The sequence below is a fragment of the Centrocercus urophasianus genome, unplaced genomic scaffold (genome assembly GCF_019232065.1).
Source record: "Centrocercus urophasianus isolate 14NV4802_14NV808 unplaced genomic scaffold, USGS_Curo_1.0 seq_11, whole genome shotgun sequence".
Taxonomy (NCBI): domain Eukaryota; kingdom Metazoa; phylum Chordata; class Aves; order Galliformes; family Phasianidae; genus Centrocercus; species Centrocercus urophasianus.
In genome coordinates this window covers 21733696-21805784 of record NW_024884253.1, presented here as the reverse complement: position 1 = coordinate 21805784, position 72089 = coordinate 21733696, and the positions used below count along the sequence as shown (strand labels likewise).

General features: G+C 42.7%; 1 protein-coding gene across 1 annotated transcript; it reads left to right on the top strand.

Moving 5' to 3' along the window:
• Window positions 1-43756: 43756 nt before the first annotated feature.
• Window positions 43757-71374, top strand: DPY19L4 (dpy-19 like 4). The gene is made up of 19 exons (XM_042840063.1): window positions 43757-43865; window positions 46384-46491; window positions 47426-47550; window positions 48183-48273; window positions 49949-50070; window positions 50944-51089; window positions 52990-53113; window positions 53653-53787; window positions 54431-54562; window positions 54654-54752; window positions 56037-56110; window positions 57884-58042; window positions 59729-59848; window positions 60942-61062; window positions 62488-62544; window positions 64030-64112; window positions 66147-66279; window positions 67192-67350; window positions 68075-71374. Exons 1-19 carry the CDS (start codon window positions 43757-43759, stop codon window positions 68237-68239), a joined length of 2262 nt encoding a protein of 753 aa, XP_042695997.1. The 3' UTR covers window positions 68240-71374.
• The last annotated feature ends 715 nt before the right edge of the window (window positions 71375-72089 follow it).

Here is a 72089-nt window from a genome sequence, read left to right as displayed (position 1 = left end):
AGCAAAATAAATTCTAACTCAGGTTAACTTTGCAGCGAAGTTAAGCCCAGAGAGCTTGTAAATAGAAAGCCTGATTGCAAAATTGATGTAAAACTATATAAAGTAGGTCTGCTAGCACAATTCTGTTTTAAAAATGAAGGCAGGACCCCAAAGGAACATTTCTAAGACAATTTGTCCAAGAAAGAAACATCCTTTTTCAGTTAATGAACCACTTTATAAAACACTTAGTATTATTTACTTTAATTATAGCTTTCTTTAGAAATACACAGTAGATCATCATCTTCAGTGAGGAAGACGTTACTCAAGCTATATATCTCTGGTGTTCAGAGCCCATGCATTTCAGAAGTTCCCCCTGTTGGGCTTTTAACACATTTATCTACATGATGATCCATTGTAAATGGTTCCTATTTTAAGTTTGTTTCTCTTTCTGAATGCCAAGCTTAAAGAGAAAACTCTCCACAGCATTTGCCAAAATTCATTGTTGCTACAACTTGGTGAGTTTTGCTACTTCCATTTAACACTGAGTTGACTAAGAGAGTAAGCTGGGCAAACCAGTGATAAAACCAGGATTTGCAGCATGGTTTGCAAGGACACATATATATAAATGAATTAGGTACAAGGGAGTCTAGGCATAATCAGTCTATGTCCTTGCAACTACATCCCTTGCACCTCAAAACCGTACCTGATCTGAAACTGCACAACACAGCAGAACAAAAATAATTTTAAAATATCAAAGGTCCCAATGCAGTTCCAGCTTTTGATGACTTTTTCATCACAGCTATCCTGCTCCTTCCATTTATGCAGATTCTTGCTGGCATCGGGCATTGCATAGCCTGGTACAGCAAATTGTGGTACATTGCAGCAGGGATGGCAGTGCAGAAAATAAAATGTTAATGATAATGATTAAGGTTTTCCTGGGATTCCCACTTGTGCTCTCATTATTACTGCTGCTGTAATTCAGCTGCTGAACTCTCCGTGCTGTGATTGTTGATGCCTCTGCTATCAAAGTAGGTAGAATATTAAACTGAGGACAGCTTTTCTTGGGTTGGGCAATGGACCACTGTATGTATCTTCTCACACAAAATAAAGTTGGTGAGCCATGGTGAGTAGCTGGAGACCAGAGGGCAGAACTTCTTCACCCACATGGCTGCCAAAGCCAGACCGTCATGAAGCACACTGGAGGCATCCCCATGGATCATGTTCCAGACCCCATCCACGCTGGAGTTACTCCGCACTTTTTGACTTCAAAAAATGCTCTGTATGGCATCTGCAATTGTAGGCTGAGTTTTCTTCACAGAAAATATTCTGCTGGGGAATGAAATTGTTATGCAGCTATCACAGCAAAGCCTTGTTACAGCTATTTGAGGCTTCTGTATGACACCATGGCTGTACATCTTTCAGTTCTGTAGCATAGGCAGGCAGTGCAGAGAGAACTCTAGTAGCGCCGTGAACAGTTATTGGGGCTTACTGTTGCCACAGATCTGCTTTCCAGCATTCAGCCATGAATCTACTCAATACAGACACATTAGTTCACATTACACCCTTTCAAAATACAGTGCTTTAAAGATGATTTACAATAAACAGAAATCCCATTTCTTGTTTACAACATTCTTGTTGACAATATACAGTGGTATAGGGTTATGCTGGGAAAGAAAGCCCCTAGAAGAGTGTATGTGTAGACTTGGAACAAAGTACCTGAAGGTGTGGTCTTCCCAGGCAATCTCAGTATTCCTCAGGGGGTTTGTGTGTAGACCAGGCTCTGAAAGCCACGAGTGTCTGATGCAACCATACAACTTACAGAACTGGTGTCTGAAACAAGGGCTAATCACCAAAAAGGTCTATCTCTGTTGAGGTTGGTGGGACTGAGCTTTTGAACCTCTCCAGATGAGGATATTTGTCAAACAGTGCAATAAACATAAAGCAATTTTTGTTTGGAGAATGTGGCAAAGTTTAAAGGACTTATTCACTATAATGAGTGAACTCCTTCTCTTAGATGTTTGGAATCACACAGCTCACAAGGAATGCCTTCTGTTGTTACAGCTCAGATAGAATGTGTAGCATATTATGGCGGATCTCCACCCTCCCTGGCCAATGTCTGAAGGAGACTAATGCTGCTGGTAAAAAAGCTATGAAGAACTTTGTGTAGTCTCTCTTTTTGATAATAAGGCTGAGTACGATGGAAAGCATCTTCTTTATGAAATGATTTGCAGTATATGCATTGATGTTTGGAGCAACAAAGAGGCTGTTGTAACACAAAAATGTCAGTCCTCTAGTAAAATTTGTAGTTGCAGTTACTTGATCACATAAAAGAAGATGCTGAGGAACTGTAAAAGTCTCAAATATTTATTCATCAAAATGGTTGAATCCCATGCACACTTCCCCAGCCATGCACATGTGCATGTTTCTTGTATGTCACTTAATATGTGCTGCATTTTATAGCAGGGTTTGAGTAATACGTCACTTTGATTTACTGTATGATTTCCTGACTATATAACAATCCAGAAATAAGTGCCTTTTTGTGGGTAGCAAAGATTTTGAGTGCAGCTCACCGCTCTACTACATCAGTTAGGTCTATTGTGCCAGTATTAATGGTGTTTTCAGAAGAACTAGTACTCCACTGTTGAAATTCTTTTAGTGCTGTATTTAGCTTTGGCAAATATTCCCCACGTGTCTTTGAGTGGCAGTCCATCTTTGGATGTTTATATTTGCCATCTGGAGACGTCAGCTTTGTTCTGCAGAACTATGAAATTGTGTAAGTAAATCTCAAGAGGTTGTAAAGGACATTTTTTAAAAGGTTTCCACACAAATATACACATAAATAGCATAGAAAAATGAAAGTTTTAGTCATGTGTAATGGTACGGACACGTATTTTTTTGTAAGTTTTTTTATTATCTGATTTTTTTTTTTATCTTATTGCTACAGATAGCCTTTAAAGAATTGCAGTTAATGTGCATCACTCAAGTTTCTAGCTTCTTAATTTTATGCATGTGATAGTATGTTCAGTCTGATTAGGTTCACAGTTCTTCCTGTGCTTCTATACTGAGGCAGATTTCATGGTTTGCATGGATTTTACACACAACAACTTTTGTGGAGAAGACTTGAATAAAGTGTGATCCATTCATAATATACAACAAATCCCGGGTTCCTTGGACAGGCGGTTGTGATAATTGTGCTTTATTCTTACTGCTGTTGCTCTTATTTTCATACTTTCAAAAATTTGAGTGTAGAATCTGTATTTCCTTGTACGTGGCTACAACTTAGATAGGCATCAGAAGTGATTAAATGTAACCATGTAGAGGATGTAACTTCCAGTTATGCTGCAGTAGGTTGGTTCTGCCACCAGCTACTGCCGGATAACCGCTAGTGTGAAGTTCAGGACTTGGCAGGTAAAACATTTCCAGCTGAACGTCATCATTTCCATAACGTGGAATATTTGGAACTATTGCCATGGTAAATAGAACGAGACGCAAGCGATGGTTACAAAACACAGAACAATTAAAACTCAGTCCCTAGAAATGTATTAATGTTCTTTCTGGTTATTTACACAATTGAGATGGGCAGGGATTTCTACAGTACTCAGAAACGATACGCACTCATCTCTGTTTATACCACTGGGAAAGGCTGTGCCATCTGCTTTGCTCCGTCTACTCTTTGCTCTTTGTAAGATGAGCTCAGCTCCAATGTCATATTAAGATTTATTGCTAGCGATCTGTTTCAAGTTGTTTTCTGGTCACCAACAGCTTGTTTGGAATCCCCTTTCTCTGCTGTTGGTTGGTGCCACTGTGGGACTCTGGTGTGTCAGAGTTATTTTATACATCATTAGCTCAGCAATGCAGGGGACGATTTCATTCCCATAGAAAAGCAATTCTTTCTTGGAAGACACATGTGAATCTTGGCTGTTGAGATGGTGGCTTTTGTAAATTTCCTTGAAAGCCGAATACTCAGGATTTTATTCTTCACCGCCTCGCACCCCGTGCCGTCATTTATAGCTCTGCCAAGTGCTTGTAGAACACTGCTGAACCAGGAGGACAAGTGGCAGCCCGTGCTGTGTGTGCTCGCTTTTAAGAGCTTTGCCATTTCAGTGCCTTCATACGTGAGTCTTGTTTACTTCTTCAGATGTGATTTCAGCTTCATTTCCTTTAATGATCAAAAGTGGGCGGCACGGTTTAGCCCTGAAAAGGAGAGATCCCACAGCCTGCCTGTAGTGGGAGAGGAACTAGGGCAGAGGCCAGCTGGGCAGCAGCCAGGGCTGCGGCTGCTTCCCGGGCCGGAGCGCTCCGAGGTGAAATACAATCGGCCACGCTGGAAAACTAGAGGCTGTAAATAGAATAAAACAAGTAAGTGCTTGAAAAAAAGAAGAAGAAGAAGAAGAAGGAAGAGAAAAGATTGCAAGATCTGGCCTCTTTCCAGACACTCTTCTCATTTTTTTTTTTTTTCACATTCTTACAGCAAAGCATGGTCCTGTTCTCAACACTGTCTTTTCCACAGGGTGACACAGGGGTAGGATTGACGTGGATACGACACAGATCCCAGACCAATACAAGCCAGACTTTCTATCATATTCCTACTTGTGATACAGTTTGCTGTAAGTCTCAGGTGTGATTCTTGCAGAGTACATGAGTTAAACCAGGTGGGATCAGGACAGAGATTCCCATTTCAGGTACTTCAGTGGCTAGCTGCTGACATTAACGTCTAAATTGACATTGACATTGGGTCTAAATCTTTGTGTGTAAGATCTTCCCTGTCCTTCAGATCCATGAGATCTCGGGAACCTCACCACTACCTCTATGTTTCTCCAAAGGTAGGGATTGTATCTTAGAATAACTTCTCCCAAGTCCTGTTTAGTTTTTGCTTTGCAAGTAGCCAAGAAACACAGCAGTGCACACTTAACAGGCAGCCTTGGCATGTAGGAAGCCAGTTCTGTTCTAATAGCAGCAGAGCTGTGAGCCTTCCCTCCACACTCCAATTACTTCAAAGCCTAGGTGGGCCCATGTACATGCCAGTACTCATTAGTACAGTGCTCTATTAACCAAGCTGTGAGCCTGACTGAAAGCATTTTCCATTCAATTTTTATCATCATGTCCCCATACACGCCCACTTTTAACTTTTCCCAGATGAGCCCTCTCCATCATTATCAAGAACAGCACTTTCTGGAGTAGATTAGAAGAACATCAGTGATTCCTTTGTCTTCCATTATTTCCATTTTATTTTGATTAAAATGTGATTTATTTCATTCTTTAAGCAGTGTAGCAATATCAATGAAACAATGTACGTCCCACCAGATAATGGAGAATGGGTCACCCTGTTATTAATCTGTGTTATTTGTTAAATTCCAATAATTTTTCTTTATTTAATGGCTGCACAAATTACCTCCCAGGGAAGGCTGCAGAGTTGTTAAACCTTATCTCTCTTGGGCCTAATTTTCTCTTGGTTTCTAGCTAGCCATTTATACTCATGCAAAATGTACATCAAATGCTAGGAGAAGTATAAATTTGAGATTTAGTAGTATTTACCTGCATCTGTGAAAGCCTACTGAGTCAAATGTTACACCAGCACCACAAAACTTCTGGCTGAAGATTTCTTGCTGTGTTCCCACACTTCCAGGTGGACACCAGACCACAGGTCCTTGTCAAGTTGCAGCAGAGACTCAAAATCCTGTCATAGAATCACAGAATCATAGAATCACCTACATTGAAAAAGACCTTCAAGATCATCAAGTCCAACCATCGACCTACAGAGTTCCATCACTAACCACATCTCTCAGTGCCACATCCACACATTTCTTAAATACTACAGGGATGGGGACTCCACCCCCTATCTCCCTAGGTAGCCTGTTCCAGTGCTTGACCATCTTCCTCACAAACTCTGCCTGATGCCTGACATAAACCTTCACTGGCACAACTGGACACCAAGCTGGTAAGACCTAGAGCAGCACTTCCAAAAGCACTTTAGCAACATTTACACGTCAGTGTAAAGGCTGAGATTTCTAAGGAGGCAGATAGTCACTTAGTGGCATTGTCCAGGGAGTCCACACTCCCCTCAACTAGTGAGTTCCTACATGGATCTTTTTGTGATACAGTCAGTTGTCATTTCAGAGCTCCACTGGGGTAAGCTCTCCAGGAGATGCTAATTACAGGTATGCCTTTCTTTGACACATATCTTCCCCTGCCAGTGCTGCTGCAGGCTGTCCCTTTGTTTTGTCCGCTTAAAAATGTAACCCAGAAAAAAAAAGGCAACAGTGCTGACTGCTCAGAGCTGGGCCAGTTTCTCAGTCACTCCCACAAAGAGCCCCTGACAAGGTGGTATATGAGAATTTGAGGAGTGAGGGCTTGTGGTGAGAGTGGATGGAGGAGGAGGGCAGGCAGCTCTGCAGCTTTGCTGCCCATTTCCTTAGTGGTTGTTACAGTGCAGATCTGGAAATATATTCCAGTTGGAGCAGATTTACTGGGGGACTCCTGAGAGAATGGCTGCTTTGCAGGCAGCATGTAAGGGTGAATTACCATATAAAAGGCATGGGAACTGTGGAATGAAATATCCAAATGTATGAGAGCCTCTGTTTATCCTTACAAGCACACTCTAGATTATTCCTTCATGAGAGGCTGCAAGAATGAGCCCAGAACAAAAGGAAAAAAAAAAGCCAGAGCAATTCATAATTCTTGTCAATTAGCCAGTGATGTAATATGTAAGAAAAAAATGAAGAGAATTTATGAAGGCTAGCAGCACATGGCAGTTATTTATGCTTAGCACTGGCCTGCACCTATTCCTATATGTAGAAGAATAGCAAATAATTAACATAGAACTGGTTAGTTATTACTTGGGCCTGGAGCCAAACCACATTATAGCTGGTTTACCGTAAGGGTTTATCTGCGCCAGCGCCGCTCTCCACCCGTGCTGGTGCCAGCTCCAGCTGCACCAACAACTGTGGAAGCTCCAGTGGACCTGGCACGGGCATTTTACTGCTGGGTGGCAGCGCTGTGCACGGATGAATGTTTTACAGCCTTTCCTTAGAAATGGCTTTAATATGCACACCAACAGTCAGCATGTAAAAATCATTTCCATCGAGTGATTTCGGTATATGGGGAAGACAGATTACAAGGCTTGTTATTATGCTACTGTGATGGGCTCTAAAAAGGAAACATTTTTCCTGGCATGTTGTAAATATCTCTCCGTGACATTGCAATCACAAGATGGGAAACCATTGCAGATACAACTGAGAAAGTCAACACTGCAGGTACAAAATCTCTCCTTCTCTTTGGTCTTCCTAATGATGAGCTGCAAAAAAAGGAAAAGCCATTTATGTCTAAATATTTTAGTTTATTTTAAAAAAAAAGTTTGTTGTTTACTGTAGAAATTCGTACTTTGTTTACAGTGTGTTCTGTGCTGTGAAGCGTATGAAAACAGAGCCATCCCCTGCCTGACAAGGCTGAGCTACTCCAGGGCTATGCTCTCAGAGGGACCCAAAATCAGGTTGGAGTGATTGAACACACGCCAGTGTCTCAGAGGACTCAGAGATAGAGACAACATTTGCGAGTGTAAACCTAAGTTTCTGGAAGTAAGCAAGGAGTTAAACAATAAGCCATATCAGGTAGCCTGTTTATTACCATATGGCTATTTCCACTCCTGTTCTCCATAAAGTTGTGCCAGCACTTTCATTTTAAACACTGTTTTTCATTAGTTTATATAACACAGCTGTAAATGTTGGTTTTTTTTTCAGGCTGAAACTTGGCATCTAAAATCACAAGGGAGAAACCAGGAAGAAAGAAACCACCCCTGGCTAAGCTGCTTCTGGATGATATGAAAGTGAAGTTGCTGGGAGCTTTGCAGGGAACGGGTATGTCCAACTCAATAAAAGCTTTGGATTAAGAAGTGAAGGAGATACAAAGCAGCCTCAGCAGAAACTCGCCACAAAGCAGTGATCCTGGGAGAAGCTGGCACACGTGTGCATCAAGTCTTGAGCTGGAATGGTACTGCTCCATAAACAAAATACCGATACAATGATGCTAAAGGAACATAATTAGACATTGTGTGCTGGACTTCTGCTCTCTGGTGTTTACATTGTAAATGCGGATTGCCTCTATCAAGCATGGATGTGAATGCATGCCCTTGTGTAAGTAACAGAGATTAAGGGCCCAGTCACCTAGGCTGGAGAGATACGGGGCAGCTGAGCAATCTCACAGCCTGCTGGAAAGCTTTCCTTCTTGTTTTTTGGCTAGCTTACTTTTTCTGCCAGATCAGTGAGCTCAAACACCTCAGCAAGGCATCCAACAGATATGAGAGCCATCACAAGCAGAATGGTCATTTCCCAACACAGGTATCACACAATTACACAAAGAGTTTGGCTGGTGCAGCTCAGGATGCTGCAGGTAGGCCTCAGTGACTGGCAGGTGGGAATGGAGGACAAAGAATCGTAGAATCACAGAATCACAGAATGGCTTGGGTTGGAAGGGACCTCCAGGATCATCAAATTCCAACACCCCTGCTGCAGGCAGGGTTGCCAACCACTAGATCAAGTACAAGATCAGATTGCTCATGGCCCCGTCCAACCTGGCCTTGAACATCTCTAGGAACGGAGCACCCACAACCTCTCTAGACAACCTGTGCCAGTACCTCACTGCACTCTCAGTAAAAAACTGCTCCGTGACATCTAATCTAAATCTTCCCTCCTTTAGTTTAAAACCATCCCCCCTTGTCCTATCATTATCTATCTGTGTATAACGATTTCCCTCGTATTTCTAAACTTTTTTTAAATACTGGAATGCCACAATGGCATTTCTCTGCAGCTTTATCTTTTCCAGGCTGAACAAGCCCAATTCCTTCAGCCTATTTCCACATGAGAGGTGCTCCAGCCCTTGGATCCTGTTTGTGGCTTCCCTCTGGACCCTCTCCAGAGTTTTACGCATTTCCTGCGTTGGGGGCACCAGACCTGGACACAGTACTCCAGCCAGGGTCCCACAAGGGGAGAGTAGAGAGGAACAATCTCCTCCCTGTCTCTGCTGGCCACCCCTCTTCTGATGCAGCCCAGGTTACCATTGGCCTTCCAGGCTGTGAGAGCACACTGCTGGCTCACGTTAAGTTTTTCATCTACCAAGACCCCTCTGTCCTTCTCAGCAGGGCTACTTTTAAGGAGTTTTTCTCCCAGTCTGTATACATATCTGGGATTGTTTTGACCCAAATGCAAAATGTTGCACTTTGCTTTGTTGAACCTCATTAGGTTCACATGGGCCCACCTTTTGAGTTTGTCAAGGTCCCCTGGATGGTATCTCATCTTTTTGCCATATCATCTGCACCATTCATCTTGGTATCATCTGTATACTTGCTGAGGATGCACTCAATCTCATCATCTATGTTGTTGATAAAGATGTTGAGGAGTATCAGTCCCAGGATGGACCCAAGAGGGACACCACTCGTCAACAGCCCCCACCTGGACATAGAACTGTTGATCACATAGGCTGTATAGCTGCTATGGAACCACTGGAATCAATGTGAGAGCATCTGTAGAAACAAGGGTGGCTTTACAGAAACAGCTTCATGCCAATTCCCCTAAAAGCCAAGCCAGATGGGTCAGGATATCCATTAAAAGCTCGCTCGCATTCATTCAACATGGAGAGCAGCTCCAAAAACCACTGAAGTTGCTCCAACACCTGGGAATTCACATAACAAGCCTTCAGGCATGTAGCTCCTGATTTTGGCATGATTATTAAGAACTCACTTATTTTTGGTTTGTTTTGGATCTAAGTGCCAAATATCCACTGTAAGTATCAAAGTTTTTCCCAGGAACTCCGTAAGTGTGGTGATACCAAATGATAATTCCCGCACTGAGGCTGTTTGGCTCTTTGAAAGGAGATCTCAGCACCCCTAGGAGAAATCAGAGGAGACAACTTGATGACACAGGGAGGAAGTTTCTCAGTTCTTACACCTAACCTCAGAGAAAAGCTGCAGTGTGTGTAGAACCCATCAGTGTGCATAGGTTAGCACCACTGCCTGGCAAGTGGCTGGAGTAGGTGGCCAATATTTCATCTATGAGTCAATGAAGTTACATAATTCAAAGAACAGCTGTGCTGTGAATGCTACCTGCTATAAACAAACTGCACTATCATGTATTTACTAGGGAGGGTAAACTGGCTCAGCTAAAATAAGAACAGGAAAAAACCTGTGTCCTGCAGCCTTACCCTGTGCAATCTCCAGCACAACCTGTCCTGGCTGAAAAGAATTAGCATTTTTTCTTGAAGTCTTAATTGCTTAATTGGAAATAAATAAATAAACAAACATCCTATGAGAGAAACAAGTCTTTATGCAGCATTTCAGCCAAACTTCCCAAGCTGAGCAGAGCAATAAATGTCAGGGACCAGCTGCTTCCTTTTGTACATAAGTCCATGCGGAGACTGTGTGATTCGCTACAGATCTCCTTTGGGGACTGCTGGCTGAGAGCATTATTTACAAAAGAAATAAAGGATGTTAACAAACAGAGGTGGGCTTTGTATTCCTTTCTCATTTTCCCCTTGCCAACCCACCTACTGCTCTGGTTGCCTTCAGGGGACTTACAAAAGCACTCATCCCATGGCCATTGGGTTCCACTGCTCTCTGGAATCATGTTCCACACCCCAGTGCTATTTGGGAAGAAGTAGGATCCCAGCATACACACTCAGCAGGCTCTGGTTGTCCCCTTACCCCATCTGCAGGGACACACCATGTGTCCTGTGGCACGTCACCATTCTTGCACGTGGTGTGAGGATACAAGGGCCTCATCCCCTCTGGAGAATTCTCCTGAGTTGCTCAGTGCTATGTAAGTGGGAGATTATTAGAGAAAATTGCTTACACAGTGCACAGCTTCAGACATCCTGAGATTACAGTGCTTTCTGTGTTATTTTGACAATTGTCTCGCATTTTTATTGCAGGAGCAATCAGATGTGCTGGAAATTTTACTTTCTGGTTGGGAAATACAGTCTCTGTCACTAGGGGACACTTTTAAAAGAGAAAGAAGGTGGAGGCTGGGGGAAAGGAAACCTCTGTCTGTCTCTTAGACATAGAGGGAGGGAATGACAGGAGCACTTGGAGCACACATAAAGAAATACGTGGGCAGGAGAACTGTTAATACCAACTTTCCTGCTTGTAGTGTTTTGGTTAGAAATCCAATTCTGGAATCAGGGAAGACTTGCTGGAGTAGAAGTGCTGGAGGGGAAGAGAGTTAATCGGGATAAGAAAGATAAGTTTGGTGGGAGAAAAAGAAAGAATGGAAAGAATGGAATGGAAAGGATATAGAATCATAGAATGTCTTGGGTTAGAAGGGATTTCAAAGATGATCCAGTTCCAAGCCCCAGCCATGGGCAGAATTGCCACCCACTAGATCAAGGCTGCCCAGGGTCCCATCCAACCTGGATTTGAACATCTCCAGGGATGGAGATATAGGAGAACAATGATGTGGGGAGATGACAAGGTGCAGAGTTAGGAGTAGAGGAGCACAAAGCAGCAACAGCAGTCTGGTAGTTTACGAAAAGAGTGAAAAATAGCCAAGGTTTTAAACCTGTATGCAGATTGGACTTAAGAGCTCTAGAGGTGTAAGAAGGAGCTGATGAGCACACAGCAAGGCACAGACTGGCCAGAGCGTGACAGGGTAGGATGTGGCCAACACCTCCCAAGCTGTGTCCCCATCAGTACCATTTCACTAGGGCTGTTTTTGAGTGATTGCTCATAGGGCTGTTTGTCTCGATCTGTCAGTCCTTCACTCTGCTGTTCAGAAACATGCAGAATATGGATTCAAATCCATTAGCAGTCATTCTTCATTTCAGTGAAGGAAAACCAAATACAGGGACGTGTTTGCGATTTAAGAGGAGCTGAAAGCCAGGGTGCGTATTTCTCAGATGTAATCTTCTTTACAAATGAGCCCTTCAGAGTCATGCCTCCCTGAATGCTGAAAAATCCACACCTGCTTTCCCCTAAAACACCATTCCTGACTTGTGGTTTCTTCCTTACTCGCATCAGAGAAGAGACTTCTTTGCTCTTTTTATTTTTTTTCCTGCTTTCTTTCTGTTTCACATGCACCTGTAGTCAGCTCCAGGAAGGCTTTGGGGTACCCTTATCAATGCCTCCTACACCCAACACCCTACAACCTCTCCACCACTCCTTCAGCTGTGTTACTGCTGCTGCTGTGGTGCCAGACGGTGAGCAGGATCAGTAAAACCGATGCAGGTTTGAGGTAATGCTGTAAAACTGGGAGGAGAAGAGAGGGAGAGGCAGGGTTATTTTTAACTTGGATCAATTCCCTCACCCGCTTCGTGCTGCAACCTTGCAGCCACTCGCATCTGCTCACAGAGCAGGCAGAGACAAGCCAGTGGCTTGGGAGCATGTGCTGCTGGACCATTTCTTGCCAGCACAACCAGTGTCCCATCCCGTGCTGTTCCCTGCTCTGCTCAGCCCTTGCTTTCTATTGCTGTCACCTCAAAAATGTGCACTTCATTGCTTCTTCCACAGAGCTGGACCCATTGCTCAGATGGGCCTTTACAAGGTCTTTACCCTGGGTTCTGTGATACTGGGAGGTTTTGGTAGAGACCAGCTGCTGGAATCACACCATCACATGTGAACACATTTTCTTTTTCCTTCCTTTCTATCTTGTGGCAGGAAAACAAGGGAAACCCGACAGCATGACACAAAGACTCAAGCTATTTGACAGGCCGTAAAAAAAAACACTTCCAAAATACACATTTTGTAAAATCTCATTATTTTCTGAGGGTTGATTCATGACGATTGAATCACCGGGACCGGCAATATTCGTATAATGCAGAAGAGCAATAATCATTACAGAAGTAAAAAAGCACAGCTCTTCTATCACTCGCCAGCTGCAGCGACACTGCGCCTCAGCTGGATTTATTGTGGCATCCTCAAGCAGAGCGAGTGGCGAAGTGCTGCCATTACTTCTGATTATGAACGGATCGGGTAAGAGCATCACGGCTATAAACACCCCATTACATCAGGGGTCACACAGTCCAACACCTATCACAGTAATAACATGCTTTTCTTCTGTTTTTAAAATAGAGCTCTCAGGAAGAAAAGAAATAGCATTCTGCTCTGACACCTGAGAGGAAATGGGGAAGGAAAAAACTGTAATTGGCACAGCTAATAGAGGGCTATGATGTTACGCTGCACTTCAGACCAGAATTAGACTGACATCTTAAACGTTAATCTGAGTTAATCCTTATAAAAGTTAAAACATAAAGGGAGCACCTGGTCCCCATCCTGCTAGAGGAGGGCCAGTGGGCTGCTGACCTGCTCCATCCCCAGCTGCCCTCAATCTCTGCTTAGGGTGGACAAGGATGAAGCAAGCTGCACTTTGGTACCTCTGCTAAATGTAATGGTGCCTGGAGGCCACAGCTCAGAGGGCTCGTCCCTACACAGCTGCTCCCACTGCCCTGGGATGCTCAGCTGCTCCTCCTGCACACCCCAGGAGAGAGTCCAAGTTCGATGGCTGGAGGAGAAAGGGTGCTTGGTGTCATATTGTGATTTATTTTCCTTCAATAGCAGAGGTCAAGATTCAGCCAGAAGGAGCACAGAGACCTTAGGTATTACTGATGGATCTCAAAGTGGTTTTGGAGGTAGACAGTTTTACACTCCATGCAGACACTATGGCGATAGCACTGAGTAGGTGACTGATTTCCTGAAAATCACTTAGCAAATGACAGATCTGGAAAAAATGTCAACTTCCAGTGATCCACTCACTTCATTACAGCACAGAGGTCCTCCTGAAGGAGAGCTGAAGGAGAAAGTGTCTGCAGAGGCTGACCTTAGCTCAACGCCTGCAACCGCGACCCTCTGACCAAGAGGCAGATTTGAGGTGAGCCTGTCTTGTTCCCCTTCCGCCACTCCAGTCCTGCAAAGGGGCTCAGCCTTTGCCCACCCACCCACCCACAGGAGTGTGATGGAACACACCCAAGCTATGAGGTACTCCAGTTTACCCATTCCAGGCTAATGCGGCAGCTTTGCTTAAGATATGCAGTGCTAAGTATGGGCTGCAGAGGAAGGCTGTTGAAACCTTTTCTCCTTTGCTTCTTTCAGACCAAGCAGGGTATTAGCACAGCTGAAGATACAAGCTATTTTGTAGCAAGTGTAGATCAAATGAATCTGTCTCAACCTCAGTTCTACAATGAGAGACTTCTTTAATGGCAGGAAGTTGGCTGTTCCCATATTCTTCACCCAGACAAAAGTTCTGGCCACTGCTAGATGAGAAAATAGCGACAGCGTTTTCTAAAGAGCCAGGGAAATAAAATCACAGAAGGAAGTGTTCTAAAGCCCTTCAATATAGCAAAGTGTGTCGACAAAGCAAAGATTACATCACCTCCAGAAACAAGGAAACAGCTCTGTGAAGGTAATTACAAAGTATGATGTAGACAGCTGGACAGGGGGATGTGTAAACACTGCAAAACCAGAATACTGAATGCATTATCCCAGAGAATCAAATGAGGGCATTTCAAGGCATTAATTCAAGGTGTTAATTCACCAGCTCTCACCATTATCCCTGAGCATGAGAAGCCGAGTTTCAGTGCTGTCCTGAGAAGCTGTGAACATCAGAGCACAGAGATGCACATGCACATCCAGGTCCACCAATTCTGCTGGGGAGGGGTGAATCTCCAGCAAGCAGATGACAACAGAGAGCAGGCAGGCCACGAAGCAGCATCTTGAGCCATTGTGGAAATTCTGGAAATGGTATTCAAAGCCACAATTTGACTTGCTTTGATTAAGCCCCTGTGAACAGACAGGAAGCTGAGAATCAAGTGAGGTTTGGTGCTTTTCTCAAGGAGGTAACTACAGACTATTTTCATTTAGGCTGTAGAGTTACCAGGTTCAAATTTCAGTCCTTTTCTCTTTTCAGATCTGACTACCTAAAGGAGTTTACTCTGTTTTGTGATGTTTCAATGCAATTACATCACAGATGCAGGTAGGAGCAATCTGCAAATGGACACACAGCTTTTACTTTATGAGTCATTATTTCCACTGGGGTGAAGGGAAGGAGGACGCATCAGCAGGAACAGATAATGCCATGAGCTGTGATCCCACATCACCATAGGGTGCTGCTGGTCTATGGGATCACTCCTGTGGAACATGGTGGAGCAGGCAAAAAAGCATAGCCAGAAGTCACTGGTTTCCATTTAGATGCTCACCCTATTAAATCCTTATGATTCACCTTTTGGGAGTAGCTAGTACCATTTTTTGAGTTCCGAAACAAATCACTGAGAACAAAGCAGCTCTCCTTGTGGTAGTTGGACTGGTCATGGTGCATATGTGGCAACCAGAGTGAGCGTATTTGGTACATTAGGGCCAGACGGCTGCGGAGGTGTGAGCCAGGCACAACACTCCCACACCATTTGGCTGCCAATTTTCTGGTTTCCTCTTTCTCACCTGCCACGATGCCAAAAGAATAAGGATGCAAATGAGAAGCAGAGGAGCTTAATATGGCTGAGCAAGGTGCTCTCCTGGAGGAACTGTCCAAGCATCTTCCCCCTGTCCATGTGCTTTCCACAGGAGCTGCTTGGAGGTAAGATAAGCGCTTTTCCACCAGTGGTTCACCTGAGAACCATCACGTCAGCCCACCCAGATGAGACAACCTGCTCCAGACAGTTATCACCATCAGAGCAAAATGTGAAAGTCCTCAGGTCTCAGTATTGTCAGTCTTTATATTCATTGGCTTTGCTGTCAGCACAACCCTGTTGTTATCCCTGAACCAAGGCTTGGGGTTGCTAAATACTCTTGGAGGCAACTCTAGCTTAGGTGGTGCAGTCTGCACAAGTGTGGGGTCAATCCTGCTCACTTGTGCCAGTCCCATCTCTAGCCACACCATTGGTGATGCCTCAAGACCTACAGCTTCCTAATAAAACTTCATCTAGGAGTTGTCTGATCTGCTTCAGGGCTTGTGAAGCTCACAAAATGTCAGAGCTCTTGGTCTTTACATTCTATACAATTCCCAACTTGCTGGCTGCCTTTAACATTGAATAAAAGGCAGACTGCAATCACACTGCCATTAGCAGTGCTGGGGTTTCTCCTTTTGTTTCTCCTGTCCACAGGACCCTTAGCAACCTCCCTTACAGCCCACATCACACATCCATCAGTGGCAATCTCCTGTGCATGCGTCAGACAGCCCTCCCACACCTGGACTGAGAGCAGCACCCCACATGGGCCTGACACAATGCCTGGGATGTGTGTCACGATTTGTGACACACAGCCTCACTGATGCAGTGCTGTGACCTGCTGAGCTGTGTGGGACATTTGCTCTGTGGTGAGGTGTGAGTTCTGTGTGCTCCGTAAACCTTTATTAATTTTAAACAGAACGGTTGGTGTCAGTTAACTGTGGGAGATCTGTCAGCGTTTGTTAACGCTCTCTGTATTCCTTTATTAATTTTTCATACAGTCATAGATGTGTGTCTGCTCAGGGGAAACATCAACAGCAGGACAGCACGTTTCCCCACAGGGCCCCATGTTGGGAGGCAGGGCTGGAGGAGAGGGGGAGGTTATCAGAGTGCCCGAGCACGCTCACGAAGGTATAAAATCATGGAACTTAAAATAAATGTCAGAAATTGTTTTCTGGGAAATACAGCGCTTTAATGCTGTGCAAACAGAGTAAAGGGGTTAAGTTAAAGGAGCTGGGAGTTCCTGGCACCTTGTAGAGAGTCTCCCAGCATGTGTGACCAGTTCTCCCTGTCTAGGAATCAGGGAAACTGGTGAGCACGGCTCTATAGTTTGTTGACAACACCAAGGGTGGCTCCACCTCCAACAAACATTTTTACACTAGTTCTTTTACCAGGAAGGGTTGTCTTTCATTCCTTGCACTTTGCTCCTCCCAGAGGATCATTTTCAATTCCTGCACATGTATGTGTTTCTCAGAGCTCAGATGATGTCCCCAAACATTTCTTTCTTTGATTTCTCCTGTTTCAATCTCCAGTCCTCCCAGTAAGCACAGATTTGGCAAAACTCGAGAAGTCACAGACAGCTGTGCAGACGTGACTCCTTCTCCATGGCAGTGGAGTTAAGGGGAGGATTCACTGCCCCATGTGGAGGTGCCACCCTCAGAGCCTTGCCCCACTTTGGGAGGCTCAGGAGCTTGGGAAAACACACTGAGACTCATATTGCTGTTAGGTGATGGTGGGAACTTGACTGATGCTCTACTTGGAGAGAAGGAGATAGCCATGGGTTTGGGATCCTGGGGAAGGCAGCCCAGAACTCCACACTTTGGACACCTACAATGTCACTCCTTGCAACCCTGCTCTGAGTTCATAGGGCTTTGCAATGAGTTTTAAGACACGGGGAATCAAACAGACCAAAGCCTTACAATTAGGACTCTGTGAGGCACAACCTACTCAGACTTCATATACTTACTTTGATGGAGAAATTTATGAACCGGAAATGCTCATCTGAGCTTTGTAGTCAGTTTTCTCATTAGAGAAGTCAGTTTGGATTATGCACCACTGCAAGTCAGTCCCTCCTCTACTCATCCAAAATTCAAAAGTGGCTTTTCCACTGCCTTGTTGGCTCTGCATGAGCTGTGGTGCCTGTGGCCCTACATTGTGCTGTAACAACCCCTGCCATGCAAGACATGCAAGAAAAGAAGGAGGATACAGCCCCACATAAACTCAAATTGAGGTCCAGCAGAGATGTGTCCCAGCTTGGAAGGCTCCTTGTAAGACATCTGGCTCTTGGCTGACTTCTCCCTTCCCTGTCCTGTTCTGTTCACTGTGCACTGTGGCTGTGGAAGGAGTGTTCTGTTCCCAAAGCTCACAGAAATATTCATAAATGAAATGGTGAGGGGCTGGGCTTTAAGGTGCCTAAATGCTCCTCATCTGTCCCACCTCTAGGGGAGTGGTCCCTGTATTGTTTCTATCTCCCTGAATGGGCTAGACTGTAGTCTGGGCAAAATCATGCCAGGAAGCCATTCAAAGAAACCAAAGAGATACAACACAGTCTGTTCCAGAAGGTCTTTGGGGTAAGTCTCCAAATGTCCGGGCTGCTCTGCACTGATATTTGAAGGTCAGTTGTTCTCCAGAAAGTGACATTGCCAGGCATTGTGGAAATCTTTCTAACCAATTCACAGATTCACCCAGCTGATAAGCAAAATGTTTACTTCCATATTTTCCAGGTCAGGGCATGCTCAGCTCCGGGAGCTGGAGAGGCTTCTCCTGGTTCTTCTACTTGCAGCACTGGGGGCTGCAGAGGTGGGACTCGCACATCTGCAATGAGCATGGACATGGAGTGGAAATGTGCAGTCATAAGTGAGGAAGTTCAGTAGTGCTAGCAGGCACAAAACGTAAAAAAAAATTGTTTTGTTGAGTGAATTCCCCAGAGGTGCCCAGGAAAACATCGATCAGCTACAAAAAATCCATTTACTCACAAACACTGTGTAGAGTAAAAGTCTGCTTTGAAGTTTCGAAGGCACTTTCGCAATGGAGGGGTTTGCCCTGGTGTCCTTGGCCAAAAATAGTCACTTCTCTTATTTTTGTCCTGCTAATGTACGCCAGCTGGCTGCCACCCTCCATTCCAGACACGGCTGCATTTCACTTCTGCTGTTTATGTAAAGTTTGTGCAGTGTGATTTAGGGTCCTTTGGGATGAAATGTACCATGTAAACATAAACTTTTGTTTCCAAAGCCTTTCTGTAGCCATTAAAGACCCAATTCATCCTTCCAAGCAGGGTTCATACCCAGCATGGGACAGACAGGCACAGCTCCCAGCATCATCTGGCACCCAGCAGGTTCACCTCTGGAACTTCCTCAAGCTCCTTCTGGAAGTAATACAGTGCTACTCAGTATCCCAGCACTCAGGTTCAGTTTGGACAAGGATTTTGGATGTCCACATAGAAGAGTTGTTTGATCACAGGGGTTTCGCTTGGTGTTTTAGACTAAATAAACTTTGCATTTACAAGCAGATCTGAATTTAGAGTTTTGCAGGTTCCTCCACACTGGACTGTATCACAGAATCACAGAATCACAGAATCACAGAATCACAAGGTTGGAAACGACCTGCAAGATCATCTAGTCCAACAACCTTCCCATTCCTATCGTGCCACAAGCACTAAACCATCTCTCGTAGCTCCTCGTCCAGGCGCCTCTTGAACACTGCCAGGGACGGCGACTCCACCACCTCCCTGGGCAGCCATTCCAGTGCCTGACCACCCTCTGAGAGAAAAAGTTTCTCCTAATATCCAACCTAAACCTCCTCTGGTACAACTTCTGGCCATTTCCTCGGGTCCTACTATTTGCCTGGGAGAAGAGGCCAGACCCTTTTGCACCACAACCTCCCTTCAGGAAGTTGTACAGTGCAATGAGGTCTGCCCTGAGCCTCCTCTTCTCCAGACTGAACAATCCCAGCTCCCTCAGCCGCTCCTCATAAGACTTGTAGGATAGTTTAGATCCAACTGGTTAACTTACAAATTACAGCCAAGGTGATGAGGAGAAGGTTTAGCTACAGCCACCTAAGTGCCTCACTTCCAACCTCTTTATAAACAGCGAGTTTGAATTTTAGCTATCTTCCTGACAACTTCCTCTTTTTTGGCGGTAGGTCAAATATCCTGAGAGTAATGTATATATTTACTGCTTTCACAAACAAATCCAGCCCTATTGAGGAATTGTGACTGTTTGTGTGAGGAGTAAATCTGGTCCAGTGTGATTACATCTCTCTGCCTAGGACAAGTAAGGGCCCATCCCAGACTGTGCAACACATATCCACAATACTCACTGCACAATGCAAACTGCAACCTTTGCAACATAACAAAGTAAATTATCTGTAAGTTACAGTTGCCTATTTAAATAGGTTAAAGTGCTCCTGAATATCTACTGATAGGAATTCCCATGTCCATCCAGCTACAGAGAGAGTGGAAAAGCCGGGTCTTTCTAATGCAGCTGGACAGACTGAAAAAAGGCTGTTCACTTTGCAAATACGGGCTGGTTTTAAATCAAGGGCTTAGGGTAACACGTGTCAAACCAAGGGTATTCAGCCTCCACCGACTACAGCAGGAATGACATTGAACAACAGATTTCCCTTAGTGTTTAAAAGCTGCAGAATGTAAAGCAGAGCCCATGTGCCTTCACAGCGGCTGAAGGTGAAGTTCCACCTGTGCCCAGACAGCTCCAGCTGCTGCCAGCCCTGACAAGAAAGCCCAAACCAATGTCTGGGAGGTGGTGAGCAGGGAGATTTGAAGTCTTCCATCTTCACCTCTGGGTCAACACAGATGAACTGACTGCCTCCAAGAGCAAAAGTTAAAGCAGGTACCTTCCTTCATGAGTTGCTGAGCTTTGCAAGGAACACTGTTCCCAAACGCACAACAGCAGCAGATGGAGTTTGTGCTTTGTATCAGCAGAGCAGCAGCTGGAGAAGCAGGAAAGGGGGGAGCTGCCTCAAAGGAATGCTGGGGAGCATTGCCTTGTCAAAACTCAACCATGGGTGGAGAGTTGTGGCTATTTGCCCCAGGGTGAGTTAAGTGAAGACTGGAAGGAACAACTGACACCAACACCGTGCCTCGTGTCAAATGTCAGGGGCTGCGAGTTAGAGGAGGAAGGTCTTCTTTGGCAGCCCTCCTTCTTTCTGAACACCACAGTCATCAATAAAGATCCTCACAGACACTGAACTAACATTTTAGAGATAGTAAAAGATACCTGGCGACCCACAAGGATCATTGAGTCCAACATCTGGCTCAACATGGCACAACCCAACACTTACATTCCATGTCTGAGATCTGCCCAAACACTTGGAACTCCGGCATGGGGCCGTGCCCACTGCCCCGTGCAGCCCGTTCCGTGCCCGCCGCCCTCCGCTGCAGCCCCTGTCCCTGACCGCCACCCGCCCCTCCCCTGACGCAGCTCCATGCCGTTCCCTCGGGCCCTGTCGCTGTCACACGGAGCAGAGCTCAGCGCTGCCCCTCCGCTCCCTGCGAGGAGCTGCAGCCGCCATCGGGCCTCCCCTCAGCTCCTTTGCCCTGGGCTGCACAAACACAGGGACCTCACTGTGGTACAAGTCCTCCCCTCACCTTCTGCGGAGCTGGGGCTGGTACCCCAGGGTACGATTGCCTTTGTGGCCGACGGAGCACACTTCTGACTCATGTTCTGCTTGCTGACAGCCAGAAGGCACAGGTCTCATAGTGGAGCTGTTCTCCAGCCCCTCGTCCCCCCCCATTGTGTACACATAGCCAGGGTTGGCCTGTTCCAGGTTCAGAATCCAGCATTTGTTCTTTAAAGTTTGTGCAGCTGGAAATTGCCCTGCTTTCTAATCTATCAAGATCTCTCTTAAGAGGCCTCTCCACCCTCTAGTTAGTCAACAGCTCCTCCTAATTTAGTATTATCTGCAAACTTTCTTAATGTGCATTAGAATCCTCCATCCTGATCACTTATAAAACTAAAGAAACTGACCATAAAATTGAGCCCTGGAGCAGCTGAATTTACAAGAAGTATTAACCTGGACATTTATCAGGTGAAGGAGCCACTATCCACATCTCCCTTCATTTATAGGATGATATACCTCCATTACCCACTCCACAGAGCCTACCTCCTTATAAACAAGGGACTCATTCCTGGCACTTCTCTGAGGAAGAAGTGACCACTGAAGAGAAGAAACCTGAGTGATTGTGCATGATGCAACTTTGGCTTGGAAAATAAAGACTTCAAGACTTTGTTTGAGGTTAGAGTTATTAAATAGCCCTAGTTTGTTGTCATGAGCAGCAGGTGTTTTGCTGAAGGTGTGCATGTGACACCAGCAGGTCCTACCTGGACGCAGAACCCTGCAGCCTTTGCATGGCCTGACTCTTCCCACTGAGACAATCTCCTGAAGCACAGCAGTCCTCTCCTGGTTTCATCACAGCTAGATTACCACACATGGACACTCCTTCCAGGAGACCTCACGGGTGCCTGAGATCTGCCACTACACTGGGCTCATCAGGCCAAGGTGGGCAAGAAAGCACAAGATCGTCAGAGCAGAACCAGGGGTTCCCAGTGTTCTTTGGTGTCTCTTTGCCAGACTGTGTGTTCACGTAGGAAAGGTACAGCCACACTGTCCACCTTGTCCTCCTTTGCTATGTCTTTGCCTTCTCCCCCCCTTGCTAATATATCAATCTTCTACCTCCATCTTCCTACGCACATTCCAATTCCCAGCATAGAATCCTACCTCTGTAGCTCCTACTGTCCAGCTACTCACTTCTTCTGACTCCCAATTCCCTCATCCCCATCAAAACTGGATCAACACCATTCTCAACTTCATTTGCTGTCAAGTGCCTCCCAAGACCACACTATCTCCCTTCACAATCTTCCTGGGCCTGATCAGGACTCCTCAGGCTGCTGAAGCTTACACTGAGAAGTAAGATCTACTTCCTGTAAAAAAGCAAGTTACTCTTGTCATATGGTGCCTCTTTTATTTTCTCATTGCAAATTCAAGAAAAGAGGGAAGTTATTTGATTTTCCAGTGTTGCCCACTGTTTGAGGCTATGCAGTTCTAGGAAAGGAGAAGGAAGTCTTCTGCACCTTTCCCCAAGTCCCTTTAAATCTCCATGCCCACTCCAGCTGCACCACACTCACATTATATTGATTAAAAAGTAATTGTAGCAGAGGATCTTAGGATGCTTTAGGTCCTAATGGCTGATCTGTGAATCAGTAAGGAGCAGAAACTGACTGAAACAATGATACTTACATACCTCCAGAGCTGGCGTATCCTTGGACACCATGCTGGTCCTTTTGCTGACATCAGACATTGTGAAATGCCAGCATCCCTGGCATTAAAACAAACCAAAACAAAAAACAAAGCAGTGATGGACTGCTGCCATATGCAAAGAGAAAGATGAATGACTGTACAGCGTATTGTGCCCTTACTGCTTCAAAGGTTGCTATTTCACTCATGGCAAGCACATCACTGTAACTGAAACATGGTACCAATGCCAGCCTGATATCATTTTAGCAGAAGTGCAAGAAAGGGAAACAATTTCACAAAACAAACAAACAAACAAACAAAACAACGACCCTTTCTTAGCCCAGGAGCTCTCATAACTCACTTTTCCTTGCAATGGTTCCCTTTTTTTCATTGTGCTCCCCATATTTTTACTCCCATTTTGACAAAGAAAAATTCATTGCTGTATTGTTATTCCTGATGCCATTTCTGAAGGGAATGGCAGCAGAATGTGCACCACAGGCTGTCAAAGGTGCCACCATGTGTAGTCTGCTATCTCCAGCATCAGCTGGGTTTGGGATGAGTCAAGCAGATAAGTTAGGGAACAAACAAGTGGGAGAGGGAATGGGCCAGTCAGTGGTGTGGCAAGGCTGCGCCTGTGGCTGACTCAGAGACCTAATCGATGCATTATAATTTCTCACGCATTCCAGCACAAAACCTTCAGGAGTTCTCATTGGGCTGATGAATTCCTCCTCCTCAGGAACAGGCAGCTGAGCCCTTTGTGTGGAAAACACCCACATCTTGCCCGTGTGGCAGAAACGTCCAGCCAGTGATTGTATGCTCAGGCTAATGGATGGACACATGTACCCCAGCTGGTTGGATCGAGCTGCATCATCCCCAGAGGCAAGTGGTATCAGAAACCCAAGGGAGATTAGGTGTATCATCTAATGCAATTAGGTAATTGTAAGGGAAATGGAGCCTCAAAGGAAGAAGTTCAGATGTCCTAAAGAAAATAAGTGAATTACGCATATTATGCTAAAACCTGAGTCTGACAGAGACAGTAAAGTCTTGTTTCACAAAATTTGGCAAATGCCAACAAAATCCCATAAGACCTTCTTTCAGAAGATCTCAGTGTGATAGGATTGTAATATGACTTCTCCCAGCTGCATCTCATTGCATGAGGGGCTAAGGCATCTGCAGTGCAAGACTCCATAGCACTAATCTTGAATGAAACCCTCTTTGGCTCCTTGGTGGAGCACGTGGGCATCTCCCAAGGCTCTTTGCCCTGTACTACCCTTTTCTTCCCTGTACTTCCCTCTGGACAGAATAACAGTGAATGCTAGGGGCTGCTGATCTTTGAGACAGCTTTCTCCTTTCCTCGAGGCTCATGACCCCTCCCTATCTTGGGCCTGGCTATAAATGATAGCCTTTCTTCCTGCCTTGCCTCAGTTATTCTCTCTGTTCTTCTCTTTCCCTCTCCCACATTCTCCTAAGTGCTTTATGTACATCTTTCATCTGCCTAGGGTGGGCTCCATGGGTATGCACATAAGCTAATTAGTGACTGATGCTTCAGGGTTTTAATTTGAACCTCATGGTTCTGTCATGCCTGGAATGTAAATAAGGCACATGTTTTTGGGTGAGCATATGTGGTGTCCTTAGAGAGCTCACCAGTGGAGACCAACCTGCTGCTGAGGCCCAGGTGCAGCCTCTGCAAACGCCCTTAGAAATACTTAGAACACTAAGGCACTACTTGCAAATTGTTTTGAAAAATCCATCACTGCTTAAACTTGCAACAAATTCCATTGGGAACATCACTAAGTGACTTGCAACTGCACCATGTGAAAATCGTCGAATTTGATATGAATCTTCAGAGAGGTGAGAGTGTGCAAATTTGGAGGAGGTGGTCAAGCCTAGAGGTGACCTGCTGGCCTCCACTTCTGGCCCTCCTCTGGTCCCCCATTCAACTAAAGTAAACTCAGTTTAAACAAGGGGAGCACAGGCAAAGATGCTCCTAAGGCTAAGTTATTAGCATTACAAAGAACAAAGCATTACAAGACAAGGAATAAAAATCAAGTAAATGAAAAAATCAAATGAGGACGATCTCAATAATCTCAACAGAAGAATAACTAATCTTTATAAATGTTAAGTAAAGACTTTTAGGAAGCAGCTGTCCTTTTGGTTACAAACATGCTAAAGTCAATTTAACATAGAAACTGGAGCTGCATAAATAGTGTAGTTTTGAGACATTACTATCTAATGTTCACATCAGAGAGCTAGTTGTACAGCTGCCTTCTTAGATTTCCATTCTCACAGAGTGGATAACCCTTTCCACTCCTCTGCAGGCATACTATATCAGACATTTCAACAGAACAACTCAAATAAACAGTATTTTGATGTCTCTTATTAGTATCTTTTATTATCCTGAAACTACGCAGGGCAAATTTAAGGGTTTTAGGTTTTTTTGGTGTGTTTTCTTCTTATTAAAATATTTTTTCTTTATGAACCATCACTTACAACTAAAATATTTTCTTAATTGTGCAGATTTTAGGAATGGACACTTACAAGCACGCATACAGCAACACTTCCATGACGTAGTGTAAAGTCTAAGAAAGCCCAGACATTTCCCACAGGACTGGGCTTGGAGTTGCAGACATCCCCTTGGCTCAACGCTCCTACCAAGAAGACCTTGCCTGGGGGCAAGCAGAGAGGCAGGGGGCAGGAGCAACACAACCAGCAGAATTCTGACTTCGCGTGCTTGGAGAGACTGTAGAGTCAGTCTTCTCTCAACAGCCTTATTTGACTTAAAGGTGAGATAGCCCTGGCTTGTCCTTCAGGTCCCTGAACTCTTCTTACTCTGCCTGGTGACATCTCCCTTCTCAGCCAGCAAACAAACTCTGTGCAAGGGCGATCTTGGAGCCACCCCAGATTTGAACTTAGCAAGTGGCAGACTTGGAAAAAGTCCCATTTACATCTCCGGAATAAAAACTGTTTGGTGTCTTACAGAGCAGACACTGTGTGTCTGCAAACGTTCCCCTGAGCTTTCATTCTCCTTCTCTCCCTCCATTTTTGTAAAGAAAAAATTAAGCAAGCAAGATGTTTTCTGAGCATTTTGGCATGGCCTTATCTGGAAAAAAGGTCTCATGACAGCTCTGTTGCCAACTTATAGAAATTTCAACAGAAATCTATCCTATAAAAATAGCTGCTTGCCAGGGTTTGTTTTGTTTTCTTCCCAACCACCTCTCGGCATTCATCCATCTGCAAACTCAAAAATAAATGTGCACAATTTATTACTACTGTCATCATTCTTTTCCTAAAGAAAGCAACTTATAGTCATTGTTCTATTTTGGAAATAAGCTAGAAAAGAAGTTTGTCTCTTGCCCTCATTTAGAATAGAAAAACCTGGCAGTTATTTCTTTGCTGAATTGGAGCAGTGCTGCGATATAATGCTCCCACAGCAGTCTTGGTCTTCTCTACACAGCCTTCCTCCCTTCCCAGTTTTGGAGGGGTAGTGAAAATAATACTGCTGCAGTGCTGGAGAGGGCAAGGGGAAGAGACCCAGCAGGGTTGGACTTGACTATGTGGGCTGCGACAGGGATGACATGTTTCCTACAGCAGCCTCTATTTCCAGCAGACATAGTACCATGGAGCAGGATGTCTATTTAAAACCACGAGCAGTAGGATGGGTACTAAAAACATGAACTCTGTGGCTTGCTGCCAGAGAAAAATGGCAAGTGCCATTGTTAACTGTGTCCCAGAATTTTAAAAGTGTTATGAGGGACAGAGGGCACCACTGGTTTAGCTATTTATGTTCATTAGTTTATAGTAAATAGTAATGCCATCATGTTTTTGTGTTCTGGACTTGTGTGTCCTTGGTCCTGCATAGCTGCAAGAAAGCCTCACCCCCAGCACAAGAGTTTGAAACCTTAGGCAGAGCCACTGGTGGGACTGCGAGAACCCCCTTGTCCTTTCTCCATCAGTGATTCGCTCTAGCTTTCCAGAGCTAGAGAAATACTCAGTTGGCTCTTCATTTGAAAAGTTGATCCTAAACCTCCTGTGCCCAAGCTCTCAATCTTCAGTAGTGATAGAATCCCTGCCCTGTAGCACAAGAGTAGTATCAAAAACTGTATTCCTATTTGAGAAGCAGTTAGTGGTGGGGCAGCCAAGTCCCAAGCACGGGGACTCCACTGATGGAGATGGAGGCCCTGCTGCATGATGTGAGGACGCCCCTCCATGGGGGGCCAGGCTTGGTAGAAGCTGAGCATCAACTGGGTCTCACGGTACTTGGAAAACGATCCATGCCTTTTGCCTCTAAAGAAGAGAAGGCTTAGACCCACTTGCCTGGTATAAACATTAAAAGGATTTTGCATGCTTATACTTCTTTCCACAGAGACAAATTATCCTGCTCTTTGTTGCCATGGTTTCTGGTTTCCCTGGCTACCCTGTGATGTGGGGTGGGGGACTCAGGAAGGTGAGGGTAGAGGAGGAGCCCAAAAAGGATGAGAGCCAATTGCAAAGACCCCGAACAACACAGGCGATGTCAGCAGAGCTTTTCTTCCCCAGGAAAGAGGACAAAAAAGCTGAATGGATGTCTCTTGGCAAAGACAGTGGCTATGTTTTGTGCTCTTTGATGTTTCATAATTCAGCAGTGGAAACAGTGTGCAACAAAATTAATCATCAGCAAAAGCATATAACCCAGCATCCTATATTTCCTTACAGTTAGTGACAAGAAAATGAGTGGGGAAAAGAACGATGGTACAGAGCACAAGTGATGGGAGAAGATCAGGCCATGGATGAGCTGGCATGCAATGCAAGTGGGATGTGCCACCTCCTGTGGCTGGTTGGGTAGTAACAGCATGAAACTAACAGAGAGGCTCTCCTCAGCCTCATCCCTTGCAGACCAATACAACAACACAGCCAAGGCTTTGGGACTGACCTCTGACCCCAGCAAAAGCCTCCACTGTTTTCCAGCAAGTGGTGAAGCCTTGAGCAAGGACCAAGCAGAAGTGGCGTGAGCCCCTTATACAGCCATGTGTTTTGCTTGGGCAAGAAACCCAATCTGATCTCAGTGGCAGCACGCCAGGAATTCTCTCACCTTTCTCTTAATATCCTGTGACTCAGTGATAGATGTCAAGCCATTTAAGCCCAGGCAGTGAAGTTCAGGTTCTACAGCAATTATACTGAGTAGATGGGGAGACATGCTAGTTGAACGGGAAATAGGTCAGAGGAATGATTTGACCAATAAATTATATTAATAAAAAGTTCTTTAGAGAGCTGTTGGGTTTATAGTTCTGTGCTGAAATCAGCTTCACACGGCACGCAGAGTGATTCAGAGATACCTGAGCTCACTCACATCAGAAGGAAAATCACTGCCTCAGCTGAGCTTTCTGCCCAGATCACAAAAGCCAGTGTTTCAGCAAGGCTAATTAGCCAGGATTACCAGCAGCAATTCCAACCTTCTATCCTTGCAGAAGCTCACCTAGATCCATCCTGGATGTCTTTACCTGGCATTGTCTCTGCCATACAGAAATATCCACGAGCCTGTTCAAAATCCACTGATGTCAAGTCTTGCCAGTGCTGGGCTCTGAATCCAGCCCAAGTCTGGTGTCTAGAAATAGTTAGCAGAAAACGAGGTGCCTGTCAGGAACACAGAGTATCCTTGTGTTGCCTTCATTAATGGTTCAGTTTGAAACTTTTCTTGAAGACTAATTTGCTGTGCACTGATTTGGAAATAGAGGGAAGGATTTCAGCAGGTTGAAGGGAGCAGAAATTCTCCCACTTCCTGCAGGCACTCATGGACGTATGTGTCTTGCCTGCAGACAAGTAAAGTCAAGGCAGGATTTTGAGGGTACTAATGGCAATTGATTAAACATCCTACAGGGACTGCAGAGCATTACTGTGTGTTGAGTAAAATTGACACTGTTGAGTAAACAAGGTAGTTTGGAGCCTGGCCATCACCTGTGATAACAGGGATAACTTCAAAGTGACATTCCCATCACAGCAAACTCAGGCCTAGAGATGTGTGGCAGACCTGGGCTGCAGTCAAATCTCTTCTGGCAGCACCTGTTTCCTTCCCCTTCTCAAACAGAAAGCCCAGACACGTAACACCAGGTGCCTGACTCCTGGCAGATGGACAAACACCACCTGTACCACCCCAGGGCTGCTGTGTTGAAAGCTGTGTTCCCTCTGCCCAGAGCTCCCACCCTCCCCAGTATCTTTTCCCTCAACAGGAAAGCAGCCCTTCTTCCTGGTCAAAATTCCTCAGAATATTCTTTTTCAAAGCTTGCCAGTGCCTGCTAGCCAGGAAACAATGCTTCTTTTTCAGTTGTCTGTCTGTGACGTACTTTGTGATTGCGTGCAGCCCCGAATCACGTTGCATGCACCTGAATACTGCAGGCCTTGGGGTGCCACTGGAACGTCTGCGTGGGCCAGCAGTGCCCTGCGCACTGCAGAATGACTCTGGCCACCAAGCACAGGGCTGAGCAAACCCTGACATCCATGGGATGACGTTGGGCTGCCAGGGGTGGTGGTCATGTCTGTGGGCTTTGCAGATCGGTACCACGCTTCAGTTCGCCCCTTCAGCTCCTTCTGTGCCTCCCAGGGAGCAGTCAGAGGAAGCTGACAGCATGCAGCAAAGCTCGGACAGCAGCAGCAGCCCAGCCTGCACCCAAAGGGAGCTGAAACGAGAAGAAATGGTGAAATACTCTGATGAAAAACTACGGTGGTTAGAGGCTTAGATACGGGCAGCAGTGTGCTTTACTCACCCTATGAAAATGCTCCTTGGGCCCCAGGAGTTTGGCCTCCTGGTTTCTCCCTCTCTTCCATATAAAACCCAGTGCACAGAGTTGTTTATTGCAGGTTAGTGCTGAATTTCATACAGGGCTGATGCTGAGCAAACAGCAGAAACTGGGCCTTTATCAGAGCTTGCTGTTATTTTTGTAGTGAGGTTTGAAGAAGTTCTACAGCACTAACAGTTTAAAAATAATCTTCAGCATTCATGAGATGTTATAAATTGGGGCATTTATGTATTAGAGACAGGGCAATAAATGCCAAAGTGGATTTACTGGTTATTGCTGCTCTGATAAAAGGGTCATTAAGAGTTGTAAAAGTCTAAACGATAATGGGGGGATGCTATAAATGCTGTAAGTGAATAGAATGAAAGAACATGATATACTTGTCAGCTGAGGTCACTTCCTAGTAGTTTATAACCCTCTGCTAACCATTGAAGAGAAGCTTGGCTTTGCCTGGCTAGGAAACTGAAAATGCGAATCAGTTTCTCCTCTGGGATTCCAGGCCTCCCAACCAGTCCATTATTGAACAGTGCCCATAGATGGAGCCTAATCCATGTGGGGGCAGCAGCACGTGGCACGTTGTGCATCACACACAGGGCATTGCCAAGGACCTTCCATCCTCCTGAATGCACAGGGAGTTCCACTAGCACGCTCCTGCAGGACTGACGATGACTTCACAAGTCTATTTTCTCGATTGGCCCTGCACGCAGCACCTGATCAATGAGCCCCATCAACATTTAAAACGTGGAAATGATTTTACAATGACCACCATCAATTTCCACCACTTATTACAAGCGGAGCTGGGGACAACATCTGTTACTAAGGTCTCCATCACGCTACATTAGAAGCCTTGTTTTCTGTTGCTTATGGTTTTGTCAAACCTTAAATAGCATTTTAATTCCAAATCTCTGTCTCCTGTTGAATTACTGTGGAAAATTTCAGCCAGATCAGCTTGTTGTCCAGCTGTGAGGGAAAAAGCCTTCATTAAAACAACCGGCAGTGACTTTTTCTTTGAGGAACCCCGATTTCTTTACTGTTAGAAGATGGTCGTGGAGGCAGCCTTTTTTTTAGAGATCCGCTTTTTCCTATTCCACAGGAAAATCAGAGAAGTCTGGTGAGTTATGTTCTCTGGGAGCAAAGTGAATCAGTTGACACTGACCTGGCCGAGACGCACTGCCCCTCTCTGACCGGGGTGTGCTCCTCGGGGCTGCACTTTGCCTGCGCTTACAGTTGGGAAGCACTGTCAGCCCAGATGCCAGAACTAAGGACAAATGGTAATTTTGGTTCTTAACACAACCACGCAACCAGTGGAAGGGTGGCCTGATTTGAATGTGGAGAGTTTAGGACCTGATACGCCATATAGAGAGTGGTCAGGCACTGGGATGGCCTGCCCAGGGAGGTGGTGGAGTTGCTGTTCATGGCAGTGTTCAAGAGGCATCTGGATGAGGAGCTAAGAGATATGGTTTAGTGGCTTGTGGTAATGGGAGGACGGTTGGACGAGATGATCTTGTAGGTCCTTTCCAACCTTGTGATTCTATTATTCTATGATTCTATACAGGATACAGAGAGAATAAACTAGGAAAAGGAGGCAGGAGACCGGTGAACTTTAATCCCATACCAGAAAATCGCCATCAGTTTGGTTTCCCTGTCCCTCACCACTCTGTAGCAAAGGAACATTATTGCAGTCACCAAGCCAAGCACCCAAAGGTGGGAAATGTTTGAGCTACTCCAGAGATCTGAACTCATGAAAACCTGAGCAGGAATAAATAGCTCTGCTTTGAAAAGCAGGCTGAGGAGTGTACAGTAAATACGGGCTGGGCACAAAGCATGGTGTAAACAAACAGCTCATCCTCTGCACAGCAGAGGGGGAAAACTTCGGGCAATCCTGTGGCTGGAGATGGTATCAGAGTAATTTGGCGCTGGGAGACAAATTACAGTTGAGTAATTGTCCTTAACTCTGGCATTTCTTAACTTTCGAGTGTTTGCCTTTGCAGCCTAACCACATTTTTAACTCCTGTGATACACACGATAGCATGGCACTGCGTATCGCCCAGACACTGCAGCTCCCTCTGACCTAGAAGGAGAGGCACGTCAGATTACTTCATGCGACAAGACCTGACCAGGCACATTTCCGCAATGCTCTCTGCAGCAGATGATCTCAGGAGCCCGGCATTTTACCTGTCCTCAACTCCCTCCTTGGTGCAGAGCACTGGAACACAGGAGCTTCACTGACTGCATCTTGGTCAGCAACTGATTTGCTCTGATAGGTACCGGAGCACCTTGGAATATCAATTTCACATGAGTAAACTGATCTGAAGACTATTAAAAGATTGGCTGGCATTTGGGCAAACAAGATATGTATTTTTTCCTAATGTGAGTCATCTTTTTATCTGACTAGTCACACAGCTTTTGGATAATAGGGAAAATATTTCTGAAGAATGTACTTGTTTAATCAAAATTGCTGTTGATTACACCTGCTCTCAAAATGTTGCATTTTCCAGTTAGGAACAAGCACAGTGATGTAATTATTTTACAACTTAACTATAAATAGCAAGTGACAAGAAGCAAGGGATTTCTAAACATCAGATGAAACGAGAAGTTAGTGTCTGAATCATCTATAGAACACTTGCAAATAAAGAATCAATGGAAGGAAGATAGAGGCCATGGTGTATACTCGAAGGGGAAGAAATTCATCAATAAAATAGTATGAACAACTGTTACTGTAAACAATGTTTTAAAAAAGAGTAAAAGCGAGCTCTGTCAGAGAAGGCTTCTCAATAAATATTTTAAAGCAATCAGTGACGTTACGCAGAGAAAAGCAGTCCAATCCCAGTCCTACAAAGACCTGAGCAATTGTCAGCTTTTTTTTGAGAGGATAACCTCATTTCCAGGGCACGGTTGAGAACAGACAGGCAAGTTTGTTTTGTTTTGCATTCATTTTTCATCTTCTCGTCGTTGTAAATGGCATGCTGTTGTTTCAGCTTCTAGCATTATGGTTAAGCTGCTTATAAATACAGCATGACTGCAACGTCACTCATGGAAATCATGGTGGGTTTATTTACAAGATTGCTCTTGTGTAACTGAGTGGTGAATTCTCCTTCAACCTGAGTGTTCTCGCCTGGCATTCCTCCTTGTTTTTAATTTCTTATAATATGCATGCTAATACTCTTAAGAGCTTTGCTCATGCTACATTTGCAGTGGGCTTTTAATTTACAGCTTGAATGTTATTGTTCACTTGCTTCTTTCCAATAACAAAGCACTACTGCTGTTCCTGATGTTGTCAGAGGATCTGAACGTTCCCTGGGTGTGCTATGGGAAGCTCACACGGTGACAGCACCTTCCTTGGGGCTGGGGTGGGACAGCCCTGCCCTGTCCTGCTCAGCACATCCCTGCTGCTGGGTGCTGAGCATCCTCTGCACAAAGCCTGTGGGGCCCTGAGGGAGGGTCCTTGTCTGAAGCAAAAGAAAAGAGGTTGGTTCCAAACCCCACTCTCTCCAACATTCCCATTTCTTAACATCTGCCTCCTTCTTTCCCTTTTCCACGGTTAAAATAACCTCACAGCCTTGGTGGAAAGCAATCCACCTCTTCCCCCCAGGTTCTAGCTGTGATGCTTGTTTCTTCAATTGCTCACACAGCAGCACGGCTTTCATAAGGCAAAGCATAGCATGTGCCTAGCATACACTAACAAATCACACATCAAGAGATTAACTCAGAAGTAATTTGATTCCTTTTTTAAAAAGCCATGTATTGGGTACAGATTTGCTGTAAGGTTTTGTGTCTTTATGTTTCCAAGTCTGTATTTAATGGTGAAGGTTGGGAATTAACTTTAAGCAAAATAATAGAAAAACACAAAGCAACACCTAAGGAGAACAGTTTCTTCCTCAGACGCATGACTTCTGGAATGTGAATTAAAATCAAAACATAAAACAAACATAAAGCGTCAGAAGCCACGAGACGCAGAATCACAGAGAAGACAGATCTTCGCATAGCCTTTATTGTGCCTCATGAGTAAATAAACGATGAGGTCAAACAACAAATAGTGACTGTGATATATGATCTACGCTGTAAAAAGCTCCATGTTTGGTCTGGATTTATAAACAAACTAAACAGTTCTCTGGAAAACCATATTTCACATACTTGTACTTTAAAAGCTCTTTTACTCTGTGGCACTCTGTGAAATAAATAAGAACCTAACTCTGCATTTACATGCAGTAAATGTGCACAATGATGTTTTGAAAAGGACAAGAGTTAATAACTCATGAAGGGTGCTACAGAGGGAGGTGAGGCATTGGACTGGCTGCTGAAAACTTCTGAGGTGCAAAGGGAGCCACCTGGACCCAGCGTCGGTTTTCTCGGGAGCTCTTCTGGGTGTTGTCAGTAAAGGTGTGATTCACCTTAGCTGAAAATACAAAAGCCAAGAGAAGTTTTCTGGAAGAAACAAAAGAAGGGTTTCAAATGAAAGATTTGCTGAAAGGAGAGAAAAAATGTACTAAATGGTATTTTGCATTTAAAATATATTGTAATACAATAGTTTCAGAAAATAAACTACTGTGAAGATGTTAAGAGAAGTTTAGTGACCCTCGCTGTGAACACTGTAGCGAACAACCCTCACTCCAGCATCTCCCTTTTCCCACTTATCCCACGTGGCTGTTACCCTCAGTTGCGCTGCTCAGGCAGGGCTCACCTTGTGTCCCTGCAGCTCTCAGCCTCACAGCTCTGCCAGCTCCCTGGCCAGGGCTTCCAGCTCATGACACATCTTCCCTGGCTCAGTCAGATGCTAGGAGAAGATGAACCACCCCCCGAGGTGCTTCTCTCTCCCTATAGCCAGCGATGGAGATGGAATCACACACACAATCGCAGTATTTTAGGGGCTGGAAGGGACCGGGACTTCTAGAGATCACTGAGTCTAACCCCCCAGCCGAAGGAATGGTGCTCTCAAGCTGTGTGCTTGCATCCTGATGGCAAGAGTGGTAAAGGAATCCCAGCCCTTTTCCTAAGATCTCTCACCTGGTTTTACTGGGATTACACAATGTTGGACCATTTGGCCCTAGAGGAAAAGAAGCAACTGGAATAACCACGGAAAAAAATGAAAAGTGTTTGAACCAAACTCTGAAAATTATGTGGAAAGACTCATGGAGTTACTTAACCCATGCTTATAAAGCAGTGTGAAGGTGAAGGGGTTAGTGCCCTTTGGAAAGGAGAGCTTCTATGGAAAACGTTCATTACCCACTGCCACTTGGCATCAGATCAAATCTGACATGAACCACTGCATCAGTAAATAGCACTGCAACTAAAGGGGGAGGGTGCTACTGGCAGTAGGAGAGAAAAGCCGGAGACTGGCTGAATTCTGACCTGGTACATCTAATAGAAAGGAAGGAAGCAGCAATCCAACACTAACAAAGATGCAGTGAACATCAGAGTTCTCCCACAGAGGCTGGCACCAGCATGGCAGCCCAATTGCTGGGTCAGGCATGCAGGTTGCCCTTCTCCACCTCTAACCTGTTTGTGGACAAATCATTAAACTCCAGGTCCCAAATGACTTCAGTATTTCAGCCTGACCCCCAACTCCCTCTTCGCTGAATCTCTGTTTATTGGTGCTAACGGTGAATGATATTGTGGAGTGAGTCTTTATCTTAGCTGATATACTGTGTTCATAAAGGCTGATGTAACAAGGGTCGAAAATGCCTTGTGATAAATCTCTTCTCTCTAACCCCCACGTGAAATCAACCTTCATGGATCCTAGCTTTTATACTGCTGGGCAAGGAGACAGCGGCTTGGCACAAGCGTGTGCAAATCCCTCAGGTATTGGGAATGAGAAGCAAAGATTCATTACAGTAATAAAGTTTCAGCCTTCTAGGGATGAGGTCAAACGAGAGCAGCAGAGGGCTGGCAAATGGGGGCAGAAACTTCTGTACACATGAGCAATAAATCAGCCTTCCGACATGGGTTTGTTTCACTCTGCTGAGTAAAAATATCCTCACCGCAAAGCAAGAAATGCCCATCGGTCAGTGCAGTAGAATAGTTTTCTACCTGAATTTGAATTTTTTGCTTGTTTATCTTTGAACCTGACTGGCAAGGGGAGAGTCATGGCCATTTCTGTGTGTCTCACACCAATAGGAAAGCAGTACTTAGCAGCAGTGCATTGAACAATCTGGTATTTGCTGAGAGCCGTTTGTTGCAATGTAAGAAAGCCAGCATTTAGTGCAAGAGCTGCTCACTGTTGGAAGTGAGAATGGTGCACTCCATCATGCTACCCTCTTTTTTCAAGTCATTGAAAACGCATGTTCCTATTAATACGATTACATTACCACATATGTGTTTTGTTACAGAGTAGAAACTACTGATCAAAATGACAAAGCAAACTGGAAAGCACGAGGCCTGCTGACATTGCGACATGTTGCCATAACATTTCCAAGAAGCAGGAACCTACTGGGTGTGACATGGGTGGCACTGCACACCTCCCTGCCGCACTTGGGCCCGGCTGCACTTCTCTGCAGCTGGGGGACCTTCAGCTCAGCTCTGTTCTCATAACATCCTGAACTCCTCTCACAGATCCCTGTTGAGGGCATAGGCAGCAGCCAAATTTTCCCAGCGCTGCTTTCACAAATGTCCTGCCCCTCTGTGCAGCTCAGGGTTGTTACATGGAGGCACGCTGACTCGCATTAAGCTCCAGATTTCTGCAAGTGCCAACTGCAAATCCACAGTGAGGAGGAGAAGGAAAGAAAACCCTGTAAGCAAATATAACACGTGCCTGCTGATACGTACATGAACTTTTCTGAGGAAAGGCAGGAATACTGGCTCTCTAGCAATCTACCAGTTTGCTCTCCTCTTATTTATGTACCCTTTAGCCTGGCTATAAAGTGTTTAACGCAAGAATTTATTGCAAGGGACTGGTTATTGATTTGCAACCATGTACATCTGGAAAACAGAGCTAAATAAATGGCCATTCTTTGAACTAATGAAAATTTAAACTCAATGCTAAAAAATCGTGTTGGTATAAAATTAACTAATGTTTCGATTGCTCATCATACAGGCTTGGTTTTCATTCATCATCAAAATCTCTTAGAGAAGCTTCAGTGAATCCTGTGGGGCAGCTTGAATGCAGTTAAGCCACACGAGGGCCTTACAGAGACAAATTACACCATCCTGAAGTATTCCAGGGAAGGATTACGTGATGGCTGTTCCCAGGGTCAGTGGGATTCACGCTGTGGTCTCCCGTGAGACCTCCCCGATGCTTTCTGTGAATGAAACAAGCTAGCCTGTGACCAAGCAATTCAGCAAACTTTCTCTCTGGGAGGGAATCCAGGTTCCCTCTGTGTCTTTTTTTGTTTCATTCTTTCCCATCTCTGCCAAAAATGACGAGTTCAAGGACTAAGCTTGAATTTCCTGCCAATTCCTGTCCAACCATTGCCGTTGACATGCCGACTCACTGAATGGGGAGGTGTTATCTGCCTCTGTCAACAAATACCATTCTCTTTGCAATTCCCAGGGCAGGACCAAACTCTTCACCTGTAAGGTCAAAGTTACGTAAGCCTGGGAAAGCTATTTAGTAAATGAGTCCAACTCTGATACATGCAGGAAGAAGTAGTGCAGCCAGCTGAGCTCAAACGCAATGCCTCCTTTCCCATCCCAGAGCCATATGAATCCTTGGCACTTTCACTAGGAATATGAACCAACATGAAAAATGTTTGCTCATCTGAACTCTTTGTAAATGAATCTCTTCACAAATTACTCACTAATGACAAATCTCAGCCCAGATATCTGTTTTACCTGTGCAGAAAGCACTTGCATAATCCATCAAAAAAACCCAAAAAACTAAAAACAAAGAAAAAACCCCCCACAAAACAAAAGACCCAGAAAAGACTTAAAAGCAAAGAATGTACTTTTTGTTTTGAGATCATTGTATTCAGACCAGATGTCCAGTTTTGATACTTTTGGCTTGAAGCAAACCCATGGCTTTTGTTCCCTCCCTTTGCCTATATTTTCTTCTTCCTTAAGCACTGAAATAAGGTTATACAGTAACAGCCATTATAGCACCACAAATAACACTGATAATAAGCATCTTGCATTGATGCAGTGCCTTTCCTCTGGAGCTCACACTGTGCTTTAAAACATCAGATTTGGCATTTCTTCCACAGCTTCTCTGTGAATGGAATAAATTGAAGTCTCTGCCCAACGTGCTCCTCTCTTGTTGCACTGCTCCTCTTTGTGGCATTGCTTCTCTCTTTATGGCATTGCTCTTTTTGCTGCCATCTCTGTCTCAGCAGTTCATTCAACACAGTGAGGTCTACCCAGAGCAAACTGAATGGGCTAAACAAGCTGTCATGGGTACCAGAAATGTTACAGCTACTTCAGCTGGAAGCAGAGCATAAATCCAAGCATCACAGTAAAAGAGTTGTGCTGCTCTCTATGCTTAAGTTTTGATAAACTTTATGCATGTCATAAGCTGAGGTAGGAGCAGAGAAGGTAGGTGCCACTGTTAGAGAAGAACTGCAGTACAGAAATGAATGAGAGTGGCATAAACAGAAAAATATGGAGAGTTTGGATGAAAGAGGAACAAAATTGTTAAGTCATGGCTCATGTGTTCATATCTGTTATCAGAGCAGGTAGAAAAGCACCTGTGTGGAAGAGAAATAGTTTGCAAACAAGACAGTGATGTTCTAGTAACACTGTGAGCTTTGACACATGGGTGAATCATTCCCATCAGTTAGAATCCTTCCTCAGAAGACTCAGCTTTAACATGCATCAATCTCTCATCATCATTAATTGCTATTGAAATTGTAGGCATTTGCTGTGGAACAAGCAGGAAATAGATTGTCGTGAATCAGTGCCTCAACCAGTCCAAACATGATAGCAAGGCTTGCTTCCGTCATGGTGATTCCCCAGGAAAAGCACTTACGAAACTGGAGAGTTATGCATAATTACAAAGCAAGTCCTGCCCACTTGTTAGATGCATTTGTTAGATGCATTTTTCATAATGCATCATATCTTATTAAAGCACTATATGGAATGATGTAGATGCCAGTAAAAGCAATAATTTCCAATGAGGCCATTCAACTCGCATGACTCTGGGTTTGGGAAGCATCCGTTCCGGGACTGATGTTCAATCACAGCAATGTTGAGAATGGATCAGGGAGAAAATAAAGTGCTCTTCCCAGATGAATCACCCTTCTCCCGAACATCCAAAAATTACGTCTGTGATTTTCAGTGCTGCCTGGGAGCTGCAAACTGTATCCCCAGGTAGAAGTTGCATTGAAGAGCAGTGCATGCCTGACCCACCTCTCCTGCTGCTGTCTAGGAAATTTGAGCAGCCAACAAACAGCTTAAGAATAGGTGCAGCCCATCTGCATGGCTGGACTGTGCTTAGCCCTTGTTGCAGTCTACTCCTACTCACTACCCTGAAAAGCAGTACCAGCTGCTGAGAGCTGCTTGAGTCCTTTAGTAATATGAGATGCAACTCTCCAGGAGGGATCTGGTGTCTGCTTCACATCAGTGTTATTGGTTGTTTTCTTGATTTATAATGTCAGGGCAAACTCATTCCTGCTTAAATTTGGAAACCCACCAGAAGTAGTGCTAGTTCCCCTCCTTCTGTGAGCAGAGAGGTGGGCTGGTAGGCCAGCACCAGGAAGCCGGGGTGCAAGTGCAGGGTCTGCAGAGGAAAGGAGCCCACTAGTTACTTTAACGAGACAACAATACGTGAATATGTGAAGGATGGCAGTGCCCCTCTTCTCTGACGAATCCTTCTGGGACAATAGACAGGCACAATATTCCCAGAGCGGCTTCCTGGCTGTGATCAATCATTTCTGCTAGTGGCAGTGCCAGGAATTAGTGTATTAGCAACTTCCAGCCACGTCAGTCCTGCCCTGCACAGACAGTGCAGTTACTGGGAAGTGACCTGGATTCTTTGTTTTGCACCAGCTGAAGTGTTTGCCAAGACCTAATCACCTGCACTTATGAAATGCCACTGATTGCACCATCATTCCACCAGTGTCACCAGGAGTTGCTCTGGGCCAGACAGCTGCTGGAGGGGCAGTGTTGCTGCACAGGGTGGCAATGGTCCAGACTGCTTGTTCCCTTGGAAATGCAGCCCCTACAGCAGGGTTGCAAGGAGGAGAGACCCCAGAGGCTCTGCAGTTTGCAGGGGATGGGTAAAACACAGAGGCTACCAAATAAAATGGCATGAAAAAGTACAGCTCTGAACCAAAAGAAGTGATAGTGAAATCAGAGATATGAGTTGTGTGAGTGTCGTCATAAGCAATTACAAAAAATATATATATATAGCAGTTTCATAAGAGCTGACCAATGTCCTAGGTGGCAAAGCGTGAGTCAAAGGAAGTGCCAAGCTGTGAGTCATCCACCTCAAAGGCCTTTATCCTTGGATAAAAGTCAAAGCAACGGCCCAGAGAGAAAAAGGCGTGCGGGGAGGAACAGAGGTGACGGCAAGGCACTGTTGTCTCACAGCACAGAGGCCACGCAAAGGGCAAGACTGGTACCAGCCCCTGGTGCTGCCTTAGAGCTATTTCTGGCCAGGCACATCATACGCTGCATGTTTTACAAATGTAAGGGTCAGGCTCCTGCCCTGGGGAACGCTGTCGCAAGCACAAACAAGAACTGCAGCAAGAGTAGAGAGGAAAACGGTAGAGAAAACAAGTCAAATCCCTAAAAGGGGGCTGAAATAAATACATAGAATAGATAAAGAACTACTCATGTGTTTTGAGTTCTTCTTTAGCTCCTTCACCGCGAACTTATTACTGATACAGTGCTTTGCAGGCACTTGAGTCTTTTTATTTATCAGCCCTAAGGTCCAGCGCGATTTGGAGTTGCATGTACAGAAATGTTCTAGAACACATTCCAAATGGCAACATGGGCAGCAGCAGCCAGGCTCTCCTCAGAGGTTCCTTGGCTTTGTGCAATTTGAACAATTCTGACATGCTGCAGTGAGCTCAAATTAACAGCAAGACAGCACTTTGCCAGCTAACATGGCTAAATGTTAGGAGGAAAGATCATAGGATCACAGAATCACAAAGTTGGAAAGAACCTACAAGATCATCTAGTCCGATCGAACTCCTATCACCAGTACTACCACTAAGCTACTAAAGATGCTGCTAAGATGAGAAGTGAGAAAGAAAACTGTAGGTCATAAAGGCAACTATGTTAACCATCAATGCATTTTTGGAGGGTAAAAACACAAGGAAGAGTGAGGAGTTATTTAAGGTGGTACAAAAAAGTGATGAAGATGATTAACATATTTTTAGAGAGAGATAGAACAGAACACGAACAGGATGAGAGGCTGCACAGCATCCTACAGACCCTAACACCAGTTGGCTTACAAACTGTACATGAAAGCACCAGGAATGGCAAGAAAAGGAAAGAAAATGAGCATGCAAGATCTCCTGCTGCTTCAGAGACAGCATTGGAAAACTCGTCATTGAAGACATGGCAAGTGCAAGAGTTGGGATAGACAGCAAAAGAGGAAGGTGGTCTTTGTAACCACATCAGCTGTGCCTTCTGCCTTGGTGAAGAGCTGGTACAAGGGATAGGGAAAATTACAGAGGCCCCAGTAGAAATCAAACCACAGATTTACTAGAGGATTCAACTGGTTTCACTAGTGCAAATGCAAATGAGCTCTGTTGATTTACTGGGCATTGAGTTTTACCATGAAGCAGATGTCAGTAGAATCTGACTTACTCACATCCTAGGCAATGCAGCAATAGCTGAAGTGATCAGAAGCACTGTAAAGTAGGAAAAGGGTTAAACAGGTGGAGAAATCCCAAAGGTTCTCTATGGTTCTATAAAAAAAAAATCTTAATAGAAAGGCTTCCTGCAACCACCTCTGAAAAACATGGCACAGAAGATGCACCTGATGCTTTCAAGAACTGCCCAACCTGGCAATTTCTTGTCCACACCCTACTTATCCAGCATGATAAATAGGGTTTGGACAAGAGGAGGACACAGAAACAGGAAAATCACACCCTGGAAACACAGAGTTTGAAACAGTTTATTTCTTTTTATGAGGTTTAATTTTCTGACTTCTTGGTTCTGGTTTTAAGTAACGATTCCATGCTGTCATTCTCTTCCCTTTTTCCCTACACTTAATTCCTTGAATTTCCCATATCAGATGGGACAACACCATGAAAAACCTTGATCTTATCCAGGCAGTATTTTTTACATCCCAGCAGAACAAACAGTTTTGAGGAGGAAAGGGTTAACAGTTAATAGTTGAGATAGTTAATATAAGCAAAAACTTGGGATGCTGATATCACAGAACAGCCACAAAATTAATCCTCAGAAAGGCCAAACAGGTGAAGTACCTGCAGTAGTCGCTGCAATTAAACTTTACAACATTTTGGGGCACGGGAAGTATTTTCTCTGCTTAAGAAAAATATGTATCTGTATGTTTGTTTACAAAATAAACAATTACAGATTCTTCTCTTTTGAAGAATGACAAATACGCCCAATATTAATGCTTTACTCTAAAGTCCACCTGTGTATTGTTTGCCTCATGATATCTCTAAAAGAGGAAAAAATATTTTTAAACTAGAAAGCATCAATAATGTGGACTTGTAAACAAAAAGAAAAGTTATGTCTGCAGGGCTTGGAAGTAGTATGTAAATAGAGAACTAATGCCAAAACACAGATACACAATTCATTCTTTTACTGAGAAAGCTTGGGAAGAGTACACAACATCCCTATATTTATTCATTTTAATGTATTACAGCACTGTGTTTAGGATACTTAGTAAGCTGCCAAATGAAAGAACTTGCATATAACACCAGTTATAGAAAGTGTTTTGAAAGATTGAAGAGCAGCATTAGTAACATTTTCAACATTAATCAAAAAAAAAAAGTATTTCAGCCCATTTGTGCTTAGGGAAAGAAATTTGCATGAAAAATGATCTTTGATTCTCTTAACTTCCATTTTCCCACAAAATACCTTGGAAAAAACTATAAACAATTGAGCAGGTTGGACACATTGCAGCATTGCACAAGAAATGGAACAAGGTACGGCATGAAGCTGTGGCACAAAGAAGGCTTAAGATGACTGAAGCTTACAGCATAACTGTACAGTCATTTGTTTTGCTCCTGCCCATGTATTAATGGTCTGATTACAAGTATTTAAAACTGTTTTTGTTGTTTTGATTACGATGATTATTTGTGCTCATTCCAGTAACTTATAATAGAATCAAGTTATGAAAAAAATAAAACAGATAAAAACCATCTACATTAAAAATGCAACGGGTAATTTATGGATCATTAAAAACATAAGCAACTCTTTTAACTATCCAATAAATCAACAATTGCAGCAGTATTTTAAATTTTATTAAAAAATCCAGGAAACCTATAAATCTCATTTTACGCTCCAACAGGATACACAAATTGGTTTAGTTTGTCCTTTCAGCTGCCCGACAAGAAACCCAATCTGCTTTCCAGCAGCTGATGGGACTGCAACCTGGCTGCAGGCAGTGCTGCATCCCAAGACCCAGGCTGGATAGTAGGAAAAATTCCTTTCCAGAAGAGCCGGTGATGCAGTGGCACAGGCTGCCTGGGGAGGTGGGGGAGTCACCGTCCCTGGAGGTGTTCAAGGACTGAGATGTGGCAGAGGGACGTGGTTAGTGGGCACGGCAGGGGTGGTTGTTGGACCAGGTGATCATACTGGTCTTTTCCGACCTCACTGACTCCTTAATCACTCCTCCTGCCAAGACTGAAGTCCTGTCAGCAAACGCAACACTTCCCAGCTCTTCTGTTAACTTCCACACAGCTGTCCATGCCAACCCTTAGGGTCTGAGGGCACTGCCAGGCAGCGCGCAGGGAACAACCCCGTTCCCCCAAGTCCTTGCTTTGCTGGGGCGCTGATAACTGGGACGCCGGGTTCCCCGCGTCCTTACACTCGTCCGTCGCCCGTCGCCCGTCTTTTACCCAAACAAGACCTCTTGCCCTAAAAGCAGGCCGCAATGGGAAACATTAGAGCGACTGCTACAAACACCGTACTGAGCGCCACTGAGCACCGTACTGAGCGCCGTACTGTGCGCCACTGCTGCACGGCCGCCTCCGCGAGGAGCGGCTCCAGGGCTGCAGCCGGGCCGCCAGGCGGAGGCGGCAGAGCGCGGCGCTACCGCGTTCTCCTTTCCATAGAGCTCCGCGGCCGGCAGGACCGAGGGGCAGCGCCTTCCCCCGGAAGCGGGGCAGAGCGCGCCGCCCGCCTCGGTACCGCCTCGGTACGCCGCGCCGCGCCCCGCCGCCTCCCTCGCCCCGCCGCCACCGTTCCCCCGCGGCGGGCGTCCGGCAGCGGCACGGCGGCGGCACCGGCGCCAGGAAGTGCGGGGCCGCGGTGCTCCCGCTCTCCGTGGTATGCGAGAGCGCTCCCGCCCGCGGGGCCGACGAGAGGCGGGCGGCGGCGGACGAAGCGCGGAGCGGCGGGGGGCCCCGGCGGCGGGCGGCGGCAGCAGGATGGAGGAAGGTGAGGGGCGGCGGCGCGGGCGTCACCCCCATCCCGACCCCTCCGCCACCGCGGGGCGGGCCCGGCCGCCTCCGGGTGACGGGGGGAAGGAGGGCGGCGCGGGGCCGGCCCGGCCGGAGCGTTCGGCCGCGGCGTAGCGGTCTCTCTCCCGCCGGCCCCGGGCGGCGCTGCGGGGCGGCTGCCGACGCGAGGAGGTGAAGCCCGCTCCCGCCTCGGGGACGCTCCGTCTCGCCCCTGCGCCGAGCCCAGCCCTCCTCCTTTTCGTTGCCGCGCAGCAACAGCCGCCCTGCGCTCAGCCCTCTTGGCGTCTCCCCTCAGCGAGCACCCCGGCCCCCGCCGTCCGCGGGCGCTGCTCGGCTCCGCATCCCCTCCGTTTCCCCGTTCTTATGTTTTACTCTTCGCTCGCTCCGCGTTCGTTTTCCTCCAGGTCTCGCTCGGCCGTCCCCCTTAGTAGGGGGCTGAGATGGCATTTGGCTTTCCTGGGAAAAGCACGGTGTGCGCTGTGAGAAACGCAGGAGGGAAACGCACACCCCGCGCTGTCCCACTGCGTCTCCCGGCTGTCCCCAGCTCGGGGCATCCCAAGTTGGTGGTGATTTCCGTGTGTTCAGAAGTCTTCGGCTCTTTGTGCTCCTGCAGCCGTCCGCTGGCGGGGCCGTGTGAGCTCTTCGTGCACTTTGGTAGGAACAGCCCTTCAGGGCACAGTTTGCCACAAGCCGGTTCCGGTGTCCTCGTGTGAGGAGCAGGGCTGTATGCAGATCCCATCATCTTTGCAGACCAATGATCATAGCCTAACTTGCACGCTGAGCCTTGTATAGGAGTCATTGCACGCACCCCTGATTGTTCTTTTGGTCCTTCTCTGAATGCTTCCCACTTCTCTGTTGTTCAATGACAGAACAAGAACTGCAGACAGCAGTCACTTTGCAGGCAATAGACTGATTACTGGTGTGGCACACAGGAGCAAGGAGGCTGCAAGAGATACCCACAACTAAGCAGAGTGTGTTCTCTAGGCAAGAGTTAAAAACATAATGAGAACTTGCAGGGAACTAAAGAGCAATCTTGGATGATAAATTGCTTGCTGAATAGAGAGGTACTAGACAGAGGCTGTGTCATCAGTTCGGACTTCTACATTATTTTTAGTCATCACCTTGTTTGACTTTAATTTCACCCTGTGTAAAGGATTCATAGGAGTAGAAATAACACTGTTCTTGCTGGAGGCAGCTGCAAATGAAACAGAAATTGCATGCCTAGACCTTCTGTTATTACTGTTTTTTTTTCGGGGTATAGGGGTCGATCTACTGAGCATTATTTGCTGACTGAGGTGTAACCATTTCAGAATTAGGATTTTAACTTACTTTTTCTTTAAAAGTTTTCTGTTACTGCTGCTAACCCTGGCCTTCACAGGCATCTTACACTCCCAGTTTGGCTCACTAAGGTGCTAAGAGGAATGTAGGAAATGCACTTTCCTCCTGTGTTTTCACTTCATAGCTTTGCTTGTAACCAGGAAGATAAGGCCAGGCAGTTGGCTTTGCAAGCAGTCTGACTATTCTGGTGATCTAAACACTTTCTCCAGTGTTATCTTGTGTGATACAAGTGACTTCACGCTGCAGTGTGCTGTGTTTGCTTTGCTGATTGACTTAATGCACAGCACATGAAGAAGTACCAGTGTGTCTTTTGTTTTGGTTTGACATCATGGTAAATGTGACATTGAATGACTTAAACATGGTTTTGTCTAATGGTTTTCTGATCCATGTTCTGTGGAAGAAGTTAGGTATTTTCTGTTCATTCCATGAAGCGTGTAAAATTGAGATCTTGGTCTGTTTAGAATAATTTGTAGTTGTTTGAAAATCCTGTTAGAACACAAATGCAGATACACTGTTTTGGGCAGGCAGCATTTCAAGAGTTTGCTTATATTACCGCCTTGTTTCTATCTTATGATTCTAAGCACTGGGATTTAACAGCAGACCAGTTTTGATGTGAATATACCAGCAGAGTTGTTATCAGCTTTATTGGGGTTTGGAAGATAGCTGAAAGTGGAACAGCTGTATGAAAGGGAAGAGCACTGGTTGGAGTTCTGTTGCCGTTGTTGGGCAGTAGGTCAGTGAGATGGAAATTCTGGAGTGTTGTTACAATTAAACCTGAATGGAAGTGGCACTGATTTGTCCCAGTGTCCATGCCAACTTACCTGCTCTTCCTCTTTCCTTCCTTTGTGTAACATGTTCACCAGGGAATAAAACAGCTCACTTCCAGTTTGAGCTCTGGGCAGTCCCATGGTATGGCCTCCAGAGAAACTGGCTGAGTTTTCAAAGGAATAGCATACAGATTGATCTCTGCATTGTTACACTGTTTTAGTTAGGTATGTGAAGTACTTTAGCTGAGACAAAAACACTCGTTTTTGTCAAATATGTTTGCTGTGTGGCTGAACGGAAGCAGTAACTGGCTGTTACCTGCTGCCGCATGGATTTCTCAGGGTGTGATTTTAGGAATACTGCTGCAATAACTTCCTAAAAAATGTCCTCAGGGGCAGCAGACCTGCGACAGAGAAGGAAACAAAACTGCACAGAATCTGACAAAATGGCTCCAGAGGAGAGAAACAAAGAAAACTCTAAGCTGGGAAGATCGCCAAAATGTAAGCTACAGAATTTTTAGCTAAGTTCTGTTTGTTTGTTTGTTTTTTAATTCATTCTTCTCTTACATTTTATGGGAATATATTTCTAGTGCAGTAATTTATAACAGACTTATTCAAAAATCGAATTCAGAACTTTAAAAAAAAACAGGCATTCACATTAGAATTCTTCACTAATGACATGTTATGTATTGCAGAGTAAAATGCTGTTCCTGGGTTGTTTCACTTGAAGGGAGGATGTTACGAATCTGATTGTTATCTATCTGAGCACATATAAATATTTTAACTGCATCTGGAGTTATCTTTATGTTGAGAAGCTGAAAAGCATGAAATAATCATGCTGAAATAAGCACACACACAGAGCACCTACAGCTTCTCAAGGCACAGAACTAAGACCAGGTGTAATTTCAGGCAAACGCTCATCGAGTTACCAAAAGCTTTTAAGCTAAACATACTGACTTGAGGGAGCTACAGGGGAGGTAGATACTAGTGGAAAGAAACGGGTAAAATTTATTTCCTTCTTTTTACATTAGAAAAGAAGAATTGAGAACAGAATATCTCGGTGTTGATGGTAGATGTGTTTTCTGTTGATGTGTTTAAGAATTTTACAGTGTTTTGGGTGAAGCCTGGAGTTTTCTCTCTTTACTTGTAATACATTTTCTGTTACTGAAATTCCTTTACAATTGAAGCTTGTTAGAAGGGTGATAAATTTGCAATGCAGTGTGTGGCACTTTATGCAAAAGGCCCATGGGGCAGTGGCAGTAATCAAGAGAGAAAACTGCGGCAAAGGAATAACAAGCCAGTTCTCAATGTATCTGTGCTGATAATTCTGATGCCGGTATATTTACTTGCTCTTCAGAACAAGTCGTACTTAGGGCATGCTCTGTGTTTTTTAAGTCCTCTGGACTATTTTAGCTTTTTCACTGTCCCTTTTCAGATATGTTAATTCAGCGTTTTGCGAAACTTTTCTTTGGCTGTCTTGCGGCAGTCACTAGTGGAATGATGTATGCTGTGTACCTCTCCACATATCATGAACGGAAATTCTGGTTTTCCAGCAGGCAGGTAAAGAAAAAGTTAAACTACTGAAACAAAAGCCAAATTGTGTCCTTGAAATCAAAGCTGATCCGTGCCAGCTTGGAACTGCTTGCTTTCAGAATCCCGTGCCTTTCCACTCGGGCCTCTGTCTTTGAAATAGCTCTTTAAAAACTGGTGTTTCTCCTACTCGCAGCAGTTCTGTGTAGTCATATTTTTATCTGATTTTCCTTAATTCATCTTGGTTAGTTGAAATAACTTCTCTAAAATTTGGAGGAAAAAAATATGCGCTGGGATAAACTGTGAAACTGTGTTTAATATAAGCTGAACGTCTGGTTGTGTGCCATAAGAACTGTTGTTCAGTGGATTATGGAAAGTCAAGTGAAATTCAGGTCTGTGACTATAAAGTGATCCTGTGGGTCTCCTACTGACTTCCAACATGGATTTCAGTTGCTCTCCTTCCGAGCATGCTTGCTAAGTTATAGAGCGTTATATACTGGACGGAGGAGCTGGGAAGATTAATGTTCTGTGGAATATTTTGGAGATGTACAGTGGAGTCATAACTGTGTGCAGTATTACAAAACCAGTCTATCTAAAAATGTATGGTTTTCTATGAGAAGAGATTGCAGGTGAATATACATCTATCTATTTTTTTTTCCTAGGAACTTGAACGAGAAATTACATTTCAGGGTGACAGCGCCATTTATTACTCATTCTATAAGGAACTGCTAAAGGCTCCTTCCTTTGAAAGAGGTACAAAAAATGTTTATTTTCTTAACCTTGAAAGGTCTTGTTCCCCTTTTGGAGACAAGTACTCTTGTAATCTGTTAGGTTAACTAAAAACTGCACGCTGAGTGAACTTTGGAGAGTGAAATTAATATTATGCCAATACTGTCCCATAGTTATTGTTAGGTTTGCCTATGCTGCATAGTTGATTTTTATCCCTGGAAGAATGATTTTTATTTAATTTTGAAATGTGGGATGGAAATTCCTGTTTTGTCCCCTGTCAGAAGATAGAACAGTTTCTGTCAAGAACTGATCTGCTCAGTGCTGTCCCTGCCAACCATTCCTAAACCTGACAGCTCTGATGAATAGATGATGATGAAGATTGAGAGAAAGGGGGACAGAAACCACGGGAGACAAGAAGAAGCTGGTTGCAGTGGTGTCTTTTCCTTTTGTGCATCAGCTCTCTGTCCTGCACTGGCTCTGAAGCTCGCTCCCATCTGTAATCTGTGTCATGTCCTCAAACCAGTGGAAAATTAAAACACTGAAAAGAAGCTTGAACAGTTTTTTGCTATTTTAGTGACTTCAGAAGAGCACCAGGGTTAGCTCAAGGGGAAAGGTGAGAATGCTGGGAGGGAGGAGTGAGCAGCTCTCCCTTGTAGAATTAAGCTATTGAATTAGTTCGATCCTCTTATGAAACTGAATCTGAAGCAATTTGAACTTTATTGGTATAGTCTTTTTGGTAGCAGTTTCCCAGCTGTCCTGTAGCATGTGCCAGTAGTGTACAACAAGGCTTTGGTGTACTTAGCTTCTCATTATCTCTGGAAGGTTTACTGCTGTTGTGGATGGATGGACTACCTTATTCGTGGGCATTTTGCAGCTGGCTCTGCAAAACTTGTATGTCTACTTGGTATTTTGGAGGCACACAGTTTACAGAGGTGTGTCATGGCAATGCTGAGCATGGTTTTTTGTGCACTGTAAGATTGAGGTTGGCTTGCAGAGAAGCAGCTGCAGACCACACACCAGGATATGTTTGGGGCTGGAAACAGTAATCTTGTTTTGCTGTTTCATTGTTGTTGGGGTCATTGTTCTTTTTTTTTTTTTAGTTGGAGTATTATTTCCCTTCCCTCCATTGTCCCAAGTAATGACAAGTTATTGTTTTAGTTATAATACCTCTGAGAGTAATGTATCCTACAAGTATGCCAACTTTATCTCAATCCCATAAGAGGTGTATTGTGTTGAGAGATTCGTAGAATTCTCAGAAATGTGGGGCTGAGAAGACCATCATATCTGACCTCTGTGTGTGTGCAGGTTTAATGCATCCTGCTCATCCCTCATAGATCTTTGTGTCACTTCAAGAACATCCTGTGAAGGTGACCTGTAGGACTGCATGATTGTGTTGCTTCTGAATAGCCCACCCGCCCCCCCCCCCCCCCCGCGGGGGGGGGCCGTTCGCGGGGGCATGGGGACACCTTCTGCTTAAAGACTAGTTCAAAAAACAATAGTAATTTAATTGCAGTATCAGTAGGATGCATTGACATATAAATCAATAATTTCTCCTTCCTTTTAAAATTAGAAATGTTAAATCAGTCAGTAGCTTCAGTGGTCAAAATCTGTTTCCCTCTACCTTTGAGTATACATGCACCCTTTCAAGAACAACAGTAGTAAGTGATTCCAAGAATAACATATTTTCTTTTGTCTGTAGGTGTGTATGAGTTGACACACAACAATAAGACAGTATCACTGAAGACGATAAATGCATTCCAGCAGATGACCTTGTACCCTGAGTTGATTGCCAGTGTATTATATCAAGCATCTGGTAGTGAAGTATGTGCATTTCTCCTGCTTTCTCTGCTTTCAGTGTGTGCACGGGTGCCTTTCTCTGCTGCATACAGTAAATACATGCAATTTTTGTTGAATGAATTGAGCTAATCCTACCACCAGCTTCATGTTCTCCTCAGTTCTCTTCAGAATTTTGAGTAGGGTTTTATGGGGGGTTCATATACACTATACTTTTCTGTCTGATATTTCTTTGCTTCTACAAACCACTTAGAAATGTTGAGAATAACTGTGCTACTCATTCAGAATAAAAAGTTAGATCCTTCAGAGTACTGACATTTGGTACCTGTCTCTATCCGTTCCCTGTGGGTAAAAGGGGAATACATTTTTGCATTTCTGTATTTTGCACCTATTGTCTCTCTCTGCTCCACATGGGCTTTGTTCTGCTTATGCTGCATACTTGTGTCCTGCCTTATACTCGCTCATTTATCATTTATCTCTGTTTGTTTGTTTGTTTCTCCTATATATATGTACTCTCCTGTATTTAGAACCATTTTTGCTGCATCTTTACTTTTCAGAGTTCTTCTCCTGCATGATCTCTTTCAGTAGTCCTATAAACTTATGTCCCACTGCAGTATGGTTTTTTTTCCAAATCTGACACATACAATGTTGGTGCTATAAGCACATGCAAAAGTCATAACAGTAGCAAGCTGAGTTCTGAGTGTGCTGTCAGTCGACGCTGCTTTGTCTTCCTGAGCCCCAATAAAAGCATGCTTGGTTCTTTTCTAGAATAGAAGCTGTCTCTTACCTGTTTGTGAAGCATCTAGCACGTCATTAGCAGTATGCAAGCAGTAAATAGCAATAATTTCCAGCTTCAGCTCAGTTGCTTCTATGTCTCTTCATTTTTATTTGTAATTTCAGGAAGTTATTGAACCAGTGTATTTCTACATTGGTATAGTTTTTGGACTGCAGGGAATTTATGTGACTGCATTGTTTGTAACCAGTTGGGTTATGAGTGGGACTTGGCTGGCAGGAATGCTGACTGTAGCATGGTTCATTATTAACAGGTAAGAAAAACATCTTTATACTATGTAGTTTTTTAATAAGGCATTTGAAAATGTTAGAGTGGAATAAAGTGCATTCTATTAAATTTGGTGCTCTCATTGTGAGAGCAAGTTCTTGTCCTGAATACAGAATGTTTCCCAGAGATGCACTGATTCTGATGATGCTTTTATTAATGGAAGGGCCTTCTGCTGTCCAAACCAGCCACGCTGACAATTGGCCTAAGTTTGTGAACATGTGTGAATACATGAATATTTTCACACAGTTCCATTTTGCAAAAACATTCATCAGAAGGTTTGGGTTTTGTTCTGATGAAGAATGAAAGCAAATTTCTGAAGTTGCTGAAAATGGAGTTATTGTCTGCGACCAGCTCTAAACATTGTGACCATTATTTTGTTGCTTTGAAGGAAATGACCAAGCGCATTTTTTCTGTAAAAAGACTTTGATTGCTTTTTTTTTTTTTTTTAATCTGCTTTTTTGTAGCTTTTCTTTGTGCAACGTGGAATCTTCTTAAATGATTCTGACCTCAAGATTTTTTCATCTTGAATGTTTTGTTTGCATGAAAGTATCTCTTCCTTTTATGAAGCACCACAGTGATAGGGAACCTCATTTAGGAGATGCCAACAGTTGTGTCTGGTTCCTGCTTTGTCACCAGATAGCTCTGGGACTTTCTGTGAACTTGAGAGCACTTATCATAAAATCATAGAATGGCCTGAGTTGAAAAGGACCTCAAAGATCATCTGGTTTCAATCTCCCTGCCATGGGCAGGGTCACCAACCACCAGACCAGGCTGCCAGAGCAGCATCCGGCCTTGACTCCAGCACTTACTAGTTCTAAAAAAATTTGAGGCCCTTTAAAAGATAAGAGCTATGCACAGGCCGAGTGTTAGAGATACACGTTTAGAGCTGAACTGTTGAGAAGTGTATTTACATCTTTTTGGAATGTGAAGTCATCATGACCAAATCTATGATTAATAGATAAAAATACTGATCACCAACCTGATGTGAGCAGTGAGAAGGAGGAAAAATGGTGAATAAATCTGTCTCTTTTTTCAACAGCAAGGAATATTAAACACTTAACCAATGGAAAGATCCAGTAGTTTAAAGCTCCAAGTACATCTCTGTGAGATACTTAAGCTGTAAAAATGAAAGGTGACGCTTTCAAATATCTAAATGATGAAGGAGCTTTAGGCTCCTTTTTAGAAGCATAGTAGACGCAGAGAAGACCATGTACCTCTGAAACCAGTGCCTTTGATCACATTTGAAAGTGTTGCTTGTGCTTCTCAGTCACTGTAGCACTCTGTATAACTTTTTCCTACAGCTCTAATTGTGCAGATAGTGTCAGGTCATCCCACAAGAAGACCCCGCTGTTCTGTCCCATGCTCCCTGTCCATCTTTAATCTCTTGTTTTCTGGACAGAGTTTTCCCTGTAGACAAAGTATCTGCTGGTGTTGCACTGCTTTGGATTCTAAGTAGGTTGTGCTCTATTGCCTAATCCACTCCTAAAACATCTTGTGTGAGAAATGGAAGTGCTCTTTTCTCTCAGTTTATATTCATGGTAACATGAAAAGCTGCTGTTGTATCCATAGCGAGATCACCATAATGTGACATCTCCTGTGGAGGTGTGGGCAGAAATGGCTGGAGGCCCTGCTTCTTGGCTTCAGTCCTGTAAATTCCACCTCACTAGGAGTTGTGCTTAGTAAGTGAGTAAAGATTGGGCCTTCTGTGCTGATATTGGATTTGTGACCTGTATCAGCAGCAAAACCGTATGAGTTTACTTTGAACCTATTACAGGAATAGCTTGCTTGCAAGGCCGTGGTGCTAACTAAAAGTAACATTTAGGCTTTCCTTGATATTTTTGTTCCATAAATCTTTAATAATTTTGTTTGTCTGTACTTTATTCTAGGACAGATACAACAAGAATTGATTACTCCATACCATCAAGGGAAAATTGGGCTTTGCCATATTTTGCATGTCAAGTAGCAGCTCTCACAGGCTATTTAAAAAAAAACCTAAATTGTTCTGCAGAGGTAAAAGAAAATTAATTTCTTAATAAAGAATTGGTGATAGAACTGTGCTCTAGAGTAGTTACCTGCAGGAAACAGGTGTTTTGTTTGTTCTTTTCAAAACTTGGATTTCACCTAGGCACGTGTGGGTTTTGCTAAGCAAAAGTGCCCTGCTCTGTTACTCCCCAATGAGGGTTATGAGAGAACAGTGTGGTAATTAGCTGCGTGCTGCCTTTTTAAGATGAACAGATGCCAATTTTTTCTCAATATGTAAGCTATTCTGTTGTTTTTCCTGTTGCTGGGAGAAGATGGTGGTAGCTTCCTCTCTCTGACAAAGGCGTTTCTTCCGACTGGCTTTGAATGTTTTTCAGTGTTTCAGTAATGACTTTTTTTTTCCTGTCTGAGGTGTTAAATAAGTCTGAATTCTGTATCTTAATTATTTCTTAAAATAGTGAATTTCTGTAATTTCTGGTTTAATGACCTCTCACTTGCTTAGTGACAGAGATGCATAAATATCAAATTAAAGTTGTTTTTTTTTTCTCTCTCATTCTTTCACTCTCTAGAAATTTTGTTACCTTTTGGTGAGTGCTTCAACGTATACCTTCATGATGATGTGGGAGTACAGTCATTACCTCCTGTTTCTCCAGGCCGTGTCTCTTTTTCTGCTTGACAGTTTTGCCCTGGCACAGTCAGAGAAGGTATTAGAACTCATCAGCCTACCTATAACTGAGGACTGAAATACAGCCTCATAGTGCTCCAAAGAGCATACACTAGGTAGTGATTTGAGTGTCTCACAACCTGGGTCCAGCTGAAGTACATATCCTGACCACAGGGGGAATGAAATAGCTTTAAACTTGTTCTAAGGAATCAAGTTTTGGAATTTATAAGATCTGCTTATCAATTAGTAAATAACAAAGTGAGTGTCAGTAGCAGAGTATGTATTCCTTAGGTTAAATGAACAAGTTTTTGTGAGGACAGGTAAAGGACATGTTGACAGTAGTCAGTTCCTTCACCCAAATTGTGTGTTTTCATGCTGTTACACTGTGGTTACTGCTACAGCACAGTGCTACAGAATAAAGAGCCCTTGTAAAATATTACTACTACTTTTGGTATTTTTCATATTTCTTGTGGAGCAGTGGTGTGCTTGTTCCTGAGGCTGACCAGGATTGTTTTGGTATGAAATACTTTTCACAGCCAGATTGTAGGCTGCTAGCCTCCCGAGCTGGAGGATTGAAATGTATCCATTGATCTCCTGATTAGCAAGGAAATGCAGTGAACTGTCTATCTGCCCTGGGAAGCAGAATGTGTATCCATTGTAATTTTGTCTTTTCTTGTTGACAGGTGCATGAAGTGTACAAAATCTACATGTTTTCTCTCTTCCTTGGGTATTTATTGCAGTTTGAAAATTCGGCCTTTCTAGTGTCACCATTACTTAGTCTTGTAGCAGCTTTAATGCTCTCTAAATACCTTCAGGTAACAAGACTCTCCTCTAACTCTAAATGTAGATTTTATTACTTCAACTGAACTCCAAGTGATACGCCCTTCTTAAACTGTTTTTTTGCAGATGAATGTGAAGAAAGGTACATTTGTGTCAAGAATGCTGAAAATTATGTACATTTATTTGGTGCTCACAGTAACACTGACGCTAAACTTGTTACTGAAGGTAAGATTCTGCTGTGCAAAGCTATTTTAATTTTATAATCTAAATGGGAAGCAACAGTTATATCTTGGAAATGCTTTTTGAAGCACTGCTTATCATACATGCTTGGAAGCATTCAAGGCCAGGCTGGATGGGGCTTTGAGCAACCTGGTCTAGGAGGAGGTATCCTTGGCTCTAGCAAGGGGCTGGAACTAGATGATCTAAAGGTCCCTTCCAATCCAAACCATTCTGTGATTCTATGATACTGATCTGAGAGGTAATAGCTTAATTCGTAGCAAATTGAAATACTGAAGACTGAGTAATTTTGTATCTATGTATTTATCTATAAAATATTTTATCTAGCAACCCAAGCAGCTGTTTTTTGCTTGGGGTTTGGAGCTTTTGGATTGAGATTAAAGCATAGTATTGAAATATTCTTTAAATCACACACTAGCTATTTTATAAATGTGTTTTTTGTTATAACGTGGATCACCTCTACCAATTGGGTTGAAAATTAAGTCAGTATTTTTGTGCATGGAAAAGAGCTAGTAGTCTTAGGGTAGGTTATAATTTTCAATGGGATTTTAACCTGGTCTTGCATTTTGTTTAGTAATTTCCTCTTAACCACCTCTGCCTTGTACATAATTAGTGCTTTTTCCTTATGTCTCAAGCTCACCTTGGTTGTATTAATAAACAGTGTCAACTTATCAATTCAGAACATAGTGAACCCTAAAAAATTTTGAGAGAATCCTCACACCTGCTGTTTTCTTGTACCATTCAGATTAGCTAGCTCTAATGTACCTCCAGGAATATAAAACCTAATCTTGAAAAATATGACTTACATTACGTAGACAGTGCACAGAACTTTGGCAGCTCAAACAATTTATGTGAAGATTACAAATGCTCACAACTTTTGCTAAGCTACAGTCCTACTGTGTAGTGGAGCCAAACACAGTGTTCTTTGGCTTGCTCGGGGGTAAATGTATGTCCAGTTTCCATGATCCTTTTCACATTACTCAGTAACCTTCCAACATCTTGTTGACAGCTTTCATTTGCCCTCTCTTTGGGGTACATGTCTGAAATGCAGTGTATGATGGTCTCCAGGAAACTCTAAAGATAGATTCATTTAAGTGGAGATTTACAGTACTGTATTGATACCTTAATTAACATACTTAATCTAATTATCTAATTTATTCATTCTAACTCAAATAACTGTTTTTTCCTGCCGATCTGTAATCTGAATGAAGTGAGTAGTGAAAACCGCTTCCAAATCTTGATGAGATTTTTCTCTGCTAAATTAATTTTCAGATGTTTGTTCCGCATAAAGAAAACGAGCATCTGCTGAAGTTTCTTGAGATAAAACTTGGCTTAAACACAACTAAGTAAGTTTATTTTTTTTTTTTTACACCTTATAAGATATTCAAACTTCTGAAGCTACTCTGAGAAGTATAAAATTTCAGTGGCTTGTCTGTATTTATAGAGGAATTAGAGAAACTTTACCTTTTTCATTTGGTTTTACAAACGAGTTTTAAGAGATGCATGTATAGAATTTACTTAAAGTCTGGAGGTTTCTGAACCACTTCTGTCTTTTTCATCCCCTGGGGGTGAAAGCTTTACATAGATTTTTTTACTTCATGTTGAAGAGCAAAAACATTTTGTACCCCATCTAATGTTTCTAATGAGACTTGGAAGCAGAGGTAATAGGGTCAGGGTAGTGGTCCTGATTTCTCATAGCTGGAAAGCAGGGCTCTGAAGGGAGTAATTACCACCTCAAAACACTGATGTTTATTTTTTAGTTTTCTAAGAAAAACCACCTGAAACACCCTGTTTGTTTTAGAAGAAATTAAGACAAGGGACAACTTAAAAGTCAGAGGAAATTGTGATTCTAAGAAAAACTGTTTGCATCTATAAAAGAGTTGAATGTTAGTCTGTGAGAAGAAATCACGGATACAGATTTTCTGGAAAACTTAAAGTATAATGTTGGTAAGGATTAGAAACAGCTCCTGGAACCAAGCCAGCAATTGCTTGGAGTTGATACTCTCTCCTGTAAGCTGCATCTGTCTCTTTCAAAACTACTCCAAGTCATTTCAGGAGAAGAATTGGAAAATGACATTACACAACTGAAAATGTTGTGGCATTTTTGGAAGACAAGATGTTAAGAGTTTAACTAAGATGCACTATTTAACACACATATATGAATGCTCTTAAATGTTTTGAACAAAAATTTAAGACTGCTTCTGGTTAGGATTTGGGTTATTTCAGCTACCAGGTATTACAGATATATTTATTTCCCTGGCAATTTGCTACAAACTATTTTCCAGGCTGTGCAACCCTTCATTGAAGGTGGTGATTGAAACAAACTGGTTGCAACTACCCCTGGAAAGTTGTGTAACTAAATGCTGGAATTGTGGCTTGCAGCATGAAAACTTCAAGATCTGTCTCTTAAGGCTTTGAATGTGTTCTGCTGTTAATCCTAAAACTGGTTCTGTCTCACTGAAAGCGGTAGAATTCTCTTGTCTTCACTTGAGGGTAAAAGAAGAGGGCGAGGAAAGCGAAAGAGAATAAAGACAAGAATGCTTTCATTACATGATGTGCCACATCAATTCCAGTTGAGAATATGCATTAATAGTACTTCTTGGCAGAATATATTGTCTTTTTGCTCATTAACTGAGAAGGAGGAGTGATCAAGTGGGGTCAGCTACAGAATTAGAATTTCAGCATTGTGGATTCCATTCTTGGCGATGCTTTGGGCTTGAATGTGATCTCAGATGACCACTTTCCCTTTGGAAAGAGGACAAGCATACCTTCTTCCATCAGTATCTCTACAATCTTAATCCACTGTGACAACAAAGTTCTTTGTGGTCCTCATAACTGAGTTATACAGGAGGCTGGGTTTTGTGACATAGAAGAATCATAGTCTGGCCTCTTCGGATCACAGACTCTTTTTTTTTGGAAGATAAGCTTTTGACAGTTACTATAAAGAGTACTTGTAAAGCAGTTTCAAATTATAGAATATCACTTTTCAAAGATGAATTTCAAATAGTTTCCTATGACATGAGTAGATGAAAATGTGCTTGGTTGTGTACTATTTTTTTCTCTTCCTAAACTATGTGGCATTGTTATTGGTTTTTAATGGGATGTTTTTGCCTTACTAGGAATTTTACAATGAATTGGCTCCTTTGTCAAGAATCTCTTCAGGCACCCTCCCAAGACTTTTTTTTGCGGCTAACACAGTCATCGCTGTTGCCTTTCTATATTTTAGTATTAATTATCTGCCTTTTTTCTGTAACTCAGGTCATTTTTAGGAGAATTTGGTAAGTAACTTATTTTTATTGGAATATAAGAGGTTAGAGATAAGAGCTTCTTGGATATAAAAGTGAATAGCCAATTGTGTAACTGGCTCAGCCTAAGTGAGGACCCATTGCACCATTGAGCTTGCAAGGCTATGGGCAGCAGTGGAAAGCCCTAAGGCTTCTGCAGAAAGTTTTTTAGCAAAGAGCTTCCTGAGCATCCCTCTAGTGAGGGTAGGGAATTGTCTCTGGTTTTACTTGCTCGTTTTGTTTTGTTTTCCACAAGGCAAACTCCTGCAGAGATCTGGCTTTCGATTTTGTCACATGTTTATGTCTCTTACCACTGTGAGAAAGGTATTTTGTCTGTTTTCCCTTTCCAACAGCAGAGTCCCTGGATTGTTGCTGGAGGATTTGTCTTTTTTTTTTTTCCTTTGGTTCTGTGGGTGTTTTTTTTTTTTTTTCTCCAAGTTTTCGTTTTGCAAAAAATGAGAAGGGTGGAGTTGAGAGGATTTTAATGCTTCCATGTAGTTTATTTATTTATTATGTTTACTGTGATCAAGTTCATAAGTCTTTGCTGCTTGGAACAAAGCTGAAGTAGCACAGACTCAATTATTTGTAGTTTCACAGTGATTTACAGTTCCCTTGAGAGAAGGGGTACTGGAGCTGTCCGTGTGCAGACTCAGAATGCAAGGCTGTGTACGTGCTAGCATCATTTATCCTGGAAGCTGAATGGTTGGGAAATTACATCTCCCTGGTAGGAGATAAATGGTATAACTGCTGAGGTATTAGGGCAAATTTCTCACTTTCGTGCAGCAAAAATCAATAGCTTTTTTTTTCTTTCTTCTTTTTTCAAGGACTAAGACTTTCAATAGATACAGGTTATACTGCTGTAAGTGAAAATGTATGTCATGTTGGAGGTGAAATGATAAATTCAAAACAATAAAGCAGACTGTTGTGATCTTTGCTAGTGTCTCTATTAGCTATGTACTGCTTTGTGAAGGGCAGTAACTTCATTATATCCTACGGGTTTTGAAGAAGAGTTTAAAATAAACTTTCTCCCTCCTCACAGTAAAAACTTTCTGATTTTGAAGCAGTTAATTACTTGTTACAACTTTGTAACTGGTATCACTTAATGGTAGAAGAAAGTGTTTCACACGCCTCGCTATCGTGTTTGCGGAAGAACATTCATTGTAAGATTTTGGTTGTGATTGTTTTTTTATTTGCAATTTAGTACTGAAAGTTCTAGTAGTGACAAACAACTGGTTTTGTAGTCTTATTTTGTGATAAAATGTGTATATATAGTAATATGGGCTCTGTAATTTTTCAACAACTTAATGACATGAAAGAACTTAGAACACGCATACAGAGTGCTTCATCTAAATGTTTATGGAGTTTGCATGCTCTTGAATTAGGTTGGCTCTTGTTGCTGAAGCACCATAAATAGAATTTATGGTCATGGATGGTGATCCTGTTGTATTAATTCACAGCCATTGGTCTGAAGAGGTTGCAGTCTAATACAAGGGACAGCAGGTACCTATAGATCACTGACAAAGATCAAAAACCAAATAAGCAGTGCAAACAATAGTATGTGATATGACACAGAATGATCTCAGTGTACTGCTTACCCAGCGATCATAAAAGTATTTTTGTTGACACCTTTGCCTGAGATAATGTCTAAATTAAGTGATGTCTCATTTTCTCCAACTGCAGTGGTGAACCACTGAAAGAGACAGTTAAACTTGAGGATGGTCGAATTGGAGAGAGGCCAGAAATAGTTTATCATGTAATTCACACAATTTTACTTGGTTCTCTAGCGATGTGTTTGGAAGGGTAAGTCTTGTTTTGCTGTATCTCTTTTGAAAGCAACAGAGATTTCCTAACTGGATGTGATAGGCTATTTGCCCCTTTCAAATTTATCTACAACTCAAAAGTCTTTTCAGAAATGTATTTGGCATACAGTGGTACTAGTTGGTAGGGGAGGTAGCAAAGAGAATTTTCACTATAAATTGGGTGGAGAAGTACGATGAATCGTTCTTGGTCTCTTCAATGCATTTTGTAAGCTTTAATGCAGCCAAAAGCCAAGAAATTAATTAGAGAAAATTGAATCTCTCTCCTTGTGGTATTTAAGCATAGAAGTGCTCTGTCATTCTTTGAATATTGTGTTCTTGTGAGATCCTGTGTAGTGTTTGGATGGGTAGTGTATGTTACTGAATGTTCTTCAAGGTATGGAACATTTGTCAACCATCTTATTGTATGAAGAAAAGCACTGAATAAACCTTTGTCTCACATGTTAAGCAGCAGTGAAACAATTATCAAAAATAGTGTTGAGTATTAGTTCTTTAATCTTCAGGAGCTTATGTTTGGATAACATTTTCGTTCCCTTGTAGCTCTCAGCCAGATCAGCTGGAAAGTGGCAGTCATGTTTATACATTTACATTTATCATCCTAATATCTGAATTTGCATAAATTATTAAAGTGAGCACAGTGTTGTGTTGTCAAGTAGCTGTCTTGACTTGTCTATCCTCAAGAGGCAGATAAAAACAGCAAATAGTAAATTGTTTATGAAATACTTTCCTTTCCTTCCTTCAGGAGATCCCTTATAATACAGCATCTGTGCAACTTCGCTGAATGTCCTTGTCTTTGGCTGGAAAACTGTAACAGCCAAGTGACTTTACTAGTCTTGTTTGTTGTTTCTTTCATTCTCCCCTGAACTCTGTGAAGGATTTTGTTATCTTTGACCTGGGATCATGCCTCTACATCTTACAGCAAATGATCAGGTGTCTGCTCTCCTGCTAGAGATTTCCTTGGTTTTGCCCTCCAATGCCATCAAATTAGATCTGATTGCTTGCATATCCAGTCTTGTTTGAAAAAAAATACAATGACATGTGCAAAGTGCCAACCAAGTTCTTGCAATATTTTTCAGAATGAAATATCTGTGGACTCCGTATGTTTGCATGCTTGCTGCATTTGGTGTGTGCTCTCCTGAACTTTGGATGACACTTTTCAAGTGGCTGAGACTGAAAGCTGTGCATCCGATACTACTGGTGAGCTGCTGTTGCCAATGTCTTGGAAATTACAGCTCACTGTCATATCACTTTTCCAACAACAATTACTTAAGAATTAAAGAAAGACCCACTAAAAGAACATGTAGTTCTGTAAGCAGTAGATCTTACATAGTCTACTTTTTCTTGTCTTGCATTCCTAACAGCATGTTTTCCCATGTTCTCTGGTACCTGGTGATAAAGCAGAGCCTTTTCCTCACAAGGAGCAGAACAATCTTTATCTCTGTTTCTCAGACATATTTGATTTCTTTTAATAGATCTTTGAGACCTCAAGCTCCCTGTCATATTTAGTTGAGTCTGGCCAAGAAGGTCAAATGTTCTGTAGGAAAACTGCACAAGAAAAAGTACAGGCATGCAGACAAGCATTGGCATAAGCCTTGTTTCACTAGGAAATTTGGCTAAAATGTGGTAGTTAGGTGTATGTAGTAGATGAGAGTGAAACACATTCCTGAGAAATAGTAGCTGCAGTTACTGTGTGTAAGATGTATTCTGGTGTAACCATTTCAGAAAAGTGCTGTAACTAAAGATGAGCTTGTGCTGTCCTGCAAACAGCTCCTCCATTTCCAACTCTAGCTTTATTCATAATGGAATGAGAGTTGCTTTGGGCACCTTTCTACATTTGTTTTATTAATGAAATGAGGATGGGGTGTTACTCTACCCTAATTTCAAGATACTAAGAAGAATAAATATTTAAAACTTAGAGTTATATATGGCGCTTGTGCAAATGCCATTTAATGTTGCATCATAAATGTTGACAGTGTCCTTCCAGTAAAAAATAAAAATATATTCATGTACATATTAAACATACTGATTTATATGCTGCACGCTTCATGCTATATAGACCTGCTTTTTCATGTAGTAGCTGTGTTAACAGATTAATACCAAGAGAATGCCTTGTGTATGCTCTTTACCAAGTGTTTTCTGTACTCTGTGAGCTAGTCTCCTTTTGCAAAGTGGAGGGGATATGCCAGCTAGAATGATGGCGTGCTGGAGAATGAATTTGTTTTTTGCCTGTCATTATTGTCAATCTGAATGAAAGCATCATTAAGATCAGAGGTTTGAAATGCTTGTTTCATACTTTTTTTTTCATTTTTCAAATTATTGCATTGTATTTGTATCTGAGAGGTATTTACTTTTCTTCATTCATTCTTAGATGAGCAGTAATTAACGGTCCCTAATATTGGTGGTAAATATAGCATGGCTCAAATCAGTTATTCGGTGCTAAGTTAGACAATTTTTTTTGGCAGAAAGCTTTTTCCTGGTAGAAAATTGCAGTGATTCACCTGCAGTGACTCTTAAGTTTCAGGCATAAATGTAGCCTACTGCTATACAAACAGCATCAGCATAGTTGAGGTTGGAGAATGGAGAACAATCCATAATCCTTTTCTTCTAACATCTGTTTTCTAGGCTCTCATTCTGAGTATGGCAGTTCCCACAATAATTGGATTCAGCTTGTGGAAAGAGGTAAGCAACGTGCTGTTCTGTGTTTTGTTTTGTCTGTAGGCAGCAAATGAGTCAAAACACCAAGCAAATATAATGTCAAGGTGAAATGAAAGCTGACATCCTCTGAAAATGGGCTGGCTTTTTTTTACTTTGTTTTGTTTTTTAAACAAAACTGTTTAAATTTTTCAGTATGAGGTGTTTAACAGTTCAGTTTGGTAACAGTGACTTACTGTAATTAAGAAGCATTTGAATTTAAATGAAGACATTATTACATTCAGCTTTTACGCTTTGAATATGTGAACTGACTCAACAAAGAAAATATTGCCAAATAAACACTTGGAATACTGAAAAGCATTTTGTGTGTCTATCTTCTTTGTAGAAGAGAGGTTACACGGAAGTAAAATTATGGAAGGTCATAGGCAAACAACGTGTTTGAGAAGCTGTCAGATTATAATGGAGTTAAACCCTTACACCAATACAGGGAGAAAAAAATCTACAGATGTGTCCTTGTTTAAATGAAGTATTTGGTTCTTCACTTCTAGTCACATTGCCTGACAGACTGGCACGCAGGGAGAAGAATATCTGGAAAATTATTTTAAAAATTTCTACAAGTTTGAAAAAAGTAGAAAATATATCCCTTAACTCTCTACAGCACTCTGTACTGACAGATTCAGAAGAGTTATTCTGAATAGCTTTATAGGAATTCAAATATTTTTTACAAGGCATTGAAATATAAATCTTCACTAACTGTACAAATTCTGTAATACCTGTCTTTAACAGACAATTTGTTTGCAGCATAATCCAACTCATTATGTGCTTCTATCAGAGTAACAGATAATCCTCCTGAGGGGGGGAAAGAAAAGCTCAAGGTGCTCAAAATTATGCCATCAGTTACGATAGAGAAAACTTAGTGGAGAAAGAATTCATTTACAGATTACTTGTTAATAATAGCAGTGTGGGGATTTGGACTCTAGAGGGCTTCATCCCTCGGCAATCCCACTTCTGCTTTTAAGCAGTAGTGAACATTTGCTCTCTGGGTTCTCAACTCACCCTTGCACTTGGAAAGTTTGATTATTAGGATGAGGGTAGTGCAAATGCCCTGAGACTTGTACTGTGTTACTCTGGCTTTGAAGAGATGAGTGTACAGCTCAGCATCTTTCTGCTTGGCTGCCCTTCTGTCTCAGCCAGGCACAGTCTCTCATCACCTGCATTTTTCTACAGGCTCTGAGTGAACAGTGAAGGTGGTTCTCTTTGGGGGTGGCAGTGGTGTTTTTTCTCTCTCTCTCTCTTCCTGTTTCTGGGATGGTGCAGGTATACGTATAACAGCTACAACTCTCATGTTAACATAGGACAGCTGTTCCTGTGCTACCCTAATTTGTCTGTCTGCAGACCGGTAATGGGGTGGAATTTCCTCAGCGAAAAGCAGGTTCCCATTTCCAGGTGTCTTATCCACTATGGCTGTCCCTTTAGTCTGGCGTAGTTGTAATCAAATAACGTTTCCATCAGTTTTTCCCTAGGATAATGACAGAGCTTTCAGAACTACAAGAATTCTATGATCCTGATACAGTAGAGCTTATGACGTGGATAAAGTAAGTATGAATTTCTGCGCTTCTGTTTTAATTCTTTGCCAGGGTACTTATATCTCAGTATTTTGTGGAGCTACCTATATTAATCTGAGCTTTTCCTTGCCAAGTCATTACATGATGTAGAGGGAAATGGGAAGATAAATGATTATTTTAGGCTTGGTATTCCTCCCATGCAAAGTAGCAGGAGTTTATCATTGATTACAAGAGAAGATCCTGAAATATGCAGTCAACTTACGTTTAGTATCATTACTAGATGTGATTTCCAAAGAAAGATGTGCATCCATTACATCCTGATTCTTTACATGCTGACTTTTCAGTGGGTTAGAGGATTCGTATAGATTATAATGCCACAAGGGAGAGAAACAATGGAAGTAGGATGTACAGAAGCCAGTGAAACAAATGCCTGATGTAAAGATTTAAAGACTTCAGTCAGGAAACATGGAGTGCAATGTGGGGTTCAAACTTCCCCTTTGAGCAGAAGGCAGCAATGGATCTTATCTGGCTGGCTAGGTAGGGCATAGCAAATGCTGAGCTTATAGTAAGGATATCTTCACAGATATATTTTTATCTTCACCGAAAGTTTCAGAACTAGATTCTGGCCTTATTCAATTTAATTTGGAACTGTGTCATTAGTAACTGCACTTCTGTGAAAATGAGGTCCCCTGTGTTCAAATAACTTACTTACCTTTAAATGCATTTTTAAAAGAATATTATTTTCTGTATTTATGGTGTCTTTAATGTCAACCTGTTCATCTTCAGAAAAGACAAGGCTGGTAATTATGGTGTTCCAGCCAATTTCTTCTTTCTGTTAATAGTAGTGTATGTTGTTTGTCACTGCTGCAGCTTTTGAAGGCAGCAAGTGGAATAATGCCAAGTACCTAATGGCTTTTACATTAGTCTGCATATATTACACTTCAAGTACATAATTAATCATGGGGAATTGCACTGAGATTCACTCAGCTAAGAGCAATTTGACTACCCTTATTTGTAGCAGCTGTTCATATTTTTAATGAAAAGGATTTTTAGTGCTTATGCTTAGATATCCATATTGGAATTTTAATTGAACGTCATTATTATAAGTGTACTTTCTTATGATTTTTTCCCTGATAAAATGAATTTGCTTGAATTTTCTCTGTGGGAAAAGTTGCTGAAGATCTGTAATAAAGTGTGACAATGGTTGTTTTCTTTCACTAGCACTGCAATATGAATGATCAAAAGATGAAATAAAATTCTAGAAACAATTACTGTAGATGTTATTCTGTATGACAGTATTTACTCAGAAATGATGAAATACACTGTCCTACAAATCAAATGAGCATAACCACAAGTCTTTCACTTACAAGATAACATCATGCTGTTTCGCTGCCTACCTGCCCTCCATCTCAAGCTTGCTTTGTTACAAGACAGCAACCACTCAGAAAAGCAATAGTTTGATCCATTCTGGGACCACTCTGAGTGGTGCTTCATGAATAACAAGGAGGGGAGGATGGCCACCAGCTCTTAACCCTCAGGGGAGACCTTCCTTGCAAACTCCTCATTGCTGCAAGTCTGTGCTTTTCCTAGTAGGGAAACCAATGCTACCAGAGTGTTAGTGCCAATTGTAATTAGATCCCCAAAGATCATAGAATCATTTGAGTTGGAAGGGATTCTTAAAGATCATGTAGTCTAACTCCCTGCAATGAACAGGGTCACCTACAGCTTGATGAAGTTGCTCAGAGCACCATCCAGCCTGACCTTGAATGTCTCCAAGGACGGGGCATCCCCCACCTCACTGGGCAGGCAGCTTATTCCAGGTCCTCACCACCCTTATTCTAAAGTACTTTTTCCTTGTGTCCAATCTAAATGTCCCCTCCATCTCCCCTTGTCCTATCACAGCAGACCCTGCTAAAAAGTCTGTCCCCCTCTTTGTGGGTATCATCATGCACGCCAATTCTTGCCATAGCATCTGCAAAGATTTGTACAGTTATTGAAATTAAAAGTATCATCTTGAGAAATGCGTCCTGCACTCAGACATGTATGTTGATGTTGCTTTTGCAGAAGACAAGCTCCTGTGGCTGCTGTGTTTGCAGGCAGCCCACAATTAATGGGTGTGATTAAGCTTTGTACAGGATGGATGGTGTCAAGCTTGCCTTTATATAATGATGATGATCTTCTAAAAAGAAATGAAAATGTGAGTATCCAATTCCATAAATGTGTAAGTATTACCAGTGATTTATAGACTGTTCCATCCTGTAAGACTCAAGTGCCTGATTGAGATGTATGGGAGCACTGTAGACGTTAACACTTCAAAGAGAATGACCTTGTGATATTCCTCATGCTGTACTCATTTGCATTGCTCTTCCATGTTCCCAGTTCTTTTTCCCCAAAATGTTCACATTCTAAGGTGAAAAAAGAGCATGAAACATCATAAAGAAAGGTAACGCTGTTACATAATCAGTAAGCCCAAGAACAAGATTCCTTACTGAGCAGTATGACAATATTGAGTTTTAGGCAGGCTGTCATTTCTGAATGATTCTGAGCAATTTTTATTCTATACATTTTGCTGGGGGGAAAGTCACAAAGCAGAATGGACATACCCTGTCTCTGACTGGCAAAGAAATCAAAATTGCTACTCAGCCTCAGTTCTCACTCTGAATACTTCAGGATTACGGAAGGCAAATGTAAGTCTCTAGCAGGATGTATGACTTGGAAAACAACTGATAGGAGCTGCTTTCCTCTTATATAATGGGGGAAAAAAAACCCAAAAATATTAGAAGAAATGGGATAGTCCAGCAAATAGGGAGGGGAATATTGTCTATGCTGTAATCTGGACAAAAGTGAATATTCTTTCTGAAGACTTTTCAGGCCAGTGTAAGTATGTAAAATGTGAACTTACTCCAGCAGAGACAAATGCTTCCTATTCAGCTCCCCATTACCTCACCTGCTTTAGAAATTTCAAAAATAGATGTTTTATAGCTTGGCATCTACATATAATGCATGTATAACTTATTAAAGATAAGTCATCCTTTGCTCACCACCATTTTCATGGTTTTAAATTTCCACTGATTTTTACCATGCGTTAAAGTGTGTTCTTAATTTATAGATCTATCAGATATATTCAAAGAGGTCAGCAGAGGATATTTATAAGATTCTCACATCTTACAAAGCCAATTTTTTGATCATTGAAGATTCAATTTGCAATGAAGTGGGACCAGTAAGAGGATGTAGAGTTAAAGATCTATTGGATATTGCCAATGGTCATGTAAGTAACAGCAAGACAAAAGTGAGTGTCTGAATGCATAAAGAACTCATTTTAAAGGAAACATTCTTGTAGTGTTGATCTTATTTTTCTAATTATAATGTGTAGACAAAGACTCATGAGACTTAACAGCGATCCGTTCAGTTTTGAGGCATCTGTTTCTTACATAACTGCAATCTTACCTCATACTATTCCTTACCTGTCCTAATTCCTTCTAATACATTAATATCGAGCAGCGCTGCTTTTATGCCAGTCATTAAATACCACTTAAGTAACTTCTAAATTGGACTATAAATTTTTGTTGCCCAGTATCTTATTTCTGACCCTGGCTAAGAGCGTAAGCCTTTACGGTTTATACAGGGCAAGACAGAAATGTTCTCCAGCAGTACGATGCTAAAGGACTTTCTCACTGAGAGAAACTATCTTTGTGTTCTGGGAGACACTGAAGGATTTATTTATTTATATTTCTGCATGAATTTGTCTTACCACTTTTTTTTTTCTTTTTTTTTTTTAAATCCCTGCAAACTTCTGCAGTTGGAAAAGGTAGGGAGGTGATGTATGAGTTCGTAAGTCTGTTTTAGATGGTAAAACAAATTGTAAGGGGGTATAATTAAATATCTGTAGTGTAAGTGAAACGTACAGAATGCAGAAATAAATGAATGTACAGAATGGCATTCTGCAGTCATTTATCTTCAGTATTTTAATCGATCCTCTTCTTTCCTGACAGGTGGTTTGTGAGGAAGGTGACAGTTATGCCTATTCAAAATATGGACGATTTTGTCATGAAATCAAAATGAACTATTCTCCATATGTGAATTATTTCACTCGAGTATACTGGAATAGATCCTACTTTGTGTATAGGATCAACACTGTGATATCCTTCCAATCGTGACAAAGCATGCCGGCTTTTTTTTGAGGATTGACTGTGATGGAATTCAGCTGGAAAAATTCCTTTTGATTAAGAAAATTATTTTTACAGATACACGTGGTTGCAGCGTACTGACCAGTTTTTTGGGTTTGTTTTTTTTCCACCAAACTGGAACTAAACTCTACAGACCAACTGTTACAGATGCCTTCTTTGAAGGAGCCAGGAAAATTTGACAATTTTACAGTCTCCACAAGAAAGTGTGACAGTCTTCCATGTTCTTGCATTTGTCTTCCCATTGTAAACCATCTTAATCTTCATTTAACAGATATTTCTAACTTCAGTGTAAGAGAGCTGATGTGGATAGACTTTGGAAAAAGTTATGTTGAAGAGCTCATTTAAGTCACGTAGTTTCCATTTTCTAGTAAGAAATTAAGTGGTGTATCCTAAGTCATCAAGTGTTTGGGTTTGTTTAATATTTCTAATATGTTTTCTTTGGTTACTGTGGTTTTTTATTCTTCCTGATTTCCACTATAAACACTGCTTTGTTTATTGAACACGTTCATACACGTTATGTGTAGGTAAAGTATTTGTATAAATCAAATAAGGAAGATGTTATTTAAACAGTGCCATAGACTGAGGCACTGATCTCTGCATTGTTGGAGACGTGTTGGAAAAAGTGCTTGGACTTGGACATAGCTGTAGGAGTTGACAAAGTCAGATTTTCAGTTTGGAAAGAGCTTGACTTCAGGATTCTTCCATGCTTACATATGTATGCATCTGAGCATACGTGTGTTTTAGCAGCCATCAGAATGGGCCAGTATACAACACTATGCTGTACTTCAGACAAGTGTAGCATGATGACTAGGTTTGCTGCTGAGACTGCTGCTCTTCACTCCTGTGTGCAAGCTGGTGTGTGTGTGTGTGTGTGTGTGTGTGTGTGTGTGTGGCAAGGGATGGGTGATGGTCATTTCATTCAACTAATTATTTTGTGATAGATTAAGGTAGTCAGAACTAATTTTAAACACTATCATCACCATCATTAATCAGTAGTGGCACAGCAGTTCATAGCTTTTTATACATTAATTATGCAGCTATGCTGGGAACTTTGAAAACATGGGGAAACATTCTGTAGTCCTGATTCCCTCCAAAATTTGCCTTCATTATATGGCCCCATTTGTCTCTGCAACTTCCTTGAATTTTCTGTTCATCTTGTTTTGTTGCTAGCTGAGGTTCATTCTCTCTTTCAAGAGAATGAATGATGCTTTAATTCCAGCTCTGGGCCTAATCCTGGTGTTGTGAATGGAAAACTCAACAAAAGGTAATCATAACTTGGCTGATGTAGGTGCAGCTGGACAGAATGCCAGGACTTCAGTTCTGGCAGAGAGTCCTCATCACCAAGAGTTATGCAGTTATGGATTCTTGTAACACTTGGCCCAGAGACCAGTCTGTCAGGCATGTGGGAATGGTTCTTTGGGATGCAGATGTCTTTAAAGAAACATCTGGCTTAATAGAATGAACCTTCAACTGAACAACCATTCTGTAAATGAAAGCTGCAAAACTACCCTACTACATTTGCTGATTAAAATGCAAATTCAGAGGGATTGACTCTGAAATTGTTAGGAACTGCAACGTGTTGATGTGTATGCATGATTCCTATCTGCTGTATGCAGATATGTTGTTTACTTTACACTGAAAAATAGTGCTGATGTTTCTAAACATCTGTTATCACTATTGGAGTGATTTAAAAGAGAAAAGCTTTACTGTTGTAAATGTCAACGAGTCCGTAATCTGTTTTTTTCTTTTAATCTGGTTATATTTTTACGCCTGTGAGTTTAGACCAAGTATTAAAATTATTCATTGTATTTAAAACCAATGCTTAGATAAACCCATCGAAAATACCCGATTCGATCATTGGGAGAAGCATTTATCAGCGTAACTGGGTTATATGTTGGAAGTAAGTATCCTTTCTAGGGATGCAGTCATTGTGCTCAGGATAGCATGCATGTCTCTCTGGCCAAAAGCAGCCTGTTTAGTTGCTTATGCACAAGTGTGTATGTTTTGCTGCACTGTTACAGTTTCAGACTTTTTAATTACAGTATCAAGATAAGCTTGTGAACTTACTTGGGTTATGGCAGGCAATCAGGAACCTTGTATGTGCTATGAAGTTAATAACTGAAAGTAAGTGTAGAGTTCTGTGTACAACTTAAATTTGTTTGAATCACTGTCTGGAATTACATGTCTACGTGTCAGTGATCTGCTCTCTTGTGGCTGATTGTTCATGAGCACTATTTCATACCAGCAATAAGGCATACCAGGTACCACATTTCAGGGTTACAATTGCACTTGGGTGGATGAAGCTGCTCAACTTATGGCTTCTTGCCTTATAATGCCACACCAAGGTGCAGCGTATCAACTATCCTGGGCTGCCTGTTGTGTTTTACAGCGACGCTGTGTGTATGTGTGACCACATGGAGTGTAGTTTGAATACTTACATGTAGAGCACATATGTTAAGGAAAACACAAATGAGGCCAACCGTACATCTAAGGAAATCACATATGTTGTAGCACGTTGGCCTTCATACATGTTTGAATGAACATGTTGAACTTTATTTGAACTGTGACATAGTTACTATTAGTTTTGTCATAAAGATGTATTCTTGATACTTCAATCGATTCTGTATAAAGAGAATCATTTAAGATTTTTACCTTGCTTTTTATATTAGAGAAGATTGTGTTGCAGCATCATTGGCGCAGCAGCCTTAAGTAACAGAGAAGGAGCCTTTTGCTGGGGGAAACATCGCTGTTGTCCCGGTCAGAAGGCATGGAAGATTCATATCTTGTCAAGAAAATGATATTCTTGAATTTCTTATCCAGTTATGGATTAGCAAAAATACTGTTGTATGCTCTAGTGTCCACCTTCTGTGGGAAAAGATGGAAACAGTAAGTTCTGTGACATCCCTCGGAAGGACAACCATGGGGCATAACCACACCTGACTGGTGCACACAACCCAAGCTCGGTTTTCAACCCAGGTCGTGGGTTTCAGTTCCTCAGAGGTTTGGGGGAATGTTTTGCAAATTTTGATCTGTTTTGCTGTAGATGTTGCAATTCAGTTGAAATATGTGCCTTGCGAGCTTTTATTAAACAAACAAACAACTCCACTGGTGTTTCTTTCCTGTGCCTCTAATTCCTAGAGCTTCTGCTGTGTCTCACTAGCCTTGCTTCCAGAGATGCTCCTGCAGTCAGTGGATGCAGCTGGGTTGTCTGCCAGCCGTGTTGCTGTTTTCCTGGCTAATAACCCATATGCAATCCTGCCTTCCAAGCAGTGAGGTTACCTCTTATCTGATGGAGAAGAGATGGGTGCTAACGCCTGTTGAGATTTCAAACTCACTTCAAGGAAGTGGAAGTATCAGTGATGCTACACTTGTTAATGGTGACATTTAGCAGTAGCGTGGATGGCATCTGGATAGATCTGTGTGCAGTATTTGATAGCAAGTCTAAGGAATCCAGTTCCTTTCATCCCATTTGCTTTGTGGATAGGTATTTTATCAAAATGATGTGTAAATAGTAAACAATAGTAAATACTTTTCTCTTGTGACAAACTTGCTGTGCCAAAAAATTGCATGGATGGATGTGGCTCTGGCCTAGTGGTTGGCGACCCTGCACATAGCAGGGGGGTTGAAACTAAGTGATCTTTGTGGTCCATTTCAATCCAGGCCATTCTATGATTCTGTGATGTTTGGGTCACAAACCATTTTATGTTTTCTTTGACATTCTGATACCTTTTTGAGGAAAGAAGACACCAATTTAATAGTTCACAATGAATTAACCTTTCTCTATTGCAGTAATAAGCCAATTTTTGTATCTGTGCCAACT

Bases quoted from the DNA above. Each gene is read 5' to 3' on its own strand.
- DPY19L4 (XM_042840063.1), top strand. From the start codon at position 43,757: ATGCGAGAGCGCTCCCGCCCGCGGGGCCGACGAGAGGCGGGCGGCGGC. The intron at 46,492-47,425 runs GTAAGCTACAGA...GTCCCTTTTCAG, and splicing joins GCTGGGAAGATCGCCAAAAT to ATATGTTAATTCAGCGTTTT. The intron at 58,043-59,728 runs GTAAGTAACTTA...CTCCAACTGCAG, and splicing joins GTCATTTTTAGGAGAATTTG to TGGTGAACCACTGAAAGAGA.